The sequence below is a fragment of the Oncorhynchus nerka genome, linkage group LG13 (assembly GCF_034236695.1).
Source record: "Oncorhynchus nerka isolate Pitt River linkage group LG13, Oner_Uvic_2.0, whole genome shotgun sequence".
Classification (NCBI taxonomy): domain Eukaryota; kingdom Metazoa; phylum Chordata; class Actinopteri; order Salmoniformes; family Salmonidae; genus Oncorhynchus; species Oncorhynchus nerka.
The window spans coordinates 52,677,146-52,749,234 of record NC_088408.1 but is presented as its reverse complement, the minus strand read 5'-3'; the positions used below and the strand labels follow the sequence as shown (position 1 = coordinate 52,749,234).

The 72,089-nt window shown below is 42.0% G+C and overlaps 2 protein-coding genes and 1 long non-coding RNA gene across 7 annotated transcripts in view; 1 reads left to right on the top strand and 2 right to left on the bottom strand.

Moving 5' to 3' along the window:
- The window catches only part of snap29 (synaptosome associated protein 29), a 24,630-nt gene extending 5,472 nt beyond the window's left edge, over positions 1–19,158 (bottom strand). Inside the window, exons 1-5 of one of the 4 annotated variants that reach the window (XM_029663913.2) lie at positions 19,049–19,149; positions 12,620–12,703; positions 4,164–4,394; positions 3,194–3,390; positions 2,737–2,822 (exon numbers count right to left, since the gene is read on the bottom strand). In XM_029663913.2, the coding sequence (XP_029519773.1) occupies positions 2,737–2,822; positions 3,194–3,390; positions 4,164–4,394 (514 nt within the window). In that variant the 5' untranslated portion in view covers positions 12,620–12,703; positions 19,049–19,149. Of the gene's footprint in view, positions 1–2,736; positions 2,823–3,193; positions 3,391–4,163; positions 4,395–12,619; positions 12,704–18,742; positions 18,821–19,048 lie in introns of those variants that run through there. The other 3 variants (XM_029663912.2, XM_029663911.2, XM_029663915.2) reach the window with 3 other exon arrangements.
- Positions 19,159–33,752: 14,594 nt separating this feature from the next.
- Positions 33,753–53,632, bottom strand: LOC115131862 (bromodomain-containing protein 3-like). The gene is made up of 12 exons (XM_029663907.2): positions 53,414–53,632; positions 52,167–52,496; positions 51,384–51,521; positions 50,904–51,051; positions 50,622–50,812; positions 50,029–50,400; positions 49,636–49,764; positions 49,357–49,554; positions 48,882–48,950; positions 47,543–47,757; positions 45,662–45,951; positions 33,753–35,786 (listed from the first exon to the last, which is right to left on the bottom strand). The coding sequence occupies exons 2-12, from the start codon at positions 52,356–52,358 to the stop codon at positions 35,668–35,670; spliced, it is 2,061 nt and encodes a 686-aa protein (XP_029519767.1). The 5' UTR covers positions 52,359–52,496; positions 53,414–53,632; the 3' UTR covers positions 33,753–35,667.
- A 24-nt stretch (positions 53,633–53,656) lies between these two features.
- On the top strand, positions 53,657–65,937 carry LOC135574712 (uncharacterized). 2 transcript variants are annotated; one of them, XR_010465588.1, is made up of 5 exons: positions 53,657–54,107; positions 64,897–65,001; positions 65,323–65,359; positions 65,439–65,511; positions 65,723–65,937. It is a non-coding gene; the product is annotated as an uncharacterized LOC135574712 (long non-coding RNA). The 2 variants fall into 2 exon arrangements; XR_010465587.1 differs by having other exon boundaries at positions 65,323–65,511.
- The last annotated feature ends 6,152 nt before the right edge of the window (positions 65,938–72,089 follow it).

The window sequence follows — 72,089 nt, the reverse complement described above, 5'->3', positions numbered from 1 at the left end:
TGAACAGGCTGGTAATAGGGGTTGCGACAATGGCGGCGGACAGTTTCAGAAATAGAGGTCCAGATTGTCAAGCCCAGCAGATTTGGGGTGGGGGGTGGGGCTGTTGGCCGAGGTTGGAGTAGCCAGGAGGAAGGCATGGCCAGCCGTTGAGAAATGCTTGTTGAAGTTTTCGATTATCATGGATTTATCGGTGGTGACCATGTTGCCTAGCCTCAGTGCAGTGAGCAGCTGGGAGGAGGTGCTCTTGTTCTCCATGGACTTTACAGTGTCCCAGAACTTTTTGGAGTTAGAGCTATCTGTGAAGTAATTTGGATTTTTACAAATTATATTTTAAAGACAGGATCCTGAAAAAGGGACTTTTATATATATATTTGCTGCCTTTAATATTTTCCCTAACCCTATTACCCCTAATTAAATATTACATTTTTATTACTCCCCCCCATAAATTGAGTGAACTAATGGACAACAATACTTAGGCTTTTACTTTCAGCTTATACATACATTTCAGACATAACTAATGTAAACTACCTTGTTTATTTTTAGTCTCAGCCTTCAGCAACCCTCAACCCCTCCAATCTCCGAAGACCATCAGGTTTTGATTTCTAGCTGCCATATATTTTTCCACTGTGCTGTTTCACAAAATATTTCTATTCTCATAGTTGACAGATTGTAAATTAAAGATAAACACCTTTGCTAAGAGTATTATATTATTGATCAATTGACTGACTTATCAAATTACCCAGCCATTTGCAGAGTTAACTCTAAGTAAACGTTGTATTTTTTTGCCATTCCCAACCAATCTACATATGGGCAGTACCAAAACAGCAAAATCTGCTAACTAGCGCACACACAAACAAAAGTGGGTTCACTTTGAAATTCTTGTTTTTGAAAAAAAAAACATTTTTGGTCCATTAAAATAACATCAAATTGATCCCAAATACAGGGTAGACATTGTTATGGGTCTCTATACATAGGCGTATAGAGGCCCATTATCAGCAACCATAACTCCTGTGTTCCAATGGCATGTTGTGTTAGCCTTCTAAAACGCTAACCTTGGATTAGCTAATTGATCATTTGAAAATCCTTTTGCAATTATGTTAGCACAACTGAAAACTGTTGCCCTGATTAAAACTGTCCTTCTTTAGATTAGTTGAGTATCTAGCATCAGCATTTGTGGGTTCAATTACAGGCTAAACACAGCCAGAAACAAAGGACTTTCTTCTGAAACTCGTCAGTCTATTCTTGTTCTGAGAAATGAAGGCTATTGCATGCGAGAAATTGCCAAGAAACTGAAGATCTCGTACAACGCTGTGTACTCCTCCCTTCACAGAACAGCGCAAACTGTCTCAAACCAGAATAGAAAGAGTGGGAGGCCCGGTGCACAAATGAGCAAGAGTGTGTGTGTGTCTAGTTTGAGAAACAGACACCTCACAAGTCCTCAACTGGCATCTTCATTAAATAGTACCCACAAAACACCAGTCTCAATGTCAACAGTGCAGAAGCGATGTCCAGTGTCTGTTCTGTTCTTTTGCCCATCCTAATCTTTTTTATTGATCAGTCTGAGATGGATTTTTCTTTGCAACTTTGCCTAGAAGGCCAGCATCCCAGCTGAGCCGTTGTTACTCCTAGACGTTTCCACTTCACAATAACATCACTTACAGTTGACCAGGGCAGCTCTAGCAGGGCAGAAATCTTACAAACTGACTTGTTGGAAAGGTAGCATCCTATGACGGTGCCACACTGAAAGTCACTGGGCTCGTCAGAAAGCTATTCTACTGCCAAATGTTTGTCCTATGGAGGTTGCATGGCGGTGTGTTCGATTTTATACACCTGTCAGCAACAAGTGTGGCTGAAATAGCCGAATGCACTAATTTGAAGGGGTGTCTACATACTTTTGTATATATAGTGTATGTATTTTCAAAATGCATAATGCCTCCAGCTCATTGCAAAGTGATGTGTGACGTGTTTAAGCCTGCATTAAGTTACCAATGAGAAATAAAAATAGTAGCTCTTTTGAATCTTGGCCAAAAAACAATTATATTTAGAATGATTGCGAATTGATTGGGCTTATAACAGAGGTGTCGGGCAGATTTTTCACTCAATGCCTCTTATCTGTATGCTCTGCGCATGTGACAAAAAAGATACATAGTGAATATCCACGGGCTGGTTCGATCCAGGACAGCCTGAGCATGTACCCAGCCGAGACATCAAAGACATTGGGCAAGATCGTGAACTCAAACCCGGCTTAACAGCCTTAGGTCGACTCGTTTGTGCTTGTCATATTATTAACAACCAGTTAGCAAGGCTAAACAGGCCAAAGAATAACTAACAAATTGTAGGTAACTTCACAAATCTAGTTACCAAAATTTAACACAATGTCCAGAAGGATGAGCACGCCCTCCTTACATAAGACAGTTAAGTTGGCGTAAACCCTGATAAATAACATTGGAACACAAAATGTTTCTTAAAATTTGTAAATTGTTCTGCTAAGCTCGAGGTGAAGAGCGGGAGAATTTAAGGAACGAATCCGTGCCTCGGGTTTATCACCTGTGGAAGGCAGAGCTCCCGGTGAGGTATGGTGTTCACTGGCCTTGTCAAGCGTAATTATAATATTCTTCAGTAGAGGGCTCTAGCACACAAACTCCTCATAGCTGTGTTGTACCAAGTTGACCAACTAAAAGGGAACAAGGGATGACAAAGGAGATATTATTTTGTGGCTGAGGTTTGTGGCCTTACCTCCAATGTCCAACTTCCTCAGGTTGGGGTGACTGGCCTGGTACTTGCCTTCATGCTCCTTACTGTGAGACATGGCATTCTGCAATCTAACACACACACACATACAGTCAGAGACTCAAGGCAGGATGATCTTTGACCAAATACTAAAGACATTACACACTTCACAGTTTAATCAGACTTGAACACAGAAAAAGTAGACTGACAGTGTAAGAATAAGCCCTCTACCACCATCTTACACCTCTTCATTCCTCACACAAGACCTGTATGGGCAACATGGCAGAAACTATGATAGTATCACCGCGGATAGCCTAAATACTCAGTCAACAAGGGGCTACTGATGGTGGAATGTTTGGGATATCCCATGAAAAGTTGTTCACTAGCATTGTATATAGCAACAGCACATGCCAGAGTAAAGAGATAGAGGTATAGGAATAAGCAGGGAGGGACTGGGCATTACTTGCTGCTGGCTTGGTAGACAACAGGCTCTTCTGGCAGGGACTTGGTGGTCTCAGGCTTGGCCTTAAAGTAAGTGACAAGGCCTCCCCACACACTCTTAATGCTGTTGATGTGTTTCTGGCTGGTTTTCAGGTCTTGGCCCATGTTGTCCACCATCCTCTCGGTCCTCTTCAGAGCCTCCCCCTGACGCATCAGCTCCTACGGATGGACACAGAGAGGAAATCAGTGTTATCAAATTCACTCGGCTATATTACTCTTTACAGTGGGCCAAAAAACATGGAGAAATACATCCAACAATGCTGGACTTTGATAATACAGATGCTCCAGGGTGACTTTTCCGAGGTACAGATCAGCATCCTAGAGCTAGCCACCCGTCCAAACTGGGCAATAGGGGGAGAAGGGCCTAGTCAGGGACGTGACCAAGAACACAAATGGTCACTGACAGAGCTCCAGAGTTCCTCTGTGGAGGTGGGAGAACCTTCCAGGAGGACAACGATCTCTGCAGAACTCCACCAAAATCAGGCCTTTATGGTAGAGTGGCCAGATAGAAGCCACTCCTCAGTAAAAGGCACACAATAGCCCACTTGGAGTTGGCCAAAGAGCACCTAAAGGAGTCTGACCATGAGAAACAAGATTTTCTGGTCTGATGAAACCAATATTAAACTCTTTGGCCTGCAGCTGAGCTTCACGTCTGGAGGAAACCTGGCACCATCCCTACGGTGAATCATTGTGGTTGCAGCATCATGTGGAAATGGTTTTCAGCTGCATTGTGCTGAGTAAAGGGTCTGAATACTTATGTAAATGTGATATTTCAGTTATAAAAACATTTTGCAAACATTTCTAAAAACCTGTTTTTGCTTCTTCATTAAAAACAGGTATTGTGTGTAGCTTGAAATAGAATAAGGCTGTAACGTAACAAAATGTGGAAAAAGTCAGGGGGGTCTGAATACTTTCTGAATGAATAGGCTTACCTCTGCAGTCTCAGCGCCGATCTTCTCCGACTCATAGATGAGCCCCAAGGAGCGGTGGCTGCTGACCACCGCAGACTTGGCCGTACGCATCACTTCCTGTTGGAGGCATCTCTGCTTGCGCTCTGCCTCACTCACCCCCCTCTCTTGGGGGTCGTAAAATCCCCCACTTGACCAGCGCTGCTCCTCCTCATCATCATCTGCAAATGGGTTGTGGGTTCTGGGGTATGCCATCTTTTCAACAGAACAGCAGAGTTATGACAGTGGAGAGTGGACACAGCAGGCACAGGGGGGGGGGCTTATACATGAAAATTGTGTTCGTTCATCTTATGTTTACTGGGTCATTCTCATGGAACCATTAAAACACCATGGCAGTAATGATTTAAAAAATAAAAAACATTTAGTAATGTAACAAAAAATCATAATGAAGATAGTGTTCTCTACCTTGCACAAAGAGTAATTTCAACATAGGATTTAATTATTTTTGTCATTACCTCAACACGTCCAGCTGTCTGAATGCATGTTGAATGAAAATAAAATGAAAATATTATTGAATGTATAACTGAATATTATGGTAATATGAATACTGAAAAAATGAAGTGTCCATGACTGATGTTCTCATCCTCCGAAACATTTTTGTAGGACTGTTTTGGCAAGTCGGTTAGGAAATCTTTCCAACTTATTTACAGACAGATTATTTCACTGCATCAAAATTCTAGTGGGTCAGAAGTTGACTGCCTATAAACAGCTTGGACAATTCCAGAAAATGTCATCATGGCTTTAGAAGCTTCTGATAGGCTAATTGACATCATTTAAGTCAATTGGAAGTGTACCTGTGGATGTATTTCAAGGCCTATCTTCAAACTCTGTGCCTCTTTGCTTGACATCATGGGAAAATCAAATCAGTCAAGACCTCAGGAAAAAATTAATACAAATGGGGAGCAGTATCCAAACGCTTGAAGGTAACACCTTCACCTGTACAAACAATAGTACGCAAATATAAACACCATAAGCACCACGCAGTTGTCATACCGCTCAGGACGGAGACGAGTTCTGTCTTCTAGAGATAAACGTAATGTGGTGCGAAAAGTGCAAATAAATCCCAGAACAACAGCAAAGGACCTTGTGAAGATGCTGGAGGAAACAGGTACAAAAGTATCTATATACACAGTAAAATGAGTCCTATATCGACAGAACCCGAAAGGCCACCCAGCAAGGAAAAAGCCAATGCTCCAAAACTGCCATAAAAAGCCAGACTACGGTTTGGGGACAAATACATGGGCACATGGGGAGAAATATCGTCCTTTTTGGAGAAATGTCCTCTGGTCTGATAAAAATTGAAATAGAACTGTTTGGCCATAATGACCATTGTTATGTTTGGAGGAAAAAGGGGATGCTTGCAAGCCGAAGGACACCATCCCAACCGTGAAGCACGGGGGTGGCAGCATCATGTTGTGGGGGTGCTTTGCTGCAGGAGGGACTGGTGCACTTCACAAAATAGATGGCATCATGAGGAGGAAAATTATGTGGATATATTGAAGCAAAATCTCAAGACATCAGTCAGGAAGTTAACTTCTTTGTAGTAGGGGGCAGTATTGGGTAGCTTGGATGAAAAACGTGCCCAAATTAAGCTGCCTGCTACTCAGCCATAAAAGCTAGAATATGCATATAATTAGTACATTCTGATAGAAACTTCAGTGTTTTCTAAAACTGTTTGAATGATGTGAGTATAACAGAGTATAGCAAAAACCTGAGAAAAAAAACAACCAGGAAGTGGGAAATCTGAGGTTTGTAGTTTTTCAACTCAGCCCCCATTGAATATACAGTGGGATATTAGTTATGTTTCACTTCCCAAGGCTTCCACTAGATGTCAACAGTATTTACAAATTGTATTGAGGATATTCATAAGAGCTCTTTGAGTGAGTGGTCTGGCAGAGTGCCACAGCCTCGGTCTGGCGCGCTCAAGTGAAAAGGTAGCTACATTCCACTTCATTTGTACAGACAAAGGAGTTGTCCGGTTGGAACATTAATGAAGTTTTAGGTTAAAAACATCCTAAAGATTGATTACATACTTAGTTTGGCATGTTTGTACGGGCTGTAACAGAACTTTTTTAAAACTTTTCGTCCGACGTTCGGCGCGACCTGAACGCGCTTTTGGATTTGTTTACCAAATGCCCTAACAAAAAAAGATATTTGGACACAACTGATGGACATTATCGAACAAACCAAACATTTATGGTGGAACTGGGATTCCTGGGAGTGCATTCTGATGAAGATCAAAAGTTTTTTTGAAATCTGACACAGCGGTTGCATTAAGGAGAAGTTTATCTAAAGTTCCATGTATAATAGTCGTATCTTTATCAATGTTTATTATGAGTATTTCTGTAATTTAATGTGGCTCTCTGCACAATCACTGTATGTTTTAGAACTAGTGAAGGTAACGTGCCAATGTAAACTCAGATATTTATATAAATATGAACTTTATCAAATAAAACATACATGTATTGTGTAACATGAAGTCCTATGAGTGTCATCTGATGAAGATCAAAGGTTAGTGATTAATTTTCTCTCTATTTCTGCTTTTTGTGACTCCTCTCTTTGGCTGGAAAAATGGCTGTGTTTTTCTGTGGCTTGGTGGTGACTTAACATAATCGTTTGTGGTTGTTTCGCTGTAAATCCTTTTTGAATTCAGACACTGTGGCTGGATTAACGAGAATTTAATTATGAGATTTTTGTTGTTTTGAAATTGGCTCCCTGCACTTTCACAGTGTATTTGGCATTGATCAAATCTGCAGACAGACAGTCAAGTTCCCATTCAGTTGTCCAAACGTGGGTTGGGACAAGCATGCATTGACAGGCAAGCTGCAGAAGGACGAGCAGGCTACTATCTCTCATCGTTTATCAGTGCAATTTTGACTGCCAACTAGCTGAAAAAGTTTGAGGGTTTATCTAATGTTCCCTCGTTAGATCATCATGCACTGGCTAGCATTAGTTATTGATCGTGTTGATGTGAACAGGCAACTGAGGGAGAGAGCCTACCTTTTCATGGTTGTCTGATCAATAGGATTGTGAAGTTCCCAAAAGGAACTTCCAAATGGGGATCTAATAAAAGTTCCCAAATGGAAGACTCACGTAGTATTTACATTATTTTGTGGCAATGCAAATGGTTTGGGTAGCCATTTGATTAGATGTTCAGGAGTCTTATGGCTTGCGGGCAGAGAGAACAGTCTATGACTAGGGTGCCTGGAGTGACTATTTTTAGGGCCTTCCTCCGACACCGCCTGGTATAGAGGTCCTAGATGGCAGGAAGCTTAGCCCCGGTGATGTAATGGGCAGTGTGCACTACCCTCTGTAGTGCCTTGCGGTCGGAGGCCGAGCAATTGTCATACCTGGCAGTGATGCAACGAGTCTGGATGCTCTCGATGGTGCAGCTGTAGAACCTGTTGAGGATCTGAGGACCCATGTCAAATCTTTTCAGTCTCCTGACGGGGAATAGGTTTTGTCGTACCCTGTTCACGACTGTCTTGGTGTGCTTGGACCATTTTAGTTTGTTGGCGATGTAGACACCAAGGAGCTTGAAGCTCTCAAACTGCTCCACTACAGCCCCGTCAATTAGAATGGGGGCATGCTCGGTCCACTTCTTCCTGTAGTCCACAATCATGTCCTTTGTCTTGATCACATTGAGGGAGAGGTTGTTGTCCTTGCACCACACGGTCAGGTCTCTGATCTCCTCCCTATAGGCTGTCTCATAGTTGTCAATGATCAGGCCTACCACTGTTGTGTCATCGGCTTACTTAATGATGGTGTTGGAGTGGTGCCTGGCCGTGCAGTCATGAGTGAACAGGGAGTACAGGAGTGGGCTGAGCACGCACCCCTGAGGGGACCCCATGTTGAGGATCAGTGTGGCAGATTTGTTGTTACCTACCCTTAACACCTGGGGGTGGCCCGTCAGGAAGTCCAGGGTCCAGTTGCGGAGGGAAGTGTTTAGTCCCAGGTCCTTAGTTACCTCATAGGTGTTCCTTTTGTCCAGCTGTGAAAGGGCAGTGTGGAGTGCAATAGAGATTGCATCATCTGTGGATCTGTTGGGGCGGTATGCGAATTGGGGTGGGTCTAAGGTTTCTGGGATAATGGTGTTGATATGAGCCATGACCAGCCTTTCAAAGCCCTTCATGGCTACAGAAATGAGTGCTACGGGTCAGGTTACCTTGGTGATCTTGTGCCCAAGGACTAGTGTGGTCGCTTGAAACATGTTGGTATTACAGACTCGGACAGGGAGACGTGATCACACAGTCGTCCGGAACAGCTGATGCTCTCATGCATATTTCAGTGTTACTTGCTTCGAAGCGAGCATAGTTTAGCTCGTCTGGTAAGCTTGTGTCACTGGGCAGATCTCGGTTGTGCTTCCCTTTGTAATCTGTAATAGTTTGCAAGCCCTGCCATATCCGACGAGCGTCAGAGCCGGTGTAATACGCGCCAATGGATCTTAGTAATTAGGTAAAACTGATTTAAGTTTCCCTGCATTAAAGTCCCCAGCCACAAGGAGCCCTGCCTCTGGATGAGAATTTTCCTGTTTGCTTATGGAGGTATACAGCTCATTGAGTGCGTTCTTAGTGCCAGCATCGGTCTGTGGTGGTATGTAGACAGCTATGGAAAATCCAGAAAACTCTAGGTACAGTGTGGTCTACAGCTTGAGACACTCTACCTCTTCCTAGCAAAACCTTGAGACTTCCTTAGATGTCGTGCACCAGCGGTTTACAAATATACATAGACCTCCACCCCTTGTTTTACCAGAGGCTGCTGTTCTATCCTGCCGATAAAGTGTATAACCCGTCAACTGTATGTTGTCGTCGTTCAGCCACGACTTGGTGAAACATAAGATATTACAGCATTTAATATCCCGTCGGTAGGATATACGTGCTTTTAGTTCGTCCCATTTATTTTCCAGCGATTGTACGTTGGCTAACAGTACGGGTGGCAAAAGCAGATTAGCCACTCGTAGCTTGATCCTCACAAGGCACCCCGATCTCTTTCCGCGATACCTCTTCGACTCTTTTTTCCTGCAAATTGACAGGGATGAGGGCCTATTCGGGTGTCTGGAGTAAATCCCTCTCGTCCGACCCATTAATGAAATAATCTGTCAAATTCAAGGTAAGTAATCACTGTTTCTGATGTCCAGAATCTCTTTTCTGTCATAAGAGATGTTAGCAGCAACATTGTACAAAACAAGTTACAAACAATGCGAAAATAAAAAAATAGCACAGTTGGTTAACTTCTTTGGGGTAGGGGGCAGTATTTTCACGTCCGAATGAAAAGCGTGCCTAGAGTAAACTGCCTGCTACTCAGGCCCAGATGCTAGGATATGCATATTATTAGTATATTTGGATAGAAAACACTGTTTGAGTGATGTCTGAGAATAACAGAACTCATATGGCAGGCAAAAACCTGAGAAAAAAATCCAACCAGGAAGTGGTAAATCTGAGGTTTGTAGTTTTAAGTCATTGCCTATCGAATATACAGCGTCTATGGGATCATACTGCACTTCCTAAGGCTTCCACTAGATGTCAACAGTCTTTAGAACCTTGTTTGAGGCTTCTACTGTGAGGGGGGGATTGAGAGCGGATTGAGTCAGGGCTCTGCCAGAGTGGCATGAGCTGATCACGTGCGCACATGTGAGAGTGACCTGCGTTCCATTGCATTTCTTAACCTCTTGCTTCTACCTGAGACGCTTGCGTCCCAACTAGAGCTCTGGAAATGCAAATGCGCTACGCTAAATGCTAATAGTATTAGTTAAAACTCAAAAGTTCATTAAAATACACATGCAGGGTATCGAATTAAAGCTACACTCGTTGTGAATCCAGGCAACAAGTCAGATTTTTAAAATGCTTTTCGGCGAAAGCATGAGAAGCTATTATCTGATAGCATGCACCAATACACTACAACACAAAAGCCACGCAGGGGACGTAAACAAAATAATTAGCATTTCAGCGTTACACAAACCGCACAATAAAATAGAAAACAGTCATTACCTTTCACCATCTTCTTTGTTGGCACTCCTAGATGTCCCATAAACACTATTGGGTCTTTATTTCGATTAAATCGGTCCATATAAAGCCAAGATATCGTTATATGTAGACTGTGTGATAAACGAAAAAAACAGCGTTTTCAAAACGTAACGTCATTTTTTTAAATTCAAAAAGTCGACGATAAACTTTCACAAAACACGTTTGTAATGCAACTTTAGGTATTAGTAAACGTTAATAAGCGATAAAATTCATCAGGAGGCGATGTAAAGATCATTAGCTGTCCGTCTGGAAAAATGTCCGGCTAGAAACTCAACGAAAATATCCGGTCCTAGACCTGAAGAAATACGGTGCCTTGCATGTGTTTGACCAAGAAAAAACTCGAAGGGAAATGACAAGACTCTAGACACCGTGTGGAAGCTGTAGGTACTGCAACCTCAGTCAATTAATTGTGGTTCACCTTTATCAATGGGTTCAAGTAGCGCATGGATATATTTTCCCATTTTCAGTGATCAGTTTTTCCTGTGCTTTTCGATGTAAATGCCGTTCTGGTAAAGCCACAGTAGTGATTTAACCAGTTTTATAAACGTCTGAGTGTTTTCTATCCACACAGACTAAGCAAATGCATATACTATATTCCTGGCATGAGTAGCAGGGCGCTGAAATGTTGCGCGATTTTTAACAGAATGTTCAAAAAAGTAGAGGGTAGAAGCAACAGGTTAAGACAAAGGAATTCTCCGGTTGGAACATTTTTGAAGATTTATGTTAAAAACATCCTAAAAATGGTTTGACATCGTTTGACATGTTTCTACAGACTTTTCACCTGGACCTAGTGATCGTGCCTCATGAATTTGGATTACTGGGCTAAACGTGCAAACAAAAAGGAGGTATTTGGACATAAACTGACTTTATCGAACAAAACAAACATTTGTTGTGGAACTGGGATTCCTGGGAGTGCATTCTGATGAAGATCAAAGGTAAGTGAATATTTAGAATGCTATTTCTGACTTCTGTTGACTCCACAACATCGTGGATATCTGTATGGCTTGTTTTTGTGTCTGAACACTGTACTCAGATTATTGCATGGTGTGCTTTTTCTGTAAATAAAAAAATTAAAATCTGACAGCGGTTGCATTAAGGAGAAGTGAATCTAAAATTCAATGCATAACACGTGTTTCTTTTAGCAATGTTTATTATGAGTATTTCTGTAAATTGATGTGGCTCTCTGCAAAAATCGCCGGATGTTTTGGAAGCAAAACATTACTGAACATAACGCGCCAATGTAAACTGAGATTTTTGGATATAAATATGCACATTATCGAACAAAACATACATGTATTGTGTAACATGATGTCCTATGAGTGTCATCTGATGAAGATCAAAGGTTAGTGGCTGGAGAAATGGCTGTGTTTTTTTGACTTGGCTATGACCTAACATAATCATATGTTGTGCTTTCGCTGTAAATCATTTTTGATTTGTTTATCTTTCATTTGCTGTATTGGACTTGTTAATGTGTGAAAGTTACATATTTCAAAAAAATATTTTTGAATTCCGCGCACTGCCTTTTCAGCGGAATGTTGTCGAGGGGGTTCCGCTAGCGGAACGCCTGCCCTAGAAAGGTTCATGTCAAGTTTCCTGAGGTAAACCCATAAGATTTATGCAGGTAGATCTTATTGCCTACATTAAAGAAAGTAGCATTATTGCGCAAAACAATGAGCTGGGAATAGAACGATTGAAGACTAGTTTGTGCTATGGTGCAAGTATTTCACTGGCATTTGCCCCTAAAAATAGATATGTGCGAACCGGAAAAAATATTTACGAGCACTGTGTGCGATTAAAGATTACAACCTACCGTAATCTATTTTTCCCCCGCTGCTAATTGTTTAAAAACTACAAGTCCCACATTCCACAAGCGGCACACGCCAACCATAGTAGAGTTCTTTGTGATGACGCAGTCCAATCGGAGAGAGAAAGGTGAACACCGGAAAATAGTATCGGTATAGGCTATAAGTTAACGTGCAGACATTGCTAAAAATGAAGCCCATTCAATTTTATTTTAAGCGAAAAAGAGACGAGGAGAAAGAGGAATCAGGAGAGGAAGATTCGCAAGGTTCAACTAATGAAGCCTCTTCACAAGGTTTACCTGAGGCAGCTAACGTTAGGGATGCTGAGAACAACGTTAGCGAAGCTACCATGACCCTCGCTGTCACTTCAACGTCCACTGTAGCTGGTGGAGGGAGAACATATAGATTCAATGCGAATTGGCTCAAAATGTTCCCATGGCTAGAGTTCGAAAACAACGTCATGTTCTGCAAATATTGTAGAGGGCAGAAACAGGCAAGAAACTTGTCCTTCGTGTCAGGAAACCCGCATCTGAAAAGAGATAGCGTAGCGAAACATAACATCTCGCGACGGCATATCCAGTGCAGAGATCTGTACCTGTTGAGACAGGAGAAACCATCAGGCACGGTGTCAGCAGCCTTGAGGCGGCAAGTGCTGCTGTCTGAGGAGGAGAAGAGGCAGCTGAAAATAAAGATAAACATTGCATACTTCATTGCGAAAGAAGAACCTTTCGTCAAATTTGGTCCGCTTATCAGACTCCACCACAAAAACAGAGTTGACATTAATCCCACATACGACAATGATGTAAAATGTGCGGAGATGATCTGTCAAATTGCTGACATAATGAGAGAGAGCCTGTCAGCGAAGCTGAAAGCCGCGAAGTATCTTGCCATTCTAATAGACGGAGACACTGATATATCCAACACCAAATGCGAGATTGTCTACATACGCTTGTTGGAGGATGGGAAGCCAGTCAATCTCATGGTCGGACAACAGACCCTTGAGCACTCTCAATGCCATTGGTAAGTTGTTCCTCTTTATAGGCTTATTCTTGTGTAAAGTTTAATCATTATTCATAAGAGATCATTTTATTCAGTTTACTTTTGTATAATTGTTTTTTTTGTGTTGTCATTCGAGGTGTTTTGGATGTCACCAAGGGCACATTTCGTGCTGTTTGCCCAGAGGAGAATCATGGATGAAGAGGTGCATCTACTTCAGGGCAGATGGTGCCTCTGAACATGGGCCACTATGGGGGAGTGATTGCCCAGCTGCAGAGAGAGAGGCACATAGGTTTGTAACTAATAAATTGTCTATGATCTAGTTTTATTTGATAGCAGAGAATGTTAAACAATACTGTGCGTGTGTGTCTGTGTGCGTGCACTAAGTGCTGGAATGGTAAATACCACAGAATTATTGTTTTCTGTTGCACAAGAGACATGGGTTGAAGGAGACTGAATTGTTTGGAAGATTATGTTCTGACTTTCACAGACTAGATTTGGATCTCTTTCAGTCCCCATTTGGACTAATCTTCCAAGAGTCCTTAAACATTAAAATACAATTTATAATACCAACACATTTTCACATATATACTAACATAAATATTCAATCTAAAATATATTGATTCTTCATCTATTATAGTCCCACAACATTTCTATGTATTATATTTAAATTGTTTTAAAATAATGTTTACATTTATATATTGAAAGGTTTCTGGTTTGCTCAGTTAATTTATTCCACTTTTTTATTGCTCTAAATCGAAATGTTATTTTGCCTATTTCTCTTTTCTGTCTGGATAACGCATAGATAGTGGACAATCTATTCCTAGTATTTACGGAATGTCTGTCTCTTACCAACTGAATACCGTTGTGAATATAACTTGGCAGTTTTAAATGTATATGATGAAATAAAATAAGCATGTTTATTTTATATCTTGTCGATTGATGACCAACCAAGAACATTGCGCATGACTACAACAGAAGAACCATATCTCCACCTTAAAACAATCCTTGCTGCTTTGTTCTGTGCATTCTGCAGCCTCCTAACTTCACTTGATGCATTTCCCCAGAACACAGAAAAGTAGTTCACCCAACTCAATCAAATCAAATAAAATTGTATTTGTCACATACACATGGTTAGCAGATGTTAATGCGAGTGTAGCGAAATGCTTGTGCTTCTAGTTCCGACAATGCAGTGATAACCAACAAGTAATCTAACTAACAATTCCAAAACTACTGTCTTATACACAGTGTAAGGGGATAAGGAATATGTACATAAGGATATATGAATGAGTGATGGTACAGAGCAGCATACAGTAGATGGTATCGAGTACAGTATATACATATGAGATGAGTATGTAGACAAAGTAAACAAAGTGGCATAGTTAAAGTGGCTAGTGACATAAGAATGCAGTCGATGATCTAGAGTACAGTATATACATATGCATATGAGATGAATAATGTAGGGTAAGTAACATTATATAAGGTAGCATTGTTTAAAGTGGCTAGTGATATATTTACATCATTTCCCATCAATTCCCATTATTAAAGTGGCTGGAGCTGGGTCAGTGTCAATGACAGTGTGTTGGCAGCAGCCACTCAATGTTAGTGATTGCTGTTTAACAGTCTGATGGCCTTGAGATAGAAGCTGTTTTTCAGTCTCTCGGTCCCAGCTTTGATGCACCTGTACTGACCTCGCCTTCTGGATGATAGCGGGGTGAACAGGCAGTGGTTCGGGTGGTTGATGTCCTTGATGATCTTTATGGCCTTCCTGTAACATCGGGTGGTGTAGGTGTCCTGGAGGGCAGGTAGTTTGCCCCCGGTGATGCGTTGTGCAGACCTCACTACCCTCTGGAGAGCCTTACGGTTGAGGGCGGAGCAGTTGCCGTACCAGGCGGTGATACAGCCCGCCAGGATGCTCTCGATTGTGCATCTGTAGAAGTTTGCTTTTGGTGACAAGCCAAATTTCTTCAGCCTCCTGAGGTTGAAGAGGCGCTGCTGCGCCTTCTTCACGACGCTGTCAGTGTGAGTGGACCAATTCAGTTTGTCTGTGATGTGTATGCCGAGGAACTTAAAACTTGCTACCCTCTCCACTACTGATCCATCGATGTGGATAGGGGGGTGTTCCCTCTGCTGTTTCCTGAAGTCCACAATCATCTCCTTAGTTTTGTTGACGTTGAGTGTGAGGTTATTTTCCTGACACCACACTCCGAGGGCCCTCACCTCCTCCCTGTAGGCCGTCTCGTTGTTGTTGGTAATCAAGCCTACCACTGTTGTGTCGTCCGCAATTAATGCTTGTGTAATTTGCTGAAGAATTTTCCCCGGTAAATATTTAGCTATCCTTCTGATTATGAATGCTGTTTTAATATATATATATATATTTTTTTTACATAGATTAGTTATCTGAGACGACCATGATAAGCAGTTGTCTAGCTGCACTCCCAATAGTTTCTGCCACTATTTCTGTCATCCAAATAGGACACCTTAGAGCTAGGAGGTCTATACACACATCCCACCAATATGGGTGCCTGGTGAGGCATACATTAAGGTCATCCCTTCTCTTAAAAAGTATATGATTCTGAATGTACAATGCTACACCCCCACCATTCCTATTCCTGTCTTTTCTCAGTAGACTATATCCATGAATGTTCATTTGCCCATAATTTACAGATACATCTAAATGCGTTTCGGTCAGAGTCAAAATATGAATATTATTTATGTTGACCAAGTTAAAAAACCTCATGTATTTTGATAGGAAGGCTACATACATTAACCTGAGCTATATGCAACCCTTTCATTGTCAAGTAGAGATCAATAGAGCATGTATTCATTATAGTGAAGATCACTAGAGCATGTATTTGTTGTAGTTCATGTCATGATACACTACAACTCACAAACTCAGATTTGAACATTAGATTTAAAATAGCCAGGGAGTTACCCTAGAGTCCTGATACAGTTGCCCGTTGATATAAAGTTTATCCATCACCATGGAGACTCGTTGATTCAGGCAACGCTTTTCCTTCATGATGGGATGCATTGATCTCGGTGGGGAAGTGATCATTCATTCCAAAATCAGTGTTTCTGAGTTCTCTGCCCATGTTCTTCGCCATTTCCGTTTGCTTGCTTAAATTTGTCAAAACATGCAATAAAAGCCTGTGGCCTATTTCCAGAGGCCTTACCTATTCTATGGACTCTGGAGAAAGTGACATTACGCACAACATCAGTGGGCAGTTTTGAGTTTGGCATAAAGTCTCGGACTGTGTCCTCACAGCCTCTGCTGTTGTCATTCTCCAGTATCCCTGAAAATATTAGATTGTTCCGCATTGAGCGACATGTACATCAAGCAAAATGTCTTTAATTTGTTTGTTCTCCCTTTGCACCACCTCCACCTTCCTATGAATAGAGTCTACTATAGAGCTGTCTTTCAACATGCTAAACCCTTACACATGGCCAGAAGACCAGGCCAGCCTTCTCACCTTTGGCGATGATGGTGTGGCATACCTGATGAGGCATTTCAAGGAGCCTCTAGAGAGATGTAAGAATTTATTTGACACTGCATTGCCATATGAGACAATGTTACATTTGCATATTTGCAAACTCACTTGCTCTGTTCAATCCTGCAGATGGGGTGCAACATAGCTGCAATCCAGGATAAGTGGCAGGGGCTGAAAATCCTGGTCAGCCACAATTTCAAGGACAAGTCCTACAGTGGCCTGTGGGAGACCATGTTGACAAAGGACCCCTACAGGCACAATTACAAGGTAGACTAACAGTCTTGAGTCCATGTATGGTATCCTATGGTTGGTTTTGATGAGTTAATGAAATTGAAAGATATCATCTTTTCCCTAGAACATACTGGATTTGGTGCAGCTTATGCTGGTGCTGCCCATTTCAGCCACCCAGTGTGAGCGAAGCTTCTCTGCGCAGAACCGGATTAAGAATTCGTCAAGAAGCTGCCTTGGGTCTCCACCACCGAAGACCTGATGAGGATCAGCCTGGAGGGGTCTTCTCTGTCAAGGAGTTCGATCCCACTCCTGCCGTGGACTGCTGGCTGACCTCCAAGCGTGCCGGACGGCCAACATACAAAAGCAGCTGGACAACTGATATCCTGCGTCTAGTAGGCATGTGCTGTTCCACAGATGTGTGTCCCTTAGTACACTCACGCAGTATAAATATGTATGTAATAAATTGTTAATAAACTTTGTGTTACATTTTTCACTGTGCTCCTACATTTCTTTGTGTGCTCCTACATTTTTTCATTTAGGAGCACATGTACTCCTTGGGAAAAAAAGTTAGCATAGAGCCCCGTCGGAGCTGGCTGGGTGAAAAATGCCATAAAATAATGCCCGTTTTTTTTCATGATTACTTCATAACTATGGAAAACAGCTGGGACACACGGTAATGTTATGAAACTGGGCTCCATAGCCAATGCAATGAACACATTTTTATCAACAACAAAAAAAGCGGTAAAAATGTAGTGTTCATCATGTCCTGACATTTAACAATGCTTTTTTTCTGATAACAAGTCCATTGCATCCGCTGTGGAGCCCCGTTTCATAATATGACCATATTTCCAAGCTGCTTGCAGTCGTTTTGAAGTAAACATGAAAAAAAAGGCCTTATTTTAGGGCATGTTCACCCTGCCAGCTCATATTAGTTCTATTGAACACAGTGGCACCAACTGGTCTTCCGAACGTTCTATTCCAAGTTTATTGCTCTAAGTCACACCGCCTGCTTTGCCATTGTTGGCACTGAGACCTGCCCACGTTGTTGGTAGTTAAATGCAAACAAAAAAATGACTCATGGAACTCTGAGTTCATCCCATTGTTTACTACAGGGAAATACAGACATGTCTGTCTATTTTGCCAAATATCTCGCAATGTGTATATTTGGATTTTATTCAGGTCGGACTCCATTTTTATTCTGAGAATCTCCTCTTTCTAATTATGTAAATCTGGGCAGCGAGCTCGGTTGTCATCAAATGCTAGCCCCAAAATACTTTTTTGCCCTTGGAACGCTGAGCTCCCCCCCATTGTTTTCCTATGGATATGTATGCTGGTCCATTTCGCCAAATAACTCACAATGTGTATATTTAGATTTTATTAAATCAGGAGAATCTCATCTTTGTAATTATGTAAATTCGGTTGTCATCGAACACTAGACCAGAAAGTCAGAAGTCCCCTTCCCTTACTTTCTCATTATGCAGAAGTAAGCATAGTTGACACCATTGACGTACGGATGTTTACTTTCTACACGAGTTGTCCGACGAATAGATTGTAGTGGTAAAATAAAAAGGGATACATTTGTTCCATTTGGGCGAAATTGAATTTTAAGCGTCACACTAGTCAAAACAGGCCCTGCGAACGTTCAATGAAATTGCCATGGGCTCGCGCTAGCGATCCAGATTAGCCAACATTCTTAAGCAGTTTTCCAGCCTATGGTGCATTTGGACTCATTCTATTGTCCAGCCTACTACTAGTGCTGTTGACCCGAAGACCATACCAAACAAAATGTTAGTAGTACGATGAAGACGTTATTTAATGTAAAATAGTAAAATTGTAGTTTCGATGGTTTATCTTCCATGGGTAAAAGTGGTTGTTTGGAGTTAGTTACCAACTATCAACAAGTTGGTGTGACTGAATATTTTGCTTTCGTTCTGAGTTGGTGATTAAATCAAAACGGTATATTACATTTCAGCATGACAACGTTTAAAACAGATACTTACCGTTAGTTAGCTGGCTAACGTGTTAGCTAGTGTAGCTTATAACTAACGTTATACAAGGGTGTAATGATTAGATAGACAGAGTTGAAACGCAACGTTTGTAACTAAAACGACGTTCTATTGGACAAATTCAGGTAGGTCCCTCCCCATTTCGTTCAGTTTGCTTCTGTTTAAGAAACGTTTAACAGAAATGGCGTATTTCATACACCCAAGATGACTTACCTAACAATTCAAACCTAAAAAAGCACAGCACTATTCTCATTATAACAATAAACGATAGCCAAATAAAAATAAGTTTAAACCACTTACGTTTACGATCTACGCAACCTTTTGACCGTGGTCTGGTGAAATGTTGTTGTATCAGCTGATTAACAGCAAAAAAATCGGTTTCCGTTGTCTTCTTCTTTGGAGTTTAACGGCAGTTGGCATCCAATATGTTTCATTACTGCCCCCAGCTGGACTAATATAAATACATTCTACTTTGTTATACCATTTTTATATATATATATCTTTATTTAACCTTTACTTAACTAGGCAATTCATTTAAGAACAAATTCATATTCACACTGACAGGCTACCGGCTAAACCCAGACGATGCTGGGCCAATTGTGCTGCCCTATCGGACTTCAAATCACGGCCGGATGTGATACAGTCTGAATTCGAAACAGGGACTGTAGTGACACCTCTTACACTGAGATGCAGTGCCTTAGACCGCTGATATATATATATATATATATATATATATATCATATATATATATATGTGTGTGTTTTTCATAGTTTTGATGTCTTCACTATTATTCTACAATGTAGAAAATAGAAAAAATAAAGAAAATCCCTTGAATGAGTATGTGTCCAAACTGTTGACTGGTGAGGTATATACACTGCTCAAAAAAATAAAGGGAACACTTTAACAACACAATGTAACTCCAAGTCAATCACACTTCTGTGAAATCAAACTGTCCACTTAGGAAGAAACACTGATTGACAATACATTTCACATGCTGTTGTGCAAATGGAATAGACAACAGGTGGAAATTATAGGCAATTAGCAAGACACCCCCAATAAAGGAGTGGTTCTGCAGGTGGTGACCACAGACCACTTCTCAGTTCCGATGCTTCCTGGCTGATGTTTTGGTCACTTTTGTATGCTGGTGGTGCTTTCACTCTAGTGGTAGCATGAGACGGAGTCTACAACCCACACAAGTGGCACAGGTAGTGCAGCTCATCCAGGATGGCACATCAATGCGAGCTGTGGCAAGAAGGTTTGCTGTGTCTGTCAGCGTAGTGTTCAGAGCATGGAGGCGCTACCAGGAGACAGGCCAGTACATCAGGAGACGTGGAGGAGGCCGTAGGAGGGCAACAACCCAGCAGCAGGACCGCTACCTCCACCTTTGTGCAAGGAGGAGCAGGAGCAGCACTGCCAGAGCCCTGCAAAATGACCTCCAGCAGGCCAAAATGTTTTTATTTATTTATTTATAAATTATAGGTGTGCTATGTACAGGTGCAGTAATCTGTGAGCTGCTCTGACAGTTGGTGCTTAAAGCTAGTGAGGGAGATGTGTTTCCAGTTTCAGAGATTTTTGTAGATTGTTCCAGTCATTGGCAGCAGAGAACTGGAAGGAGAGGCGGCCAAAGAAATAATTGGTTTTGGGGGTGACTAGAGAGATATACCTGCTGGAGCGTGTGCTACAGGTGGGGGATGCTATGGTGACCAGCGAGCTGAGATAAGGGGGGACTTTACCTAGCAGGGTCTTGTAGATGACATGGAGCCATTGGGTTTGGCGACGAGTATGAAGCGAGGGCCAGCCAACGAGAGCGTACAGATCGCAATGGTGAGTAACATATGGGGCTTTGGTGACAAAACGGATTGCACTGTGATAGACTGCATCCAATTTGTTGAGTAGGGTATTGGAGGCTATTTTGTAAATGAAATCGCCGAAGTCAAGGATTGGTAGGATGGTCAGTTTTACAAGGGTATGTTTGGCAGCATGAGTGAAGGATGCTTTGTTGCGAAAAAGGAAGCCAATTCTAGATTTAACTTTGGATTGGAGATGTTTGATATGGGTCTGGAAGGAGAGTTTACAGTCTAACCAGACACCTAAGTACATTACATTTACATTTAAGTCATTTAGCAGACGCTCTTATCCAGAGCGACATACAAATTGGTGCATTCACCTTATGACATCCAGTGGAACAGTAGTGCATCTAAATCTTTTAAGGGGGGGTGAGAGGGATTACTTTATCCTATCCTAGGTATTCCTTAAAGAGGTGGGGTTTCAGGTGTCTCCGGAAGGTGGTGATTGACTCCGCTGTCCTCGCGTCGTGAGGGAGTTTGTTCCACCATTGGGGGGCCAGAGCAGCGAACAGTTTTGACTGGGCTGAGCGGGAACTGTACTTCCTCAGTGGTAGGGAGGCGAGCAGGCCAGAGGTGGATGAACGCAGTGCCCTTGTTTGGGTTCACCAACTACTTCTCTGATAGAGGCATCCTCTACTGATGGGATGAGATCAATATCCTTCCAGGATACCCCGGCCAGGTCGATTAGAAAGGCCTGCTCGCTGAAGTGTTTCAGGGAGCGTTTGACAGTGATGAGTGGAGGTCGTTTGACCTCTGACCCATTACAGATGCAGTATTTGTAGTTGTCCACATATTCTAAGTCAGAGCCGTCCAGAGTAGTGATGTTGGACAGGCGGGCAGGTGCAGGTAGCACCTCGCATCAAGAGCAAAACTCTTGAACGTGCCGTCCTTGGCCAGCTCTCCCGCTATCTCTCTCAGAATGACCTTCTTGATCCAAATCAGTCAGGTTTCAAGACTAGTCATTCAACTGAGACTGCTCTTCTCTGTATCACGGAGGCCCTCCGCACTGCTAAAGCTAACTCTCTCTCCTCTGCTCTCATCCTTCTAGACCTATCGGCTGCCTTCGATACTGTGAACCATCAGATCCTCCTCTCCACCCTCTCCGAGTTGGGCATCTCCGGCGCGGCCCACGCTTGGATTGCGTCCTACCTGACAGGTCGCTCCTACCAGGTGGCGTGGCGAGAATCTGTCTCCTCACCACGCGCTCTCACCACTGGCATCCCCCAGGGCTCTGTTCTAGGGCCTCTCCTATTCTCGCTATACACCAAGTCACTTGGCTCTGTCATAACCTCACATGGTCTCTCCTATCATTGCTATGCAGATGACACACAATTAATCTTCTCCTTTCCCCCTTCTGATGACCAGGTGGCGAATCGCATCTCTGCATGTCTGGCAGACATATCAGTGTGGATGACGGATCACCACCTCAAGCTGAACCTCGGCAAGACGGAGCTGCTCTTCCTCCCGGGAAGGACTGCCCATTCCATGATCTCGCCATCACGGTTGACAACTCCATTGTGTCCTCCTCCCAGAGCGCTAAGAACCTTGGCGTGATCCTGGACAACACCCTGTCATTCTCAACTAACATCAAGGCGGTGGCCCGTTCTTGTAGGTTCATGCTCTACAACATCCGCAGAGTACGACCCTGCCTCACACAGGAAGCAGCGCAGGTCCTAATCCAGGCACTTGTCATCTCCCGTCTGGATTACTGCAACTCGCTGTTGGCTGGGCTCCCTGCCTGTGCCATTAAACCCTACAACTCATCCAGAACGCTGCAGCCCGTCTGGTGTTCAACCTTTCCAAGTTCTCTCACGTCACCCCGCTCCTCCGCTCTCTCCACTGGCTTCCAGTTGAAGCTCGCATCCGCTACAAGACCATGGTGCTTGCCTACGGAGCTGTGAGGGGAACGGCACCTCAGTACCTCCAGGCTCTGATCAGGCCCTACACCCAAACAAGGGCACTGCGTTCATCCACCTCTGGCCTGCTCGCCTCCCTACCACTGAGGAAGTACAGTTCCTGCGCAGCCCAGTCAAAACTGTTCGCTGCTCTGGCCCCCCAATGGTGGAACAAACTCCCTCACGACGCCAGGACAGCGGAGTCAATCACCACCTTCCGGAGACACCTGAAACCCCACCTCTTTCAGGAATACCTAGGATAGGATAAAGTAATCCTTCTCACCCCCCTTAAAATATTTAGATGCACTATTGTAAAGTGGCTGTTCCACTGGATGTCTTAAGGTGAACGCACCAATTTGTAAGTCGCTCTGGATAAGAGCGTCTGCTAAATGACTTAAATGTAAATGTAGGTAGCGATCGGTTGAACAGCATGCATTTAGTTTTACTTGTATTTAAGAGCAATTGGAGGCCACGGAAGGAGAGTTGTATGGCATTGAAGCTTGCCTGGAGGGTTGTTAACACAGTGTCCAAAGAAGGGCCAGAAGTATACAGAATGGTGTCGTCTGCATAGAGGTGGATCAGAGACTCACCAGCAGCAAGAGCGACCTCATTGATGTATACAGAGAAGAGAGTCGGTCCAAGAATTGAACCCTGTGGCACCCCCATAGAGACTGCCAGAGGTCCGGACAGCAGACCCTCCGATTTGACACACTGAACTCTATCAGAGAAGTAGTTGGTGAACCAGGCGAGGCAATCATTTGAGAAACCAAGGCTGTCGAGTCTGCCGATGAGGATGTGGTGATTGACAGAGTCGAAAGCCTTGGCCAGATCAATGAATACGGCTGCACAGTAATGTTTCTTATCGATGGCGGTTAAGATATCGTTTAGGACCTTGAGCGTGGCTGAGGTGCACCCATGACCAGCTCTGAAACCAGATTGCATAGCACAGAAGGTATGGTGAGATTCGAAATGGTCGGTAATCTGTTTGTTGACTTGGCTTTCGAAGACCTTAGAAAGGCATGGTAGGATAGATATAGGTCTGTAGCAGTTTGGGTCAAGAGTGTCCCCCCCTTTGAAGAGGGGGATGACCGCAGCTGCTTTCCAATCTTTGGGAATCTCAGACGACACGAAAGAGAGGTTGAACAGGCTAATAATAGGGGTGGCAACAATTTCGGCAGATAATTTTAGAAAGAAAGGGTCCAGATTGTCTAGCCCGGCTGATTTGTAGGGGTCCAGATTTTGCAGCTCTTTCAGAACATCAGCTGAACGGATTTGGCAGGAGAAATGGGGAAGGCTTGGGCGAGTTGCTGTGGAGGGTGCAGTGCTGTTGACCGGGGTAGGAGTAGCCAGGTGGAAAGCATGGCCAGCCGTAGAAAAATGCTTATTGAAATTCTCAATTATGATGGATTTATCAGTGGTGACAGTGTTTCCTATCTTCAGTGCAGTGGGCAGCTGGGAGGAGGTGTTCTTATTCTCCATGGACTTTACAGTGTCCCAGAACTTTTTTGAGTTAGTGTTGCAGGAAGCAAATTTCTGCTTGAAAAAGTAGCCTTGGCTCTTCTAACTGCCTGTGTATAATGGTTTCTAGCTTCCCTGAAAAGCTGCATATCACGGGGGCTGTTCGATGCTAATGCAGAACGCCATAGGATGTTTTTGTGTTGGTTAAGGGCTGTGGAGAACCAAGTGCTATATCTGTTCCTGGTTCTACATTTCTTGAATGGGGCATGCTTATTTAAGATGGTTAGGAAGGCATTTAAAAAAAAATATCCAGGCATCCTCTACTGATGGGATGAGATCAATATCCTTCCAGGATACCCCGGCCAGGTCGATTAGAAAGGCCTGCTCGCTGAAGTGTTTCAGGGAGCGTTTGACAGTGATGAGTGGAGGTCGTTTGACCGCTGACCCATTACAGATGCAGGCAATGAGGCAGTGATCGCTGAGATCTTGGTCCCTCAGGGAGATCCCTCAGGAGACCATCCGCCACCTCATCAGGAGCATGCCCAGGCGTTGTAGGGAAGTCATACAGGCACATGGAGGCCACACACACTACTGGAGCCTCATTTTGACTTGTTTTAAGGACATTACATCAAAGTTGGATCAGCCTGTAGTGTGGTTTTCCACTTTAATTTTGAGTGTGACTCCAAATCGACCTCCATGGGTTGATCAATTTGATTTCCATTGATAATTTTTGTGTGATTTTGTTGTCAGCACATTCAACTATGTAAAGCAAAAAGTATTTAATAAGAATATTTCATTCATTCAGATCTAGGATGTGTTATTTTAGTGTTCCCTTTATTTTTTTGAGCAGTGTGTGTGTGTATATATATATATATATATATACATACACACACACACACACCAGGCAACAGGGTGTGGGCTACCCATTGGACTTAACCAATGTCAGGATTGTAGTTTAAATGGGTGGTTCTCAAATCTATCAAATATACAGTTGTTTATGAATAATAAAATACTGTTAATTAACCACAGGGACATCTTGATTCAGTCAAGTTTTGTGATCAGCTGGTTGATAGTTGGAAGTAGCCACCCCATCTGGACATTGGTTTCAGCCTGCAGGATGTTGATGGCCTTGGCGACTGGGCTCATGGTGTCAGCATACTGTTACTATGAGAAAAAACTATGTTAATTGATCTAGCTAGTAGGTTGCGTCAATAAATTACGTCTGCAGTAATTAGCGAGTTAACAACAACTTTATCAACTAACACAATTAATAAAATGGCTAGCTAACTGGATGTTGGCAAAAATTTAAAAGCTAACAGTTAGCTAGCTAGCTTGACCAGTTAGTCAAGGTATTTGGCTAGACTAATGTTAGCTGACTAAAATGTGCCCCGATTCGGAAACTACCAGTTCCCTTAAGCTAGCTAGTTTGCTCGTTTAGTTAGATTGCGTTAGCTAACAAAGCTTCCGAATCTGGGCACATTTTAGCCAACTAACATAGGTAGCTACTAGGTAGTGAACTATTTGGGTAGATTAGCTAGCATCAACTAACACTGCCTGTTGCATTAGCAAATGTGGGCTACCTAGATTGTCATGTTAGATAGCATGCTAACGTTATTCTAGCAAACTACCAGCATATCGATGGTGAGTTCTTGAACGCTAGTAACGTTATTTCCTGAACTAAGCATTAGACATTTCATCCGGTAGGACGAATCCTTCATTCCGAGAAAAGCAAACATTTATTTTCGATACCGCCAAGGGTGTTTGTCCTCATCAGGAGGTGTGGGAGAGCGATTTCTGACACGCTTGAGCAAGGTGCTGCTGAGTGGATGACTGTTTTGTGAGTGACAGGCTCCCGGTGGGTGGGCTTTACACTTTAGGACTCTTGGATTTAACCAAATTGAAGAGGATTGGATTAATTATGCGTGTTGTCGCTTGCAGCCGAGAAAAACAAGTTCCCCCAATGAGTGTGCCGACTCGCCGATGTTGCTTGCATCTTTTTCCAACATGATTCGTTTTTTTTCTTCCAGCTTCAGATTGATTAGATTTTTGAGTAAAAGTATACTTGTTTTATTTTTTATGTAGTGAAGTAAAAGTCGACATAAATAGTAAAAAGTAAAGTACGGATAGTATTTCTACTTCATTACTTTACGCAACTGACTGCAATAAGTTAACGTAATCAACAACCTTTAAACGTTTAAGTTTGGTGCAAAATTGTTAACGTTACTAGTGGGTGCATTATAATTAGCCTTGACCCAGTCATAACGGCTCATATTTTTTTTTTTTATTTTTATTTCACCTTTATTTAACCAGGTAGGCTAGTTGAGAACAAGTTCTCATTTGCAACTGCGACCTGGCCAAGATAAAGCATAGCAGTGTGAACAGACAACACAGAGTTACACATGGAGTAAACAATTAACAAGTCAATAACACAGTAGAAAAAAAATGGGCAGTCTATATACAATGTGTGCAAAAGGCATGAGGAGGTAGGCGAATACAATTTTGCAGATTAACACTGGAGTGATAAATGATCAGATGGTCATGTACAGGTAGAGATATTGGTGTGCAAAAGAGCAGAAAAGTAAATAAATAAAAAACAGTATAAAAACAGTATGGGAATGAGGTAGGTGAAAATGGGTGGGCTATTTACCAATAGACTATGTACAGCTGCAGCGATCGGTTAGCTGCTCGGATAGCTGATGTTTGAAGTTGGTGAGGGAGATAAAAGTCTCCAACTTCAGCGATTTTTGCAGTTCGTTCCAGTCACAGGCAGCAGAGTACTGGAACGAAAGGCGGCCAAATGAGGTGTTGGCTTTAGGGATGATCAGTGAGATACACCTGCTGGAGCGCGTGCTACGGATGGGTGTTGCCATCGTGACCAGTGAACTGAGATAAGGCGGAGCTTTACCTAGCATGGACTTGTAGATGACCTGGAGCCAGTGGGTCTGGCGACGAATATGTAGCGAGGGCCAGCCGACTAGAGCATACAAGTCGCAGTGGTGGGTGGTATAAGGTGCTTTGGTGACAAAACGGATGGCACTGTGATAGACTGCATCCAGTTTGCTGAGTAGAGTGTTGGAAGCCATTTTGTAGATGACATCGCCGAAGTCGAGGATCGGTAGGATAGTCAGTTTTACTAGGGTAAGCTTGGCGGCGTGAGTGAAGGAGGCTTTGTTGCGGAATAGAAAGCCGACTCTTGATTTGATTTTCGATTGGAGATGTTTGATGTGAGTCTGGAAGGAGAGTTTGCAGTCTAGCCAGACACCTAGGTACTTATAGATGTCCACATATTCAAGGTCGGAACCATCCAGGGTGGTGATGCTAGTCGGGCATGCGGGTGCAGGCAGCGATCGGTTGAAAAGCATGCATTTGGTTTTACTCGCGTTTAAGAGCAGTTGGAGGCCACGGAAGGAGTGCTGTATGGCATTGAAGCTCGTTTGGAGGTTAGATAGCACAGTGTCCAATGACGGGCCGAAAGTATATATATGGCAGAAGACTTCTGTTCTTCTTCTTCTGTTTCATGAGGCAACTTTATGTAAATAGAGCGTGGGGTAACAGCTGGAGAGAAGGATTTCCAGAGCTTTGGTGGAACAAGGTGGCCAGCTGTGGTAGAATGGAGTGAGCATGTGGGTTGGCAGGGGAAAAGGTTGGGGCGAATGTCAGAGGTAAAGGTGGTGAAGAGCTTTGTCGTTCAGAAAGAGGATATTGTATTCAATTCGGTGGCAGACAGGGTACAAAGGGAATTCATGGTGGATGGGGTGATGATCTCCTATTCTCGCTATACACCAAGTCACTTGGCTCTGTCATAACCTCACATGGTCTCTCCTATCATTGCTATGCAGACGACACACAATTAATCTTCTCATTTCCCCCTTCTGATGACCAGGTGGCGAATCGCATCTCTGCATGTCTGGCAGACATATCAGTGTGGATGACGGATCACCACCTCAAGCTGAACCTCGGCAAGACGGAGCTGCTCTTCCTCCCGGGGAAGGACTGCCCGTTCCATGATCTCGCCATCACGGTTGACAACTCCATTGTGTCCTCCTCCCAGAGCGCTAAGAACCTTGGCATGATCCTGGACAACACCCTGTCGTTCTCAACTAACATCAAGGCGGTGGCCCGTTCTTGTAGGTTCATGCTCTACAACATCCGCAGAGTACGACCCTGCCTCACACAGGAAGCAGCGCAGGTCCTAATCCAGGCACTTGTCATCTCCCGTCTGGATTACTGCAACTCGCTGTTGGCTGGGCTCCCTGCCTGTGCCATTAAACCCTACAACTCATCCAGAACGCCGCAGCCCGTCTGGTGTTCAACCTTCCCAAGTTCTCTCTCGTCACCCCGCTCCTCCGCTCTCTCCACTGGCTTCCAGTTGAAGCTCGCATCCGCTACAAGACCATGGTGCTTGCCTACGGAGCTGTGAGGGGAACGGCACCTCAGTACCTCCAGGCTCTGATCAGGCCCTACACCCAAACAAGGGCACTGCGTTCATCCACCTCTGGCCTGCTCGCCTCCCTACCACTGAGGAAGTACAGTTCCCGCGCAGCCCAGTCAAAACTGTTCGCTGCTCTGGCCCCCCAATGGTGGAACAAACTCCCTCACGACGCCAGGACAGCGGAGTCAATCACCACCTTCCGGAGACACCTGAAACCCCACCTCTTTCAGGAATACCTAGGATAGGATAAAGTAATCCTTCTCACCCCCCCTTAAAAGATTTAGATGCACTATTGTAAAGTGGCTGTTCCACTGGATGTCTTAAGGTGAACGCACCAATTTGTAAGTCGCTCTGGATAAGAGCGTCTGCTAAATGACTTAAATGTAATGTAAATGTATGAAGACGGTAGGTAGCTTAGTGGTTAACACATTGGGCCGAAAAGGTACAAAAATATGTCCATGTGCCTTTGAACAAGGCACTTAACCGTAATTGCTTCAAGGTTGCCTTTGATAATTGCAGTCCCTGGCCGCGACCCCACTCTCAGAGGGTGTATTAATACACACTTGTAGATTGTGAAATAGGACAAATATAAGCACCCACCAAATTATTATTATGTGCTGTCAGGAACATTTGGAGTTTATTGAGCGAGCTTGAGTTGACGCTGGAGAGTAATTAGTTTCAGTAGTGGAGTCGGGCGGAGATGAATGCAGGGACAGTTTGATTAAAGATTTTTCATTAAACTGTACTCTTTTCTTTTTATGTCAGATGGTCCAGCACCATTCTCGGAAATGCTTTCATTTTTGGTGTTATTCTCAATTCTAGAAAAGGCTTAAAATACAGGATAAAGTCTTGCTATGACACATGCTTGCGCAAAACACAAGGCCCTAATTATAAACAACATCCATGGCAGATTGCCAGTGTGCTGCTGTAAAACTGGGGTTTTAGGTTTGTGATTCCTTCAGCCACATCTTGTCCTACTTGTGTGACACGACTGGGTGCCCTCAATGCGCGCTATCCACAGCACTTTCCACAGCTGCTTGGCCAGGTCATCCAACAGGGCCTCTGCACCTTTCCAAAGTAGTTTAGAATGAGGTTAATGTTGTGCGTGTTCTTGCTGTCTGTTCGGTACTACTAATACATGAGGTCATTCCATGAGCACTCCAGGTTCATCAGTTCATGGTAGCCCTCCAGCAGCTCGGCTTGCTCTGTCATTACGGAGTGTCTGCCACCATCTGAGGCACTTATCAGGAAGGGAGGAGGAATATTAATACACAAATACATTGTTACTGCACAGCAGTGCTCTACGGAGTGTCTGCCACCATCTGAGGCACTTATCAGGAAGGGAGGAGGAATATTAATACACAAATACATTGTTACTGCACAGCAGTGCTCTCCAACCCTGTTCGAGGGTTGGAGGTTTTCACTCCAGTCACAGTGATAACTTACCTGATTTAGCTTACCTGGTGAGATAGATTATGGTTGGAGTGAAAACCTACAGGACGGTAGCTCTCCAGGAACAGGGTTGAAGAGCCCTTCCATACAGTGTCGGATCAAAGCAAAAATATAAACACAACATGCAACAATTTCAAAGATTTCACTGAGCTACAGTTCATATAAGGAAATCAGTCAATTGAAATAAATTAATTAGGCCCTAATCAATGGATTTCACATGACTGGGAATACAGATATGCATCTGTTGGTCACAGGTATCTTTAAAAACAAATGTAGGGGTGTGGATCAGAAAACCAGTCAGTATCTGGTGTGATCACTATTTGTCTAATGCAGTGCAACACAATTCCTTTGCATACGTTGATCCAGAGCAATGTGTGACATGTCTGGTGAGTATGCAGGCCATGGAAGAACTGGGACATTTTCAGCTTTCAGGATTTGTGTACAGATCCTTGCAACATGGGGCCGTGCATTATCATGCTGAAACATGAGCCGATGGCGGCAGATGAATGTTTACGATAAATAACAAAATAGCAGTTAATTATAAAATAGCCACCGCCAGTCTTGCATTACAATTAGTCTATCAGTTTTGCTTTAGAATAATGAGGATAAACTTACTCTACCAAAACGCTCTGTCCTCTGGTCAGGCATTGTAATAAATGCTTGTCGTGACATGCCTGGCGCAGCCATCTTCATCTCTTCATATGAAAGAGAACACGTCTGTTGAAGATGGTGCAAAAGTTGATGGTGGCAGGCCAATAGCCACTCTTTCATGCCTGCTTTACCAGTCTCGAAATGGAGCTCAGGCAATGCCAGATTTTAACGACCTAAAGAGAGGAATGAGTCAATAAAGTTGATCGGTTTAAAAGTCGAACAAGACAAATTAAATAAAGATATACTGCATCCTTAGTATTCATGGTTAAAAGTGCAACAGATCTGCCAGGGCAAACCCTAATTGCCGGTTGTGGACACAGAAAAAAACGTTGCAGGATCTCTACAAGCAGAAGATGATCTCAATAAAAACATCAGATAATAGAATACAATTAATGACATAGGATATTCAACATGGCAAGGAAGGTAAATAGAATGTGTTATCTTTTTAAACACAAAAAAGTTACCAAGTTGGTTTGAAGCAGGGCTGCCGTCAGTGGGAGGCAGTGGCTGTAGAAAGCCTTTCACCATGGCATATCGATTGTGGACCACAAAAATTGATTGTTTCACAATCAGCACAGAAGAAGGGACACGGAAGGCAGTCTCTACAGCGCACGACAGCTGGGTTGATACCGCACTGTTGACATTTGAGTGATGAGGTGACATCCTCCACGGCCAGCCAGTTGTCAATGAGATATGGTCTTGACAGATTGAGTTATTATGCTATTGAATCATCACGCAACTAATTAAAAGCAAACACAAAATTAACATCCATCACAAAGCTGATATTCAAACAAATTCAAGAAAATGTGTTATGCACTACAAATTGTAACTAAAATCTTATTTCTCTTGATTTTTTTCAAGAAGCAGCATCAGCCAACGGTTGATATTGGAGAAACACTACAAAAATACTTTATTTAAAAGTGCAAGGTAGCATTATTACATTATTTAAAAAAAAACTAAAAACATTGCTACGGGGTCCTTGAATGAGCTATCGGACAGAAACGTTAGGGTCCGTCTCTATGGGCCAAGGCGGTTTCAATGCACCTAGTCTTGCGACTCTGGGACTTTTCTAAATGTCTAGAGCCACATAACTCACCGTGCACTATCGACTTGAGCTCTAGAACAGGTTTCTAAAGTTTCAGAGCTCTAGGTCTGACGGTTCTTTGATAGTTTGAACAAAGCTAACTATTGCAGGCTCTGTGTGTCTGTTAGCCCCACATTGTGTCACTGTCCTTGCTGTGTTTGTGTGTGAGTTTTTCTTGGAAATAAGATGTGAGAAAATACTGATTTACAGTTCATGAGGGTTGCCTAATCACACATATGAAGTTTTGGAAAGATGTGTATTTTTTAAACTTTCGAAACAGCCCCTATGCCCCCAATATAAGGCACTGCGAGGACAGCTGATCGTCCTTGCAGTGGCAGACCACGTGTAACAACACCTGCACAGGACCGAACATCACACCTGCGGGACAGGTACAGGATGTCAACAACAACTGCCTGAGTTACACAAGGAACGCACAATCCCTCCATCAGTGCTCAGACTGTCCGCAATAGGCTGAGAGAGGCTGGACTGAGGGTTTGTAGGCCTGTTGTAAGGCATGTCCTCATCAGACATCACCGGCAACAACGTCGCCAATGGGCACAAACCCACCGTCGCTGGACCAGACAGCACTGGCAAAAAGTGCTCTTCACTGACGAGTCACGGTTTTCTCACCAGGGGTGATGGTCGGATTCGCATTTATCGTTGAAGGAATGAGCGTTACACCGAGGCCTGTACTCTGGAGCAGGATCGACTTGGAGGTGGAGGGTCCATCGTGGTCTGGGGGGATGTGTCACAGCATCATCAGACTGAGCCTGTTATCAATGCAGGCAATCTCAACGCTGTACATTACAGGGAAGACATCCTTGTCCCTCATGTGGTACCCTTCCTGCAGGCTCATCCTAACATGCAGTATTACAATACTACCACCAGCCATACTGCTCGTTCGGTGCGTGATTTCCTGCAAGACAGGAATATCAGTGTTCTGCCATGGCCAACGAAGAGCCCTGATCTCAATCCCATTGAGCACGTCTGGGACCTATTGGATCTGAGGGTGAGGGGTAGGGCCGTTCCCCCAAGAAATGTCCGGGAACTTGCAAGTGCCTTGGTGGAAGAGTGGGGTAATATCTCACAGAAAGAACTGGCAAATCTGGTACAGTCCATGAGGAGGAGATGCACTGCAGTACTTAATGCAGCTGGTGGCCACACCAGATACTGACTTACTTTTGATTTTGACCCCCACTTTGTTCAGGGACACATTATTCAATTTCTGTTAGTCACATGTCTGTGGAACTTGTTCAGTTTATGTCTCAGTTGAATCTTATGTTCATACAAATATTTACACGTTAAGTTTGTTGAAAAGCAATGCAGTTAACAGTGAGAGGATGTTTATTTTTTTGCTGAGTTTAGCAGGCATAAAAGAAACACAGACCGGACAAGTGGGTGCAATGGATTATGTTCATTGTAGGTAATTACCATGTTTTCTGCACTATAACTCCCTACTATCATTACACAGTTCAGGCTGGATCTGATTTATCGCTAGAGAAACTGTGCAATGTGCACATAGAGCACAGAGAAAAAAACTAAAACAAAACTATTAGTTGCTTTAAATCTGGAAAAACAACAGAAATGTTGGTTAATCGCTCATCACTTACCTTAACCCTTACCCTTATTCTAAACCTAACCCTAACTGTAACATTAGCAAGTAGTTGCTTATCAACAGTATGACACTTTCTGTAGCATCCAAATAAAGTGTGATTTTGTATTAGATTACCGCCGACATAAGGACAAAAATTAGCAGACAACAGGTGAAGTAAGTTGAAATTAAGTTTGTTCAACATTCTGACTTGTAATGAGACTGTTCAGGAATGCTGAGCCTACGTTATGTTAGAGATGAATGATTCTCTGATTCTAAAAGAGGCTACCTGTGTATGTATTGGGGCATGGCAGTATAAGCTCAGTATAATTTCTAGATTTTTTTGCATTTCAATGCAGTATTATCGTAAGTAAACTGACAAACTGAAACAATTACAAAAATAAACAAACTGTTCCAACAGCAAGTAGAGGTTGATTATGTGTACTGTCATGTGGAATAGAAGTGTGCTCTTTCAATTAAATGTCTGTCTACTACTATAAGTTCTGACTTACCACAAACCTTTTACATAGCTATGCCAGTTATTGGCCTAAACAGCTGTGATGTGGATGGGATACAAAGGAGCTCACAATCGTGTACGTTTATGTGGTTTATTTATGAAAACAAAGGAACTCAGAAAATATGGTATCCCATGTAAATAATTACATCAAATATTAACTTTTTGTTTGCCCAGCATCCCTATGTAATTTCACCCTTAAACCCTAAAACTACAACACAAATCTTTAGTTCTCAAAGATTGATGTCTACAGAAGTTACAATACAGTGCTAAAAAATATTTCAGAAAGTTACAGCAGGAGTGCATGCAAATACATAAAATTATTTTTATTAAAATATAAAAATTATCTATTATATGTTGACCAAGAACTAAAATGAACAAATAAGTGAATATGGTGAAAACAATTCGTATGACATCCCTCAGGCAAAAACAGCTTTTTTTATGTAAGAGGTTGTCAATCTGTATAATGAGGTTAATGGGGATTTAGCAGTTCAAGTTTAAAACATCACCACTACTAACAACTAACCAAATGATCTCAGCTTCGTGAACTGCAGTTGTAAATTATCTAAAATTGATAGAAAATACACTTACCATCTCAGAAATTACAGATACATAATTGTAAAAATCCAGTCACAACAGGTGTATTGTAAAAGGTAAACAAGGAGTTTGAATTCATGATTCTGAATTTGGAAGGAAGACTAGGTTGTGCATTATGACACATCTACCTAGTTCTGTTTACAGAGGTCTTTGTAATGCTCAAATATGAACAAAATAACAATACGATTATTTACTTTTAGATTCTAATTTTCTGTTTTGTGTACGTTTTTGTACACGTGGCGATTAGTTGTTTACACAGAGGAGACAGAGAGCCCATTGCTCTCCACTCTTAAAAGAAACAGGCTATACTGTGAGTGTTAATTCACCTACATATGGAATACAACCATAATGTTCAATGAAAGACTAGCTCAAACACAGACAAAGGAAAAAGTTAAAAAATTCAATAATGAAAGTTGTCAGATATGGCACATGCCAAATATACAAACAGGCTGGGAAACAAACCACAAGAGTGTGTGATGTGTGTTACATCTTAGTAGGGGAGCATTTAACACTGGCTACAAAAAGAGAATGTGTATATGCCACCACATACTGTGGACAGAATATCAAAGCATGAGACTCAAAAATAATCTTTAAGACAATCAGAAAATGTATCAAACAGCAACTTTACTTTGCCATAAATGTGTAGATAAAACACTCAGTAAATACAAGTAGGGCCATGATTAAGTCAATGTATCACTCAATCGCAGTCTAGTGTTAACCGTCAACTACATTGAACAGACCCTTGAGACAACAGATTTACAAACACTGAATGGAGAATGGAAGATTGAGAACAAAAATAAACAGTTAACAATTCTCTTCTATAGATGATCGTTAAAACCATTTGTTTTACATTGTCAATAAAAATTGTATGTATGACCATAAAAATAATTATCTTAATTTCTTAAATATAGCTGTATCCATAAAACCGAAATAAAAAAAATGGAATAATGTGTGGTGGCAAAGGTCAAACTAGAGGCAACAGCCATCCCAGGAAGAGAAAGACCATATTTGTTCCTTGAGACAATTTTGTCCAAACCAAAATCAATCTCAGTGTTTCTTAACGGTTTACTACTTATGTAACATAGTCTTTAAAAAATTATAATATTAACTAAACGCATGTTGTTCTGGTGATACCAGGCATTTCCCTTTAAGGGCCAGCAAAAACAAATCCTGACTATGTTCAGTCAGCTATATCTTCTTACACGTTTCCTATGTTTTTCTTTAAAGGCATTTCTAAATACAAAACATTATCAATATCCTCGTCATCGAAAGTCTTTTCATTATCTTATAAAAGTCATCCAGGGGAAGAAAAAAAAAGAGAGTAGACTACTAGCTAGAAAGGGGGGTAAATTAACTACGGTAAGAGAGGGACTGGACTGTATGTGGGTCTTTCTCTGATCAATCGGAGTCACTGCTTTCTGAGCTGGAGCCACTGGAGCTGCTGCTGCCAGAGTCAGAAGAGCTGCTGCTGCCACTCATTCGAGAGGCGCCCCCTGCTGGCGCCGAGCCTGCCTTCTCTGCATAGGAGAAGGAAGGAGGTAAGGGGAAAGTTAATACTGACGCATACAGTCAAATCCAGACATATCAACTACAGAAAACAGATAAACATCCTTTTCACAGAGAGCATCAATGGGAGAAGGGAGTAGTACACAGCGGTGTACGCAATCTTCAGTTTCTTGGCAATTTCTCACATGGAATAGCCTTCATTTCGCAGAACAAGAAAAGACTGACGAGTTTCAGAAGAAAGGTCTTTGTTTCTGGCCATTTTGAACCTGTAATCGAACCCACAAATGCTGATGCTCCAGATATTCAACAACTCTAAAGAAGGACAGTTTTATTGCTTCTTTAATCAGTACAACAGTTTTCAGCTGTGCTAACGTAATTGTAATTATCTATTAGCCTTTTAAAATTATGAACTTGGATTAGCTAACACAACGTGACATTGGAACACAGGAGTGATTGTTGCTGACAATGGGCCTCTGTAGGCCTATGCAGATATTCCATTTAAAAAAATCTGCCATTTCCAGCTGCAATAGTAATTTACAACATTAACAATGTCTACACTGTATTTCTGATCAATTTTATGTTATTTTAATGGACAAGAAATGTGCTTTTCGTTCAAAAACAAGGACATTTGTAAGTGACCCCAAACTTTTGAACGGTTTAATAAATATACACGCATATCCTCACACACATATACATACATATACATTCTAGAGGTCTACCGATTAATCGGAATGGCCAAATAATTAGGGCCGATTTCAAGTGTTCATAACAATCAGAAATCTGTATTTTTGGGCGCGGATTTTGCAGATTTTTTTTATACCTTTATTTAACTAGGCAAGTCAGTTAAGAACACATTCGTATTTTCAATGACGGCCTAGGAACGGTGGGTTAACTTTTTATGGCTGCAGGGGCAGTATTGAGTAGCTTGGATGAAAGGTGCCCATATCAAATGGCCTGCTCCTCAGTCATTGTTGCTAATATTTACATATTATTATTAGTATTGGATAGAAAACACTCTGAAGTTTCTAAAACTGTTTGAATTATGTCTGTGCGTATAACAGGACTCATATAGCAGGCAGAAACCTGAGAAATTCCACTTCCTGTTTGTTTTTTTCTGGAGGTGGCAGATTTTCAACCATGGTCTCATTGAAATTACAGCGAGATATGGATGAGTTTTCACTTCCTATGCCTTCCACTAGATGTCAGCAGTCAATAGAACTTTGTCTGATGACTAATGTGAAGGGGGGTCGACTGACACAGGAAATAGTCACCACAGCCATGAGTGGACCATGCTTTCACCAGGCACGTTCACAGGGGAAGGACTTGCGTTCCACCGCTCATCTGAAGTAATTCTAATTCTCCAGTTGGAACTTTATTCAAGATATATGTAAACAACATTCTAAAGATTGATTCAGTACATCGTTTCTACTGACTGTTACGGAACTTTTGGACATTTCATCACGTTATAGTGGACGCGCTTTGTGACTTTGGAATTGTTTACCAAACGCGCTAACCAAAGTAGCTAATTGGACATAAATAATGGACATTTTCGAACAAATCAAGCATTTATTGTGGACCTGGGATTTCTAGGACTGCATTCTGATGAAGTTCATCAAAGGTAAGGAAACATTTATCGTGTATTTTCTGGTTTCTGTTGACTCCAACACGGAGTATTGCAGATTATTGCATGGGTTGCTTTTTCCGTAAACTTATTTTGAAATCTGACAAAGCGGTTGCATTAAGGAGAGGTATAGTATCTATAATTCCATGTGTATAACTTGTATTATCATCTACATTTATGATGAGTATTTCTGTTGAAACGATGTGACTATGCAAATTCACTTGATGTTTTTGGAACTAGTGAATCTAAATAGCCAATGTAAACTCAGATTTTTTTTATATAAATATGAACTTTATCAAACAAAACATGCATGTATTGTATAACATGAAGTCCTATGAGTGTCATCTGATGAAGATAATTCAAGGTTAGTGATTAATTTTAGCTTTATTTATGCTTTTTGTGAATGCTTTATTTTGCTGGAAAATGGCTGTGTGGTTTGGTCGAGACCTAACATAATCGTTTGTAGTGCTTTCGCTGAAAAGCTGATTTGAAATCAGACACTTGGTGGGATTAACAACGAGAATAGCTTTAAAATGATATAAGACACATGTACATTTTAGGAATTGTAATTATGAGATTTCTGTGTGTTTGAATTTGACACCCTCTATTTTCACTGGTAGTTGTCATATCGATCCCGATATCGGGATTGCAGCCATAACAGGTTAACCTCTTCAACCTATGGGGGCGCTATGTCATTATTGGATAAAAAAACGTGCCCGTTTTAAGCCCAATATTTTGTCATGAAAAGATGCTCGACTATGTATATAATTGGCAGCTTTGGAAGGAAAACACTCTGACGTTTTCAAAACTGCAAAGATATTATCTGTGAGTGCCACGGAACTCATGCTACAGGCGAAACCAAGAGGAAACTCAAACAGGAAATGAGCAAAATTTTTGAAGCTCTGTTTTTCTATCGTCTCCTTATATGGCTGTGAATGTGCCGTGAACGAGCTTATGCTCTCTGCCGTTCGTCCAAGATGTCTGCAGCATTGTGACGTATTTGTAGGCATATCATTGGAAGATTGACCATAAGAGACTACATTTACCAGGGGTCCGCCCGGTGTCCTGTGTCGAAATTATTGCGTAATCTCTAGGTCCATGTGCGTTCCATTTCTTCAGAAGAGAAAGTCAACTGTCACTATGGATTTATCGTCGATAGATATGTGAAAAACACCTTGAGGATTGATTCTAAACATCGGTTTGCCATGTTTCTGTCGATATTATGGAGTTAATTTGGAAAAAAGTTTGCGTTTTAATGACTTAATTTTCGTTTTCTTTCTTACCCAAACGTGATGGAGAAAACGGAGCGATTTGTCAACACAAATAATATTTTTGTAAAAACGGAACATTTGCAATCTAACTGAGAGTCTCCTCATTGAAAACATCTGAAGTTCTTCAAAGTTCTTCAAAGGTAAATGATTTTATTTGAATGTTTTTCTGGTTTTTGTGAAAATGTTGCTTGCTGAATGTCAGGCATAATACTATGCTAGGCTATCAATAGTGTTACACAAATGCTTGTTTTGCAATGGTTGAGAAGCATATTTTTTTTTAATCTGAGATGACAGTTAACAAAAGGCTAAGCTTGAGAGCAAATAGATTTATTTCATTTCATTTGCGATTTTCATGAATAGTTAACGTTGCGTTATGCTAATGAGCTTGCGGATAGATTTACACAATCCTGGATACAGGTTTCTTTCGTAGCTAAACGTGACGCAGAAAACGGAGCGATTTGTCGTAAACAAATAATATTTTTGTAAAAACTGAACATTTGCTATCTAACTGAGAGTCTCCTCATTGAAAACATCTGTTCTTCAAAGGTAAATTATTTTATTTGAATGTTTTTCTGGTTTTTGTGAAAATGTTGCCTGCTGAATGCTAACGCTAAATGCTACGCTAAATGCTACGCTAAATGCTACGCTAGCTATCAATAGTGTTACACAAATGCTTGTTTTGCAATGGTTGAGAAGCATATTTTGAAAATCTGAGATGACAGTGTTGTTAACAAAAATCTAAGCTTGAGAGCTAGCATATTGATTTCATTTCATTTGCGATTTTCATGAATAGTTAACGTTGCGTTATGGTAATGAGCTTGAGGCTGTATTCACGATCCCGGATCCGGGATGGCTCGTCGCAACAGGTTAAACAGCTTTAGAAGCTTCTGATAGGCTAATTGACATAATTTGAGTCAATTGGAGGTGTACCTGTGAATGTATTTCAAGCCCTACCTTCAAACTCAATGCCTCTTTGCTTGACATCATGGGAAAATCAAAAGAAATCAGCAAAAATAGTAGATCACAAGTTTGGTTCATCCTTGGGAGCAATTTCCAAATGCCAGAAGGTACCACATTCATTTGTACAAACAATAGTACGCAAGTATAAACACTAGAGGTCGACCTATTAATCGGAATGGCCGATTAATTAGGGCCGATTTCAAGTTTTCATAACAATCGGTAATCAGCATTTTTGGACACCGATCATGGCCGATTACATTGCACTCCACGAGGAGACTGCGTGGCAGGCTGACTACCTGTTATGCAGCAAGGAGCCAAGGTAAGGTGCTAGCTAGCATTAAACTTATCTTATAAAAAACAATCAATCTTAACATAATCACTAGTTAACCACACATGGTTGATGATATTACTAGTTTACCTAGCTTGTCCTGCGTTGCATATAATCGATGCGGTGCCAGTTAATTTCTCATTGAATCATTGTCTACTTCGCCAAACGGTTATTTAACAAGCGCATTCGCGTAAAAAGCACTGTCGTTGCACCAATGTGTACCTAACCATAAACATCAACGCCTTTCTTAAAATCAATACTCAGGTATATATTTTTAAACCTGCATATTTAGTTGATATTGCCTGCTAACATGACTTTCTTTTAATTAACTAGGGAAATTGTGTAACTTTTCTTGCTTTCCGTGTATATGCACCAGTTTGGGCCGCCTGGCTCGTTGCAAACTGTGTCAAGACCATTTATTCCTAACAAAGACCGTAATTAATTTGCCTGAATTGTACATAAATTATGACATAACATTGAAGGTTGTACAATATAACAGCAATATTTAGACTTTGGGATGCCACCCGTTAGATAAAATATGGAAAGGTTCTGTATTTCACAGAAAGAAGAAACATTTTCTTTTTGAAATTATAGTTTCCAGATTCGACCATATTAATGACATAAGAATTGTATTTCTGTGTGTTATTATGTTAAGTCTATGATTTGATATTTGATAGAGCAGTCTGACTGAGCGGTGGTAGGCAGCAGCAGGCTCGTAAGCATTCATTCAAACAGCACTTTAGTGTGTTTGCCAGCAGCTCTTCGTTGTGCTTCAAGCATTGAGCTGTTTATGACTTCAAGCCTATCAACTCCCGAGATTAGGAGTGTGTAACCGATGTGAAATGGCTAGCTAGTTAGCGGGGTGCGCGCTAATAGCGTTTCAATCGGTGACGTAACTCGCTCTGAGACCTTGAAGTAGCTGTTCCCCTTGCTCTGCAAGGGCCGCAGATTTTGTGGAGCGATGGGTAATGATGCTTCGAGGGTGGCTGTTGTCGATGTGTTCCTGGTTCGAGCCCAGGTAGGGGCGAGGAGAGGGACAGAAGCTATACTGTTACACTGGCAATACTAAAGTGCCTATAAGAACATCCAATAGTCAAAGATATATGAAATACAAATGGTATAGAGAAAAATAGTCCATTAGTCCTATCATTTCGATAATCCTATAACTCCTATAATAACTACAACCTAAGCTTCTTACCTGGGAATATTATATAAAGTCCTTTTAACAGGAACCACCAGCTTTCATATGTTCTCATGTTCTGAGCAAGGAACTTAAATGTTAGCTTTTTTACATGGCACATATTGAACATTTACTTTCTTCTCCCAACACTTTGTTTTAGCATTATTTAAACCAAATTGAACATGTTTCCTTTGGGGCAAAATGTATTTTATTGATATATTATATTGAGTAAAAATAAAAGTGTTCATTCAGTATTGTTGAAATTGTAATTATTACAAATAAATAAATACATGTAAAAAAGATTGTCCGATTAATCGGTATCGGCTTTTTTTTGGGTCCTCCAATAATCGGTATCGGCGTTGAAAAATCATAATCGGTTGACCTCAAATAAACACCATGGGACCACGCAGACGTCATACCGCTCAGGAAGGAGACAAGTTCCGTCTCCTAAGTTGAACGTACTTTGGTGTGGAAAAGTGGAAATCAATCCCAGAACAACAGCAAAGGACCTTGTGAAGATGCTTGAGGAAACAGGTACTAAAGTATATATATCCACAGTAAAACGAGTCCTATATCGACATAACCTGAAATGCCGCTCAGCAAGGAAGAAGCCACTGCTCCAAAACCACCATACAAAAGCCAGACTACGGTTTGCAACTGCACACGGGGACAAAGATCGTACTTTTTGGAGAAATGTCCTCTGGTCTGATGAAACAAAAATAGAACTGTTTGGCCATAATGACCATCGTTATGTTTGGAGGAAAAAGAGGGAGGTTTGCAAGCCGAAGAACACCATCCCAACCGTGGAGCACGGGGGTGGCAGCATCATGTTGTGGGGGTGCTTTGCTGCAGGAGGGACTGGTGCACTTCACAAAATAGATGGCATCATAAGGGAGGAAAATTATGTGGATTATATTGAACATCTAAAGACATCAGTTAAAGCTTGGTGCAAATGGGTCTACCAAATGGACAATGACCCCAAGCATACTTCCAAAGTTGTGGCAAAATGGCTTAAGGACAACAAAGTCAGGGTATTGGAGTGGCCATCACAAAGCCCTGACCTCAATCCTATAGAAAATTTGTGGGCAGAACTGAAAGAGTGTGTGAGCAAGGAGGCCTACAAACCTGACTCAGTTACACCAGCTCTGTCAGGAGGAATGGGCCAAAATTCACCCAACTTTTGCAGGTCTTTTGCAAGTTAAACAATTTCAAGGCAATGCTACCAAATACTATTTGAGTGTATGTAAACTTCTGACCTACTGGGAATGTGATGAAAGAAATAAAAGCTTTAATAAATCATTCTCTCCACAATTATTCTGACATTTCACATTTTTAAAATAATTTTACTAGGATTAAATGTCAGGAATTGTGAAAAACTACGTTTTTATGTATTTGGCTAAGGTGTATGTAAGCTTCTGACTTCAACTGTGTATACACATACACACACACACACACACACACACACACTAGAGGTCGACCGATTATGATTTTTCAACGCCGAAACCGATTGTTGGAGGACCAAAAAAGCCGATACCGATTAATCGGACGATTTTTATATATTTGTAATAATGACAATTACAACAATACTGAATGAACACTTATTTTAACTTAATATAATACATAAATAAAAATATATTTAGTCTCAAATAAATAATGAAATAAGTTCAATTTGGTTTAAATAATGCAAAAACAGTGTTGGAGAAGAAAATAAAAGTGCGATATGTGCCATGTAAAAAAGCTAATGTTTAAGTTCCTTGCTCAGAACATGAGAACATATAGAAGCTGATGGTTCCTTTTAACATGAGTCTTCAATATTCCCAGTTAAGAAGTTTTAGGTTGTAGTTATTATAGGACTATTTCTCTTTATACCATTTGTATTTCATATACCTTTGACTATTGGATGTTTTTATAGGCACTACAGTATTGCCAGCCTAATCTCGGGAGTTGATAGGCTTGAAGTCATAAACAGCGCTGTGCTTCAAGCATCGCCTCTACACTGTTGACGTTGAGACTGGTGTTTTGCGGGTACTATATAATAAAGCTGCCAGTTGAGGACTTGTCTGTTTCTCAAACTTGACACTCTAATGTACTTGTTCTCTTGCTCAGTTGTGCACTGGGGCCTCCCACTCTTTCTATTCTGGTTAGTGCCAGTTTGCGCTGTTCTGTGAAGGAGTAGTAAACAGCGTGTACCAGATCTTCAGCTTCTTGGCAATTTCACGCCTTCATTTTTCAGAACAAGATTAGACTGACGAGTTTCAGAAGAAAGGTCTTTGTTTCTAGCCTTTTTGAGCCTGAAATCTAACTCACAAATGCTGGTGCTCCAGATACACAACAAGTTTAAAGTTTTATTGCTTCCTAAATCAGAACAACAGTTTTCAGCTGTGCAAATGTAATTGCAAAAGGGTTTTCTAATGATCAATTAGCCTTTTAAAATGATAAACTTGGATTAGCTAACACAACGTGCCACAGGAGTGACAGTTGCTGATAATGGGCCTCTATACACCTATGTAGATAGTCCATAAAGAAAATAAGCCGTTTCCAGCTACAATAGTGATTTACAACATTAACAATGCCTACACTGTATTTCTGATCAATTTGATGTTATTTTAATGTACTTTTTTTTGTTGCTTTTCTTTCAAAGACAAGGAAATTACTAAGTGACCCCAAACTTTTGAACGGTAGTGTGTATATATAAAAAATAAATTACAGGGGGCAGTTTGGAAAAAACATATCCTGTCCGTATCGTCCTCTGGATTAACAGACATTCTGTGATAATAAATACATAACCAACTAGTCCCAAAGCGAATAGGGCATTAGCCTTAATAATAACTCCTGCAGAACTAAGCATTCCTTGCAGTAAAATTATACACCAAATGTACGCAAAATTTGGACTTGGGAACAGGAGTAGAGAAATATGATTTCTTTCTGCATCTTGAGAGAATGCAATGCTCAGTTAGATACAATCTTTAGAGGTGCTGTCTTCATCATGAAAGCATCATAAAAGGTGATAGTATATCAACAAGTGATGTAAAGTACTAAAGTAAAAATACTTTAAAGTATCAGAACTTCACCATTTATAATTTTGACAACCTTTACTTCAATATATTCCTAAAGAAAATAATGTACTTTTTACTCCATACATTTTCCCTGACACCCATTTTACATTTTGAATGCTTAGCATGACAGGGAAATGGTCCAATTCGCACACTTATTAAGAGAACATCCCTGGTCAACCCTATTGCCCCTGATCTGGCTGACTCATAGCACACATGCTTTGTTTGTAAATTATGTCTGAGTGTTGGAGTGTTTCCCTGGCTATCTGTAAATAAATATTATTTTTTTTAAACAAGAAAACGGTGCTGTCTGGTTTGCTTAATAAGGATTTTTAAAATTATTTATACGTTTACTTTTGATACTTAAGTATATTTTAAATCAAATACTTTTAAACAAGAATTTCACTTGGTGACTCAACTTTTACTTGAGTCATTTTCTATTAGTTATCTTTAATTTAATCAAGTACGACGATTGGGTAATTTCAACCACATAAAATATGCATCGAAGCCGAACTGAAAAACGTTGGGTCGTTTTCACAGTATTATTTTTCCTTACAACTGATCAAACTGATGTCATTTGGACATTTTTCACAGAAAGTCTTACGTTAGTTTTTTTTACTGTATTGCATTTTATTTTCTCCCCAGTCCCGAAAGGTCTTAGCATTGCGAAAGACGACAGAGAAAAGTTTATCGATGTCACCTAGACTGAAGCATTCATTCTATCAAGCTATTACATTATTCTGTTGAGCAAGGGTATATTTAGTATTTTAGGGAAACACATGACAAAAGAGAAGCTACATACATCTAATTATAGACAAGTTGACTAACAAATAGCCTAACAAAATGTTGGATATTATAAGCAGAAACATATCTAAATCAGGCAAAACATAATCCTGCATACACACTCCAAAAATCGTTCTGCAGTCTGACCGTAGCCTACAGCGCATTTTCTATATTTATGGGTTAGATTGGGTGCAGGCCTCAGAGTTTCACTTTATCACATATAGTTGAGCAGTTGCGGATGGGTTATTTGCAATTGCGTGCGGGTGAACAAGCACTTGACCTGTTTCACCACTACCTTACGGCACAACGCCTCTTCCTATTTCACCTAGATATTTTTTGTATATGTATTGAAATGTCGGCTGTGTGTGCCGTTTCAAAATTCATGTAGTTCTGTTCTGTGCTTTACCTGTCTATTTATGTTCTGTAATATGTCATGTTTCATGTGGACCCCAGGAAGAATAGCTGATGGTTTCACAACAGCTAATGGGGATCCTAATAAAATACCAAAAAGCCAATGTGCAAAGGGTGGGAGGGTGAGTAACATCCGTGCTAAAAAGGGGGGGAACAAACGCAAGGGAGCATTTAGTAAACAGGCAGAGAAAAGAGGTTTACCCCTGAAGAACCAGGTAACCATTAGCGACTGGAGAAAGGCATCTGTAAAAACAACAAGAGTAATAGCTCACAACTTACGTAAAAGTTTCCGCTGCTTTTTTTGCAAACAGGACTTGACGTATCGTTCGAGCTCACGAAGGGTAGAGGGCTTGAGTGTCTCAAAGTCTATCTCTATCTCGTCCGGATTGGAGTCACGCAGGGAAGGCTCCCGGGCCTGGATGATGTGGACCACCCTACCCAACTTCTCACCCGGAAGACGGTTGATGTCCAGGCTAAGCTGGCGCTTCTCGTCGTATGACATGGGAAGGGACGGCTCCTCTTCAGACTCGTTGTTCGCCACCGCCACCTTGGTCCCTTTCTTTGTTTGCCTGAAAATGTTTTGGTCAGATCTTTGATAGGCCTACGGGTTTTGCCTCTGTCAGGATGCTCAAATTACCACTGAGAGAAGTTTAAAGTACAGATGATTTACATCTGGATCAGACTACAAGGGGAAAGTGTAACACAGCAGAGCTTAACACTGTTACAACAAGTGGCATGGATAATGATGATTCATCCAAAAGTTCAAGTTCCCTGCAGTAAATGAGCAAATTAATTGTGACAAATTCTGAAACGGATACAGTGCCTTCAGATAGTATTCATATCCCTTAACTTATTCCACATTTTGTTGTGTTACAGCCTGAATTCAAAATGTATTAGATATTTTTTTTACACACAACGGAGCATAAAGATGGCGTGAAACTATGTTTTTAGAATTTGTAGCAAATGTATTGAAAATGAAATACAAAAGTCTAATTTACATAAGTATTCACACCCGATTCGATACATGTTAGAATAATTTAAGTCAAAACTAACTAGGCCACTCAGGAACATTCATTGTCGTCTTGGTAAGCAACTCCAGTGTATATTTGGTCTTGTGTTTTAGGTTATTGTCCAGTTGAAAGGTGAATGTCTCCCAGTGGCTGTTGGAAAGCAGACTGAACCAAGTTATCCTCTAGGATTTTGCCTGTGCTTAGCTCTATTCCGTTTATTTTTATCCCCTCAAAAAATTCCTTAGTCCTTGCCGATGACGATCATACCCATAACATGGTGCAGCCACATGCTTGAAAACATGAACAGTGGTACTCAGTGATGTATTGGATTGGCCCCCAACGTAACAGTTTGTATTCAAGACCAAGTAAATTTCTTTGCCAATTTTTTTGCAGTTTTACTTTAGTGCCTTTTTGCAAATCTGATGCATGTTTTGGAATATTTTTTAGTCTGTACAGGCTTCCTTCTTTTCACTTTGTCATTTTAGGTTATTATTGTGGTTACTCCACAATAGCTAACCCTTGATGCCTGCAAACAATGTTGTTGATCCATCCTCAGTTTTCTCGTATCGCAGTCATTAAACTCCATAACTGACTTCAAGTCACCATTGGCCTCATGGTGAAATCCCTGAGCGGCTTCCTTCCTCTCTGGTAACTGAGTTAGGAAGGACGCATGTATCTTTGTAGTGACTGGGTGTATTGATTCACCATCAAAAGTGTAATTAACTTCACCATGCTCAAAGGGATATTTAATTTCTGCTTTTTACACATCTACCATTTGCGAAGCATTGGCCTTTGTGATTAAATCTGTGTATGAAATTCACTCCTCGACTGAGGAAGCTTACAGATAATTGTAGGTGTGGGGTACAGAGATGAGGTAGTCATTCAAAAATCATGTTAAACACTATTGCACACAGAGTACATTTTTACTCCTGAACTTATTTAGGCTTGCCATAACAAAGGGTTTAAATAATTATTGACTCAAGACATTTCAGCTTTTCATTTTTAATTTCTAAAAACATAATTCCAGTAGTGTGTGTACGCCAGTGACACAAAAGTTTAAATTCAAGCTGAAACACAACAACATTTGGAAAAAGTCAAGGGGTGTGAATACTTTCTCAAGGCACTGTATGATAAGACTGGGCAGTAGTACCTGGTAGCCGCCCCCGTGCGGTTTGGTTTCCGGGCTGGAGCCTTCTTCTGATTAGCTGGCTTGGTTTGCTGTGTTGACTTGGGCTTCTTCTCGTCATCAGCCTTCCCCTTGTTGGCTTTGTCTTTCTTCTTATCTTTTTGCTTTTTCTCCATTTTCTTTGGTTTACTTACTGGGGCCTGCGACAGAACAGCCAGCTGTTCATGAACAGCCTTCAGCTGAGGAGAGAAGCAGAATAAAGAGTCACGATGAGCCCAGATGTTGGTTTATATAGGGTAAAGCGGATGCAGAGACTGGGACAAGGTACTGGAAGTGATGGAAAAATACAGGCATCAAGGGTTAGCTATTGTGGGATGTAGGTATGTGTAACCTGTTGCAGAAAATGTCTTGGACCATTATGTCACAATTATGACAGTTATATTGGACCTAGGAGGAACGTTTTATTTTCCATTGACTTTGAAGGGGTCTCATTTTCTAGCCAATTCATGGGTTTGCTTGATTGACTTAACTTTTAAAGGGTTGCTGCATCTTAAATCATCCTCAAGTTACCTTATTCATGTATTGTATGTGCATTAATTAACTATACACTACTCATATTTCTACATATATTCTCAAATGAAAGCTCAGGAAACAATCAAGAGTGTGTGTGTAAATAGTGTACAGTCATTGATCTCATAAAAACAGTACTATACTGGCAAGGAAAAAAAGGAGTCTCGTTAAATAATTTCCCATTGGCCCCTGGAAAAAAGCTGTCAGAGAAGCACACCGGGCCACCAGCCTGTAGTGGCTGTCTACCGAAAACTTTAAAACAATAAGCAAACGCTGACTCCCAAAGTGACGCATTGACTGATTGCTTTTTGAAGAAACAAGTAATATAAAACAGAAAAAGAATAACATGTAATTGTGAACGCTCTCAGTGACACTTCCTTGTCTTCAGCACAAAGACATTGTTCTTTAAGGAGTTATTCAACTTGGAAGAAATAAGAACCTACAACACAACAAAAGCATTTGAAATCATTGCCAGTATCATAAAAAAAAAACACTAACATCACCAGCAAACACTGTGACCACCATGAAAACTAACATTTCCCATTTTTAAACCACTAAAAAAAATGACAATGGGAGAAAAAGTAACTACCTGCATCTCACAAAAAGCCTTAAAAAGGAATATCTAGGGCTACATGTCAAAGAGCAAGCTGACTACTGAGGGAAATACCTTTAGCACACTTACAACCTGTTTAATAGTTCTCATCCCCACATGTAACCCTCTACCGCTCTTTCAACAAGGTGCAATACAAAAATAAAAAGTTTTGTGGGGACGGGGAAGTAAGAGATAAATCACCTGAAAACGTTTGGCACACCCGTTTTTTCCCCCCGCCCTGTTACCATTGGGGTGCTCCACAGTGATTTGCTGGTAAGAAAGCCAAAGGGGAAATCAGGGGACAAAGATAGAAAACTCCAAAGATCATGTTAACATTCTAGTAGCACAACAAACTATTTCATTAGAGCTAAAAACTATCACCATTGGTATGAATTAAATGTAAAACATTGCTCTAAAAATGTGAGCTCTACAGTTTCAGCATGCAAGCCATAATACCAAGTTATTCTAACAGTTTATTTCAGCATTTGTAGCGGCAGAGGGTTAACTATGTCACTTTTACTCTGGAGGGCTTGCTGAAAATCATTTCTGAACATCGTGGAGTGGCTTAGATTTTTAAGGGTTAGCGGTCTAAATCTGAAGTGGGGCATGAGGGGGGCATCTCCCTGTTCATCCATCCATGGGTTTTGGATCTTGGTCCTTGGTTGTGAGAACCCACCTGTTCCGAACCCACCTGTTCCTGCAGTTCGGCGAGCCGCGTGGCCCGCTCCTCCTCTGAGTCGGAGCTCTCCGAACTGGAGGTGTTGCCGCTGCTCTCACTGCTCTCTGTACTCTTGCTTACCACCGGCATGGTGGAGAGCTGGGTGGCTTCGATGGGCTCGTCCGGCATCTTGGCAAATCGCATCTCAAACACATCCTGAGAAACACAAGACAAGGGGTAGTTCAACCGACAGCTCTCCAATGAGGTGGTGTAAATATCTGATTAATCTTACCCTACCTGGAGCTTCCTGGCCATCGCAACAACCTCGTGGTCGGGGGGGTTGTACTTGTAGCAATTTGAAAACATTAACCGGACGTCTGTCGCAAAGCTTTGGGCATCTTGGTAATCTCGACTGTCCATTTTTTTCTGTTAATACAGAGCAAACAGTCAGAGCCTTATTATTGAGATAGAGATCTCTATAAAACTCTAAACAAATATATTAGCAAAACAGATGTAATTGTCCTCCCCTTAGCAGTGACTGTTGTTGAGGGATAGTTCCATGTGAACTATTCTTAACCACCAAATAAAAACATTGGTCAAATTATTTTCCTCCACCAAGTAGACAGCCAGGCTTTGGAGGGTAATTTAGAAGAGTTAGTAGTGAGTCGAGGGAGTGAATAGGGAACCTACTTTGACAGTGCTCAGGTCCATGGGGTGTTTGATTATCTCATGGTAGTCATGCAGTTCTAGCGCTTCTGCATCTACAGGCTTGTAGAAAGGCCAAGCGTGGGCCGTGTACTTCTTGGACAGCATCTCCTTCAGGATGACTTCGCAGTGCTTCAGCTGCTCGCCGAGCTTGCCTTTCTTGCCACTGAGCAGGGGCGCCTCTCCATCCTCTGTGTCCTTCTTGGGGGGCTTGACGGACCGCACTGTGCTCTCCCGCCTGGACAAGACATTCTCCTGTTTGGATTCTAGGAGCTGGGTAGGGGAGTCACTTCTACTGGCCGAGATTGCTGAGGTGGTGGGAGTTGTTGTGTCTGCTTTCCGCTTGACCCCCTTTTTCTGTGGAAATGACAATGTCCAAATGCAAATATATCAGTAGCCTGCTTCTCTTCATCAATATATGGCATGTTAGAATTTCTCTCAGATTTCTAATGGATTATATCCTAAGACAACATTTTGACGAGTAGAACTGTAAAATACGCTCCCCACAAGAATCCTCCGTTAGACTGTAGAGCTAAATGAAAAGACCCCCTAGAGCAGCCTGTCTCTCTGGGACTTACTTTGATGACTGGCTGTGCCGTTGGAACCACAGCCATCATGGAGGCAGCGGTAGGCACAGCTCGGACAGGGGTAACAGATGTAATGGTTGGCATTGGCGTGGCTGCTATGACAGGATTCTGAGATAGAAGTGGAGGGGAGCTGGGGTAAGAAGATGGGGGTGAATCCGTCGACTCACCCTGTGCTTGGCTCTCTGCAAGAAAGATGATGGAAGCAAAAAGGTGTAAATGACAGACATTTCCTCAGCGCATGAGTCCCTATCAACTGTGAAAGGCTGGACTTGCCTGCACTAACGGGCCCTCCTGGTTTGCGGGCTGCTTTGACTTTGGGCACCGGTGGTAGCAGCTCCACCTCCTCCTGAGGCATTTGGGCCACTTTCTGTAAGAATATCTTCTCTAGAGCTTGGGCCATCAGCACAATGTCATCTGTAGGCTGTGGGAACACAAGAAAGGATGAGTTATGGGCCAAGAGTAAGGTGAACAAGGTCAGATGGTTCACTTGATCATAATCATCACAGCTATTAAAAATGCCTACGGTGCACCTCTAGACTGACTAGAGGAAGTATAAATACATCCTCCTCGTAATGAGTCAAAATACAGTCCAAAAGTCTTCATCAATGTCACTGAAAAAACATTGTGTGTGTAAACATCTGTATGTGATCCAGTGAAAAAACTGCTAAAGGAAATAAGCTCTGTGAACTACTTGTTGAGTGCAGACCTTGTTTTTCGCATCTATATTTTTATGAATGGCAAAGGAGAATTTACCTTGTTGTAGATATAACAGTTAGTAAACATTGTATTGAAGTCCTGCATACACTCGCTGGCACTCCAGTAGTAGTTATTCTCTAGCCTCTTCTTTATTGTTCCCATGTCCATTGGGCTCTTGATAACTTTATGATAGTCCTGTATGACAGCATCAAGAGGGAAGTAGAATTCACTATGAATGAGCAATAACAAAACAGCCAGGAAATAAAGAAAACGTTTTAAGATTATGATTGTTCAACAATGAGGGGTTAGGGTTAGTTAGGAACAACACCAAAATGTACACACATCCACACAATGTATATATTAAAATGCAACAGCCTACTTTTACCCAGAGGCAAATATTGTTAGCTAGAATCATTTGTTACTACATACATTTTAGACTTAGACATTAATGACATATACCCACTGATTCTTGGAGAATATAACTTAGAAATGTCTCATGAGCATAGTTCAACTGTCATACCCCATCAAAACCCAATATATAAGCCTGTTTCACTCCAATGTTTGTTAAACGTAAACAAACATTGTAGCCTCAAAACATGGTTAAAACTATGCATTTGATATTATGGATGGTCAGTCCTTGAATCCATAGCTCAGTCTATGAATTTGAGAGTGGTTACATTTCTCCAGGTCCATTCCTCAGCTTTTTACCAAAACAGAGGGGGGGGGTCCACACTTTGTTATTGTCTCAATTAAGGATTCTAGCATTAAGGCTCTGATTTTAGTACCCCATACTGACTACCAATAACAGAGAGAAAACTACTGAGTGTGGAATTGACTTACGGCGAGACATAATTTGATGGCATCCACAGGTGTGTAAAAGGGCCACGCAAACTGATGCTTCCATAGAGTCTTCACCACAACGTTCTGCATGTACTGTAGTTGGTTTGTTTTCCGGCCAGGCTTGTTGGGGTTGGTGAACTCTGGTGGCGGGGGATTGACAAGTGCTGGGGCGGATGCAGGAACAGCCGACATACTGGCAACAGGAGAGCACTTCTTCCCTGTTCTACAAAACGTCTGAGTCTAGTGTTTTCAATAGATACTTTGCTCCTCTTTCAGCTCATTATTCCTCCAGCAGTACACACATCCCATCACCACCTGGGTGTATGTGCCCTGCCAAACAAAATGGTCAAATATTGGAATTAGAATTTTCTGAAAGTGCTGTTCAGAAAATATGAGACCTTCAGATGCCATCCTCACAGACAGTAGTCAAATCTCGAGTCAATTGGGCTAATATTTTATGAGAATGACTGAGCTATGGTGGCTAAATTCTAATAAACTAAAAGTCAAATGAATCTAAAATGTGAGTACACATACATGTAGCCAAAGTAATGTAGCCTACACAGACCACTTAGGAATTCTAACAGGGGCAAAGAAGTGAGCATTTCGCTGGGCAACAGCAATGATGCAGAGATCAACATTCACAAAAGTACACATTGTAGGATAATAAACTACGCCAAAATCTGGCACGTTTAGCAATTACAAATCCATATGGCTAAATGTAGACAGATTAGCTAGTTACTCGACTGGGCGTACACCCTTTATTTCACAAAATAGTAGCCATTTACAATTTAGCTACCGGGTGCATATGGTTGTGCATCACATCTATTCATTTAAAAAGATGGCGGGCAGGGGGATGCTATAGCTGTTTGCTACAGTAACTAGCCTCTCAATAGGCAAAATGCTAAATGTGCACGCAATGCAAATAGCTAACTTACACACTAGTTCATGTGAAGTACAACTAAAATGCTGACCAGTGCGTTGTAGAAGCGCTGAAAATAATATGAAACGATAACTAGGTTTCCATTTCAACTTTGCATACGACAAATGTAGCGTTAGCTAAGGTTAACTACTAGCCTAACAAATCCTCGCTAACTAAGCTTTGTATGCATTGTTTCAATCAAAGCGCCGAGCAGGCAGGCTGACTCAGAAAGCAACCTATGGATTGAGTGTATTGAGAAACACTTCGATATGCATCCCATCCTTTAAATTACACAAATCAGGAAAAAGTACATATTTTACTTTATTACTTTCTCAAGTGGCTCCAATGGTTGTTCGCTCGCAGTTTTCTGGTACCTTTTTATTTCAGCGAAGTAGCATAATAGACGGGTTATCGGCTGTCTGATATCCCATGCGCAATTTCGAGCAGCATCATGGTCCTTGTTGTGTTTTGATGGGTAAAAGCATTTGGAATTGGAGGTATGTCGCTAAATGACTGACTACATATCCCGGGATGCAGCTCCTTAAGCACAAGCCATGTTTTGGCACAGGGAGCGTTTGAGGGGTAAAGGCCAGAGATATCGCAGAAAAGAGGAGATAGAAATCCCATTGGACATTGGACATTGACCAAAGACTGTCGACCAATCGTGTTTACGTTGTCATGTTGCGTCACGCTGTATCGTCACGCAACACTCCGAGTCTATATTTGTATTTTTGTGTTTAGGCTATCCTGAGTCGATAATCACAAAATAAAAGTAATTCCCTCGACCACGCCCACAGATTGTGGAAAACAAACAATCTTTCCAATGGACCACCTTTGGATGCTACAGATGATTTTGTGAGAAGACCGATTTTCAGGATGTCTCATGGTCTGACAAACAAGTACTCTAGCTCTGTCACATTTTCACTGCAGATGTGCGACATCACCGGACGCGGTCAAACATATTCAGGCTATTTGGCATGGGAGTGAGAAGTTTGGGGACACGGTGGCCAAGTAGGCTACAAGTAGGTATTTGTGTGGAAAACATTTTATCACAAATAATCAATTTAACTTGTTAGTATACTCCACTCACTACTTGTATCTGTGTAGTCTATTTGTTTGTGTTGTTGGTCTTGGCTAGCTTAATGTTCTGTCAGTAGCTAGGTAGCTAGCACTCACCCAAGTTGCTGCTTGCACTGTCATGAAAAGGGGCATGAGGGAAGCCCTACAATATTACGTGTTTCTAAGTAGTGAGAACACTTTGTAGCAATAATCTTTAGACATGCTTTTCTTAAATGTAGTTTTGTAATTGATTAAAATAAGCAGACAACAAGAAAACTGTTTGAATGGGGTCATGTTTTTGCTCTGAGCCAGTGGGGTAACTTAGGGAACCACAGGTTGTTTTCCCCACAAGTGGGCGTTATATCTAATACCAACAAGGACTATAAAATGAGTCCCAAGACGCTTGTGGGGGTCGTAGAGCAAAATGGTGAACACCATTGTGTTCATGGGAGCCTCGTCTTTCAACAGATGGGTCGTAGTTTGGATGCTACAGATGATTTTGTGAGAAGACCGATTTTCAGGATGTCTCATGGTCTGACAAACAAGTACTCTAGCTCTGTCACATTTTCACTGCAGATGTGCGACATCACCGGACGCGGTGGATTGAGACGCATCCAATGCAACAAATAAAAAACATAGACTAGGGGTATTATTAAAAAGGCCCGGCCTTTGTTAGCAGTTTCAGCAGCCCTGAACTATTAGTTGTATTTTGCCCAAGGGGTTTATTTTCTTATTAGCAGTACCTGCACGTCAACCCACTTGATTTGTACATAATGTTGCTGCTGCCGTCTCTTATGACCGAAAAGAGTTTCTGGATATCAGAACAGTGAATACTCACCTCAAACTGGACAAAGATTTTTTCTTTAATGAGTCCGAAGCAAAGGATATACTGTTTCTCAGAGACCAGGGCCAAATCTCCATTATTCGCATGAAGAAAAGACGGCAGTACAGGGGGTGGAGATCGGGGTGCCTTGTGAGAATTCATCGGTGAGTGGGTAACCCGCCTCTACCATCCGTTCTATTGGCCAATGTGCAATCATAGGAGAATAAACTGAATGAGCTCCGTTCGAGACTATCCTACCAATGGGACATTACAACTGTAATAGCTTAAGTTTCACTGAGCCATTGCTGAACGACGACACGGATCATATACAGTTGACTGGGTTTTCCATGCATCGGCAGGAAAGAACAACTAAGTCCGGTAAGACGAGGAGTGGTGGTGTGTGTCTATTTGTCAATAACGGCTGGTACGCAATGTCTAATATTAAGGAAGTCTCAAGGTATTGCTCTTTTGAGGTAGAGTACCGAATGATAAGCTGTGGACCACACTATCTACCATCACCACAAACCGATGCTGGCAGTAAGACCACACTCAAAGAGCTGTATAAGGCAATAAGTTAACAAGAAAATGCTCATCCAGAAGCGGCGCTCCTAGATGGCCGGAGACTTTAAATGCAGGAAAACTTCAATCTGTTTTACCTAATTTCTACCAGCAAATGTGTAACCAGAGGAAAAAATGCTCTAGACCACCTTTACTCCACACACAGTGGCACATACAAAGCTCTCCCTCGCCCTCCATTTTGCAAATCTGACCATAATTTTATCCTCTTGATTCCTGCTTACAAGTAAAAACTAAAGTGACCAGTGACTCGCTCAATATGGAAGTGGTCAGATGACGCGGATGCTACACTACAGGACTGTTTTGCAGTCCTGTAGTGACTGGAATATGTTCAGGGGTTCATCCAATGACATTGAGGAGTATACCACCTTTTATGCTCACCTTGAAGCAAGCAACACTGAAGCATGCATGAGAGAACAGGCTGCTCCAGATGACTGTGTGACCACACTCTCCGTAGCCGGTGTGAACAACACCTTTAAACAGGTCAACATTCACAAGGCTGTGGGGCCAGACAGATTAACAGGACATGGACTCAGAGGATGCGTGGACAAACTGGCAAATGTCTTCACTGACATTTTCACCCTCTCCCTGACCATGTCTGTAATACCTACATGTTTCAAGCAGATCACCATAGTCCCTGTGCCAAAGGAAGTGAAGGTAATCTGCCTAAATGTCGGTAGCCATGAAGTGCTTTGAAAGGCTGGTCATGGCTCACATCAACACCATCATCCTGGAAATCCTAGACCCACTCCAATTCGCATACCGCCCCAACAGATCCACAGATGATGCAATCACACTCCACACTGCCCTTTCCCACCTGGACAAAAGGAACACCTATGTGAGAATGCTATTCATTGAATACAGCTCAACGTTCAACACCATAGTGCCCACAAAGCTCATCACTAAGCTAAGGATCCTGGGACTAAACACCTCCCTCTGCAACTGGATCCTGGACTACCTAACGGGCTGCCCCCAGGTGGTAAGGGTAGGCAACAACACATCAGGGGAGGCAGGTAGCCTAGTGGTTAGAGCGTTGGACATGTCATCGAAAGGTTGCAAGATCGAATCCCCAAGTTGACAAGATAAAAATCTGTCGTTCTGCCCCTGAACAAGGCAGTTAACCTGTTAGTCCTATAGGGGCAGTATTTCATTTTTGGATAAAAAGACGTGCCCGTTTTAAGCGCAATATTTTGTCACGAAAAGATGCTCGAATATGCTTGGAATTGATAGCTTTGGAAAGAAGACAGTCTTACGTTTCCAGAAATGCAAAGATTTTCACTGTGAGTACCTTAGAACAAATGTTTCGGGCAAAACCAAGATGTATGACCGACCAGGAAATGCACAGGATTTCTGAGGCTACGTTTTCCATGATCGCCTTATATGGCTGTGAATGCGACAGGAATGAACGGACTCTTTCTCTTGTTTCCCCAAGGTCTCTGCAGCATTGTGACGTATTTGTAGGCATATCATTGGAAGATTGACCATAAGAGACTACATTTACCAGGTGTCCCGCTAGGTGTCTGCGTGGCAATTGGTGCGCAAAAGTCAGGTCCAGGTATTTTTCCATTCAAATCTCAGAACAAACCAGGCTACAAGGACGGTGCTTTCAATGGAGAGAAATATGACAAACCACCTTCAGGATTGATTCAAACAACGTTTTCCATGTTTCAGTCGATATTATGGAGTTAATTCGGAAAAAAGTTCGACATGTAGGTGACTGAATTTTCGGTTAGTTTCGGTAGCCATATGCATAGTAACAAAAGGGAACGATGTGTCCTACACAAGAATCTTTCAGGAAAAACTGGACATCTGCTATGTAACTGAGAGTCTCCTCATTGAAACATCTGAAGTTCTTCAAAGGTAAATTATTTTATTTGATTCCTTGGCTGGTTTTTGTGAATATGTTGCGTACTAAATGCTAATGCTAACGCTAAGCTAGCTATCACCACTCTTACACAAATTAGTGATTTTCTCTGGTTCTAAAGCATATTTTGAAAATCTGAGACGACAGGATTGTTAAGAAAAGGATAAGCTTGAGAACAGGCATATTTATTTCGTTTCATTTGCGATTTTTTAAAATCGCTAACGTTGCGTTATGCTAATGAGCTTGAGGCTGTAGTAACGATACCGCATGCGGGATGGGGCGGACTAAGAGGTTAACCCACTGTTCCTAGGCCGTCATTGAAAATAAGAATTTGTTCTTAACTGACTTGCCTAGTTAAATAAAGGTGCAATAAAAAATCTGCCACGCTGATCCTCAACACTGGGGCCCCTCAGGGGTGTGTGCCTAGTCCCCTCCTGTACTCCCTGTTCACCCATGACTGCGTGGCCAAGCACGACTAGAACACCACCATTAAGTTTGCTGACGACACAACATGCTGATCACCAACAACGATGAGACAGCCTATAGGGAGGAGGTCAGAGACCTGGCTGTGTGGTGCCAGGACAACAACCTCTTCTTCAACATGAGCGAGACAAAGGAGCTGATCGTGGACTACAGAAAAAGGAGGCCCGAGCATGCCCCCCATTCTCATCACAGTGGAGCATGTTGAAAACTTCAAGTTCCTTGGTGTCCACATCACCAACAAACTATCATGGTCCAAACACACTAAGACAGCTGTGAAGAGGGCACGACAAAGCTCAGGAGACTGATTTTTTTTGGCATGGGTCCTCAAATCCTCAAAAGGTGCTACAGCTGCACCATCAAGAGCATTCTGACTGGTTGCATCACTGCCTGGTATGGCAACTCCTCGGCCTCCGACCACAAGACACTACAGAGGGTAGTGTGAATGGCCCAGTACATTGCTGGGGCCAAGCTGCATGCCATCCAGGACCTCTACACCAGGCGGTGTCAGAGGAAGGCCTTAAAAATAGTCAGACACCTTCCACCATAGTCATAGACTGTTCTATCTACTATCGCACAGCAAGCGGTACCGGAGCACCAAGTCTAGGTCCAAAAGGCTCCTGAACAGCTTCTACCCCCAAGACTTCTGAAAAGCTTATCAAATGGCTACCCAGACCCCTCTTTTACGCTGCTGCAACTTTCTGTTTATTATCTACTCTCTGTTTATTATCTTTGCATGGTCACTTTAACTCTACCTACATGTACATATTACCTCAATTACCTCGACTAACCGATGCCCCTGCACATTGACTCTGTTCCGGTACCCCCTGTGTATAGCCTCGCTATTGTTATTTTACTGTTGCTGTTTAATAGTTTGTTACTTTTATTTAAATGTTTTTACTTATTTATTTTTTACTGAACATGTTTTTCTTTTTAACTTCTTAAAACCAGTTAAAGTGAGGCGTCCCTCTCAGGGTCCGCCCCCCCCCCATTCAGCTGAAACGGTGGCGCAGGCAATGCAAAAATATTCTTAGAAATATTTAACCTCCACACATTACATTTACATTTAAGTCATTTAGCAGACGCTCTTATCCAGAGCGACTTACAAACATTAACAAGTCCAATACTTCAAATGAAAGATAAACACCTTGTTCATCTACCCAGCATGTCAGATTTTTAAAATGTTTTACGGCGAAAACACAGCACATATTTATATTAGACCACCACCGAAACAAAGACAAGAGGCAGCCATTTTGTCCCAGAAAATATACAATTATAAAAGCAGGATTAAAAAATAAATCCTTCACTAACCTTTTGAAAATCTTCATCAGATGACAGTCATATGACATGTTACACAGTACATTTATGTTTTATTCAATAATATGCATTTTATATCCATAAATCACGGTTTACATTGACGCCATGTTCATAAAATTATCAAAAATGTCCGGAGAAATTATGGAAAGCTACACCAGATAACAGAAATACTCATCATAAACTTTGACTAAAGATACATGTTTTACATATAGTTAGAAAGATACACTGGTTCTGAATGCAACCGCTGTGTCAGATTTGTTTTTAACGTTACAGAATTAGTTGACTATGCAATAACCTGAGACGGCGCTCAGACGTAAGCAATATTTCTCCGCTATGTTGGAGTCAACAGAAATACAAAATTACAACATAAATTTGTGTGTCCTTATAGTAGCATCTGCTACCACTTTCAGCTGAAATGCATCCAAAATGACTTCTGGTCCCGAACAGTTGCGCATCAAAACTTCAACATTACATATTATATGTCGACTAAACTGGTCAAACTAAGTGCAGAATCAAGCTTTAGAATGTTATAAACGTACAAAACAATTTTCAATTCAACCGGACAATCATACTTCTTCTCAGGCAAGCTGGAACAGAGGAAGGTCTGTGTCCAATTCGCGCCCTAACGCACATGTATTTTCTCGCGACACCCACTGTTTTGCCTCCCAAAGGGTCAAAGCTCGCGGGATTCTCTACTACAAAGCTCTACTGAATGCGGACATCTAGTGGAAGACATAGAAAGTGTCTCCAGATCCATAGCTGGTTGGGAAGGGTGGGGGCGATGACGTCAAAGTTGCCCCAAGTTTCAGGCTTCCAAAACTAGTTTGGGAGATTGCCTGCCCTGTGAGTTCTGCTATACTTACAGACATAATTCAAATGGTTTTAGAAGCTTTAGAGTGTTTTCTATCCAATTATTATTATTATATGCATATATTAGCAATTTTGGACAGATTTTATTTCAGTTTACTATGGGCACGCAATTCATCCAAAGGGGACAGTATTATGCCTAGCCTTAACACGTTTAAAGCGTTGTTGGTTAAGGGCTTGTAAAAGTAAGCATTTCACTGTAATGTCTACACATGTTGTATTCGTTGCGTGTGACAAATAAAATTAGATTTGATTACTGACCACAACTACTAATGAAAACTACTCACCACAACTACGGACCACAACCACACAATTACTGGCCATGACCACACAACTACTGACCACAACAACACAACTACTGATGAAAACTACTGACCACATAACTACTGATCGCAACTAATGAACACAACTACTGAACCATAACAACACAACTACTCACCACAAGTACAGAACCACAACTACTGACCACAACTACTAACCACAACTACTGAACCAAACAACTAATGACAACAACCACACAACTACTGAGAACAACTACTGACCACAACCTCAAAACTACTGACCACAACAACAGACCACTACCAACCACAACTACTGATCACAGCTACTGATCACAACCACACAACTACTTATCACAACTTCTTACCACAACAACTGACCACTACTGACCCCAACTACTGACCACAACCAAACAACATCTAACCACAACTACTGACCACATATTTACTGAACCACACAAACAATGAGCATAAGGACACAACACAATACTTCTAACCACACAACTAATGACCACAACTCCTGAACACAACCACTCAGGCCACAACGACTCAGCACAACCACACAACTATTCACCACAACCACACAACTACTGACCACTTTTACTGATGAAAATGATTCACCACAACTGACCACAACCACATACCTACTGAACCTGACTACAGGACCATACACCTACTTACAGACACTACTGACTACTACTGACAACAACTACTCACCAAAATCACTGACACATCATTGCAGACACTACTGACCACAAAACCACACAACTAATGACCACAACTGCTGAACAACATAATTACTGAACCACACAACTGCTGACCATATGTACAGTGGTTCCTCCTTTAAAAGTTGCTTCATACTGCGACACACCCTGTGCGCTGCTGCAGAATTCTGTGGCACGTCATTTAATTCTAATTTCTTCTGTTACTGCAAGTTATTGCTAGTTTGACCATCTTTGAGAAGCATTTGATAGTATTCCTAGTATTCCTTATTGGCATTACCAGAGAATTTAAAACATTTTTCGTAATAACATAGTATATGGCAGGGGTGTCAAAGTCAAATGGACGGAGGGCCAAATAAAAAAATCAGCTACAAGACGAGGGCCGGACTGTTCGAATGTTCATTGAAAAATTTTTAAATGACGCATATAGTCTAGTGAACCTAATTGAACCTACTGAAAACCTAACAAATATATTACAATATGATCAGATAAATAAAGCAATATTTTCTTATGGCTCTGTCAGTAATCTTTAATTTTCAACAGACACAAAAGACAAATTTCCTTTATATAAATATCCCCATAACATGAACATTAAATGAAAGAAACCGGTATTCAAGGCACCATCAGTAGACTATATTTTCTATTTTAGCAAAAGTGGGCTAAATTTACTTCAAAGAAAAAACAATAATAGCAATTTTCTATCATCCACTCAACTGAAATATTTTTAAAATATAATTGGATTGAAATACAAAAAAATAAAGTGCAAAAATCTATTAATCAAAAACAACACTTTGTTTAAGGAGAAGTAACATGCAGTGAAAACAAATATTAAATTTTAACTTTTAAACTTGAACTGAGTAAAAACTCTAAATATGTGATTGCACAGTAATGTTCACTTGTTTGAGGTTGAGGGTGATACTTGGTGGTGTCCCATCTTTTCCACAAGTTCATCAATGTTCGGGGTAAGGCTCTGAGCTGAAGAAATCCTCAGAATTGAGTGGAGGTGTTCAGCAGTAAGTCGACTTCTGTGTGATGTTTTGTTCAGGTTCATCAAAGAAAACAGTTGTTCACACAGGTATGTGCTGCCAAACATAGACAACGTTTGAGCAGCCTGGATGCGCAGCTGGGGCATTGTGCCGGGAGAGAAACGGGCGAACTCCGCAGCACCCACTGCCGCATATTTTGCCCTCAGTGCATCATTGCATTGGAGGTCAATCAACTCCATTTGGAGGTTTGGTGGTGAGCTTTCCACGTCAACAGCAAATGGGTTACCGAGCAGTTCCAACCTGCTTTTTTGTGCTTCAAAGTCAGCAAATCGGCGTCGAAAGTCAGCGGCAAGCATACCTATTTTATCAGCCAACTGTGTGCTCGGGAACGCACTGGTAGAGAGCTTCTCTTTCATGGTCTGGCAGCTGGGAAAGTGGCTCAAATTTTCTTTCCGCATCTGCGTCTCCCACAGAGTCAGTTTGGTTTTAAATGCCTTCACTGTACTGTACATATCAGAGATGACACGATCCCGACCCTGCAGCTGCAAGTTTATTGCATTCAGATGACTCGTAATGTCACACAGAAAAGCCATTTCACACAGAAACATTTCGTCTCGGAGTTGTGTTGTGTCTTTCCCTTTGCTGTCCAAGAACAGACAAATCTCCTCACGAAGCTCGAAACATCTTTGAAGCACCTTTCCCTGGCTTAGCCATCGCACCTCTGTGTGATAAGGCAAATCACCATGCTCCGTTTCTAACTCCGTCAGAAATGCCTTGAACTGGCGGTGATTCAAACCTTTGGCTCTGATAAAGTTAACTGTGCGCGTGATGATGCTCATTACATGCTCCATTTTCAAGGCTTTACCGCACAACGCTTCCTGGTGTATGATACAATGATAAGCTGTCAGCTCACCTGTCGCGTTTTCCTCTTGCATCTTTTCCCGTATCTTCGCCACCAGTCCGCTCCTGTGTCCACACATCGCAGGTGCTCCGTCGGTTGTCAAACCCACGAGTTTTTCCCAAGGCAGCTCCATCTCATTTACACATCTTGACACCTCTTCATACAAATCATGCCCCGTAGTTGTGCCATGCATAGGACGTAAAGCCAAAAACTCCTCTGTCACGCTTAGGTTGGAGTCCACTCCGCGGATGAAAATTGACAACTGGGCAATGTCAGAAATGTCGGTGCTCTCATCCACAGCCAAGGAATATGCAATAAAATCTTTTCCCTTTTTCACAAGCTGCTCTTTTAGATTGATGGACAACTGGTCTACTCTCTCGGCAATGGTGTTTCTGCTCAGACTCACATTTAAAAAGAGTTGCCTTTTTCTGGGCAAACTTCGTCACAAACTTTAATCATGCAGTTTTTGATGAAATCCCCTCCGTAAATGGCCGGGCTGATTTAGCGATCTCTTCTGCCAAAATAAAACTGGCCTTGACAGCAGCCTGGCCTTGTGATTTGGCTTTTTTGAACAGAGCCTGTCGAGATTTGAGGCCTCGTTTTTAATTCCTCTGCCTTTTGTAGCCTTTGTTCCATGTCCATATTCTTGTTTTTGTCCGCGTGTTTCGTTTCATAATGTCGTCTCAGATTATACTCTTTCAGTACCGCCACACTTTCTCCACACAGAAGACACACAGGTTTTCCAGCTACCTTCGTGAACATATACTCCGACTCCCACCTTGTTTGAAACCCCCGGTTCTCAGTATCCACCTTCCGTTTTGCCATTTTTGATGGGTATCTGAAAGTTAATTTTACTGTGATGCTGACGACTGCTGTGCCAATAAATATTGAAATGAAGCAGCCTACTGCTCGGTGCGTCACCTTTGCATTGTGGGAAATGTAGTATTGGTGCGTGTAAAAGATCTGCGGGCTGCCGGCTTGCTGCGGGCCGGTTCTAATAATAAATCAAGATCATCCCAGGGGCCGTAAAACCTTCTTGCGGGCCGGATGTGGCCCGCGGGCCTTGACTCTGACATATGTGGTATATGGGATTGATTTTAAGAAATGTGGCTTAATTAATTTGATAAAAATTATGGTGTTTCCATTCAGAGAAAAATTGGGGTAGTTAGCCTATAGTTAATATACTGGCAAGTTTGATGTATAACTACTAACGTTAGGTAGCTAGCTAACATACCGGTACATACTGCTGTAATGATATGCATTGTGGTCCTTAAGGACAGTGTAGCTAACAAATTGTCAGCCAACATAACGTGTACGGTAACTTATTTGAAAAGTCATTACTTTATTACATTGAGTAGCAAGCTACCCCTTGGTTGTTAGGGCAAATCTGGTGTGTGATAGGAGGGGGGTTTTCACACCTAGCTTGGCTGTTAGACCATTCTTTAGTAAAGGTTGAATAGTCTATTGTTCAAATATTAGCCCTCCCCAACTTGCAACAAATTGCTGTTCCCATCTCATTCCTTTCCCTCTTCCACGCGTCATGATTCTGCTCCTGAGGGGCTCACTTGTAGGCATGCTGGCAGGATATGGCAGCATCTTCGGTTGTGTGTCAAGAATTCTGCATACAGTAGCACGTTTGTATGAAGGTGTGGTTATTCACAGGCAAATTGTTATAAGCTATGGAGGTACATTTGTGTCTTTTTGTCAAGAGCAAAACCTTTTTTCTTTTTAATCAAAAATAATTGTTCTGAAAGCAACTTTTTCCGAAACAAAGGAAGTCAAAGCGGACACTTACCTGAGATAAAGATCTCAGGTAAGCAGCACTGGGCTGTATTGATGTATCCTAAAAATGACATCTGCTGCTTTAGATTGAACGGTCATATCTCAATTATTGTTTTCATATCTATAAAAAATAAGCTGTTTTCTTTACTTTTAAAGATTGAGCTGATGAAGAGGTCGAAAATGTAGATATTGCCAGATGTTCACTGTCTGAGGAACAGGCCGTGGATGCTTTATTGCTGGCAAAAGTGTCCATAACCACAGGTACTTAAACAATTCTGTGTTCTTTTTCTCCACCTCTGCCTGTCTTGTTGTACATGGAACCTGTCTCACATGCATTAATTTAAAAAAACTTAAGATGTCAGCTGCTAATTTTCAGATTTACACCACATTAACACAGCCATTTTCACTGGACTATCTGTTGCTGCCAAGTCATGATTTCCCTGGGGGTTAGCCTTGCAATAACCAAGTGGTGAGACACATATTTAAATGTTTGAGGTACACTCCGATAGGTGTCAGCGTCACATACAGTATCTTCTATTGACATTATCTTCTATTGTTTGTCCTCATGTGTCTGTTTTTCAGCATCAAGTACTCTGTAGCCAATTAGTGCGGACACCAGGTGAGACCACACACACACACACAATAACAGTATCTCTTCTTCACTTCATCCTTCTCCCCCTTCTCCCTAAATCCTCTAGGTTATATAAGCTGTTTTGGTGAACCTCTCCCGCATCTGAACTGGCTGACACAGAGGGCACAGCATGATCATAGGTGAGATGTCACTTGGTCGGATCAACAGGAAGTATTATTAAAGAGATGCTTTACATTGAAATACAGAAAGAGATGTAGTAGTCCCAGAGTTAATGATCCATGGTCAGTTTTGCATTTCACCTCCTGATTTCAGATGACTGACCGTGTTGGAATAAAAAACACAAGGCTTAATCATGTTCTCTTTCTCTATCCATCTGTCACTCGTATGCAGGTATGTTTTGATGTGAGAGAGGAAGCCAGTCCCATCATCGCAACCTCACCTGCTCTTTAGATAACCTTCGGGCCAACTGGGGGCCCAAGGCTGGTTAGGAGACACCGCAATTGTGATGAACTGAGAGAATATTAGGGTAGCACTGTAATTCATTAATCATATGTTGTCTGCCGCTGTTCTTAACTCTTTCAATTAAATTCAATCAATCAAATTTATTTTAAAAAGCCCTTCTTACATCAGCTGATGTCACAAAGTGCTGTACAGAAACCCAGCCTAAAACCGCAAACAGCAAGCAATGCAGGTGTAGAAGCACGGTGGCTAGGAAAAACTCCCTAGAAAAGCCAGAACCCAGGAAGAACCAACCCGGACAGGACGATCACGTCAGTGACTCAACCCACTGAAGTGACGCACCACTCCTAGGGACGGCATGGAAGAGAACCAGTAAGCCAGTAATAGGGTTAGAGGCAGAGAATCACAGTGGAGAGAGGGGAACCGGCCAGGCAGAGACAGCAAGGGCAGTTCATTGCTCCAGTGCCTTTCCATTCACCTTCACACTCCTGGGCCAGACTACACTCATTCATAGGACCTACTGAAGAGATGAGTCTTCAATAAAGACTTAAAGGTTGAGACCAAGTCTGCGTATCTCACATGGGCAGGCAGACCATTCCATAAAAAGGGAGCTCTATAGGAGAAAGCCCTGCCTCCAGCTTTTTGCTCAGAAATTCTAGGGACAGTAAGGAGGCCTGCATCTTGTGACAGTAGCGTACGTGTAGGTACAGTGGGGCAAAAAAGTATTTAGTCAGCCACCAATTGTGCAAGTTCTCCCACTTAAAAAGATGAGAGGCCTTTAATTTTCATCATAGGTACACTAACATTTAACATTTAAGTCATTTAGCAGACGCTCTTATCCAGAGCGACTTACAAATTGGTGCGTTCACCTTAAGACATCCAGTGGAACAGCCACTTTACAATAGTGCATCTAAATCTTTTAGGGGGGTGAGAAGGATTACTTTATCCTATCCTAGGTATTCCTGAAAGAGGTGGGGTTTCAGGTGTCTCCGGAAGGTGGTGATTGACTCCGCTGTCCTGGCGTCGTGAGGGAGTTTGTTCCACCATTGGGGGGCCAGAGCAGCGAACAGTTTTGACTGGGCTGCGCGGGAACTGTACTTCCTCAGTGGTAGGGAGGCGAGCAGGCCAGAGGTGGATGAACGCAGTGCCCTTGTTTGGGTGTAGGGCCTGATCAGAGCCTGGAGGTACTGAGGTGCCGTTCCCCTCACAGCTCCGTAGGCAAGCACCATGGTCTTGTAGCGGATGCGAGCTTCAACTGGAAGCCAGTGGAGAGAGCGGAGGAGCGGGGTGACGTGAGAGAACTTGGGAAGGTTGAACACCAGACGGGCTGCGGCGTTCTGGATGAGTTGTAGGGGTTTAATGGCACAGGCAGGGAGCCCAGCCAACAGCGAGTTGCAGTAATCCAGACGGGAGATGACAAGTGCCTGGATTAGGACCTGCGCTGCTGGGTCGTACTCTGCGGATGTTGTAGAGCATGAACCTACAAGAACGGGCCACCGCCTTGATGTTAGTTGAGAACGACAGGGTGTTGTCCAGGATCACGCCAAGGTTCTTAGCGCTCTGGGAGGAGGACACAATGGAGTTGTCAACCGTGATGGCGAGATCATGGAACGGGCAGTCCTTCCCCGGGAGGAAGAGCAGCTCCGTCTTGCCGAGGTTCAGCTTGAGGTGGTGATCCGTCATCCACACTGATATGTCTGCCAGACATGCAGAGATGCGATTCGCCACCTGGTCATCAGAAGGGGGAAAGGAGAAGATTAATTTTGTGTCGTCTGCATAGCAATGATAGGAGAGACCATGTGAGGTTATGACAGAGCCAAGTGACTTGGTGTATAGCGAGAATAGGAGAGGGCCTAGAACAGAGCCCTGGGGGACGCCAGTGGTGAGAGCGCGTGGTGAGGAGACAGATTCTCGCCACGCCACCTGGTAGGAGCGACCTGTCAGGTAGGACGCAATCCAAGCGTGGGCCGCGCTACAACTATGAGAGAAAAAAAATCCAGAAAATCACATTGTAGGATTTTTAAATGAATTTATTTGCAAATTATGGTGGAAAATAAGTATTTGGTCACCTACAAACAAGCAAGATTTTTGGCTCTCACAGACTTGTAACTTCTTCTTTAAGAGGCTCCTCTGTCCTCCACTCGTTACCTGTATTAATGGCACCTGTTTGAACATGTTATCAGTATAAAAGACACCTGTCCACAATCTCAAACAGTCACACTCCAAACTCCACTATGGCCAAGACCAAAGAGATGTCAAAGATCACCAGAAACAAAATTGTAGACCTGCACCAGGCTGGGAAGACTGAATCTGCAATAGGTAAGCAGATACTTCCGGCGCCGACAGAGATGGCCGCCTCGCTTCGCGTTCCTAGGAAACTATGCAGTTTTTAGTTTTTTTACGTGTTATTTCTTACATTAGTACCCCAGGTCATCTTAGGTTTCATTACATACAGTCGAGAAGAACTACTGAATATAAGATCAGCGTCAACTCACCATCAGTACGACCAAGAATATGATTTTCGCGACGCGGATCCTGTGTTCTGCCTTTCAACCAGGACAACGGAATGGATCCCAGTCGGCGACCCCCCAAAAAAACGACTCCGTAAAAGAGGGAAACGAGGCGGTCTTCTGGTCAGACTCCGGAGACGGGCACATCGTGCACCACTCCCTAGCATTCTTCTCGCCAATGTCCAGTCTCTTGACAACAAGGTTGATGAAATCCGAGCAAGGGTAGCATTCCAGAGGGACATCAGAGACTGTAAGGTTCTTTGCTTCACGGAAACATGGCTCACTGGAGAGACGCTATCGGAGGCGGTGCAGCCAGCGGGTTTCTCCACGCATCGCGCCGACAGAAACAAACATCTTTCTGGTAAGAAGAGGGGCGGGGGCGTATGCCTTATGGCTAACGAGACGTGGTGTGATCAAAGAAACATACAGGAACTCAAATCCTTCTGTTCACCTGATTTAGAATTCCTCACAATCAAATGTCGACCGCATTATCTACCAAGAGAATTCTCTTCGATTATAATCACAGCCGTATATATTCCCCCCCAAGCAGACACATCGATGGCTCTGAACAAACTTTATTTGACTCTTTGCAAACTGGAAACCATACATCCTGAGGCTGCATTCATTGTAGCTGGGGATTTTAACAAGGCTAATCTGAAAACAAGACTCCCTAAATTGTATCAGCATATCGATTGCGCAACCAGGGCTGGAAAAACCTTGGATCATTGTTACTCTAACTTCCGCAACGCATATAAGGCCCTGCCCCGCCCTCCTTTCAGAAAAGCTGACCACGACTCCATTTTGTTGATCCCTGCCTACAGACAGAAACTAAAACAAGTAGCTCCCACGCTGAGGTCTGTCCAACGCTGGTCCGACCAAGCTGATTCTACACTCCAAGACTGCTTACATCACGTGGACTGGGATGTGTTTCGTATTGCGTCAGATAACAACATTGACGAATACGCTGATTCGGTGTGCGAGTTCATTAGAACGTGCGTTGAAGATGTCGTTTCCATAGCAACGATTAAAACATTCCCTAACCAGAAACCGTGGATTGTTGGCAGCATTCGCGTGAAACTGAAAGCGCGAACCACTGCTTTTAATCAGGGCAAGGTGACTGGTAACATGACCGAATACAAACAGTGCAGCTATTCCCTCCGCAAGGCTATCAAACAAGCTAAGCGTCAGTATAGAGACAAAGTAGAATCTCAATTCAACGGCTCAGACACCAGAGGTATGTGGCAGGGTCTACAGTCAATCACGGACTACAAGAAGAAAACCAGCCCAGTGAATGACCTGCAGAGAGCTGGGACCAAAGTAACAAAGCCTACCATCAGTAACACACTACGCCTCCAGGGACTCAAATCCTGCGGTGCCAGACGTGTCCCCCTGCTTAAGCCAGTACATGTCCAGGCCCGTCTGAAGTTTGCTAGAGAGCATTTGGATGATCCAGAAGAAGATTGGGAGAATGTCATATGGTCAGATGAAACCAAAATATAACTTTTTGGTAAAAACTCAACTCGTTGTGTTTGAAGGACAAAGAATGCCGAGTTGCATCCAAAGAACACCATACCTACTGTGAAGCATGGGGGTGGAAACATCGTGCTTTGGGTCTGTTTTTCTGCAAAGGGACCAGGATGACGATCTTTGGAGGGAGTTGAAAGTCCGTGTTGCCCAGCAACAGCCCCAAAACATCACTGCTCTAGAGGAGATCTGCATGTAGGAATGGGCCAAAATACCAGCAACAGTGTGAAGAAAACGGTTGACCTCTGTCATTGCCAACAAAAGGATATATAACAAAGTATTGAGATAAACTTTTGTTATTGACCAAATACTTATTTTCCACCATAATTTGCAAATAAATTCATTAAAAATCCTACAATGTGATTTCTGGATTTTTTTACTCATTTTGCCTGTCATAGTTGAAGTGCAAAAAATTACAGGCCTCTCTCATCTTTTTAAGTGGGAGAACTTGCACAATTGGTGGCTGACTAAATACTTTTTTTGCCCCACTGTATGTACGGAAGGACCAAATCGGAACGATAGGTAGGAGCAAAGCCCATGTAATGCTTTATTGGTTAGCAGTAAAACCTTGAAATCAGCCCTTGCCTTAACAGGAAGCCAGTGTAGAGAGACTAGCACTGGAGTAATATGATCACATTTCTTGGTTCTAGTCAAGATTCTAGCAGCTGTGTTTGTGCTGCAGTAGTTTGTGTTGGGGGGCTAGGGCCAATCTGTTATATCTGGAGTATTTCTCCTGTCTTATCTGGTGTCCTGTGTGAATGTAGCTATGCTCTCTTCAACTCTTTCTTTCTCTCTCTCTCGTGGAGGACCTGAGCCCTCTGACTCCAACTCGCTGCTTAATGAGGAGAACTGGTTGAAAGTTTCTGTTGGCTGAATGAGCGACACTGGTTGAGCATTCCTACAGCATATCCCTCCAGAAGGTATGAGAAAGTTGTCCGGCTGCAGGGACCGTGCAGGGGGATTTACACTACTATCTGTACTTACTGGTGGTACAGACGCTGTTTCATCCTTTCCTACACTGAAATTACCCTTGCCTAATGATTGCGTCTGAAGCTGATCTATCCTCGCCGTAAGGTGATCGTTCTCCTGTATATTATGAGTACAGCCACTGCAGTAAGAAGGCATCATGTTAATGTTACTACTTAGCCTCGGCTGTTGGAGGTCCTGACGAACCATGTCCAGATAAAGTGTCTCGATTGAAAAAGTTGAATGAAAAAAAGCTGAGTGAGGGAAAAACTAAAAATATAAATGGTAATTATAAAGTAAAAACCATAAAGTTGTCAGGTAGCAAAGTAAGGTTGGCAACAAAACGCACAGAAGCATGTAAACAAGTCTGCAAGTTGTGACCGGAAATACTGTTTTTGTGTGTGGTTTCTGAAAGTACAGAATAAAGAGGAATTATTAGTAATTAGAATACAATATCAGTATGTAGCAATAAAACAATATTACAATTAAGTAACATAACAACACTGCTATAAAAATAATAAGTTGCATTTACAATGTCACAATTATGAGGGATATAGAGACAATAAGAAACAGTAAGAAATAGTGACGATTTGAATGTGAAGATTTTCACAAGGTGGCAGAGCAGAGCTATGCTAAACAGTCCAAATGCAGGCCATGGTCATGTAAGGCCAGAGCAGCTTCAAAGGATACAACTGAAGCTAATACCTCTGATGCCATTAGCATTGTTTTACAGAGCTAATTGAATAATGTAACTAGCTTCATAGGCACAATTGAGTACAACAATTGCATGTTACAAAATAGTACCACTTCACGTCAAAGTAAATGAACCTACTGTGTCAATAAAAAAAGAACCAGCCATTTATCTTTCGTAATTTAAGAGAAATCGTACAATGTCAAATTGGTGATGTTCAAAAAAAGTTACAGATCCAGTTGCAGAGTGTTCAGACAAATCTTTTTGAATAGTGTTTCCGAGCTATGCGAGATTTCTGTGATTTTCTGAAATAACACACACTCATTCAACCCTCTGTAAAAAAGTCAGTTCTTAAACATTGTTTACCAATCCTGGGACATCAATGGGCACACATTGTAACTATGCAGTAGACTATAAACATGAAAATGAAAGGAGGACCAAGGCACTCTTCATATAATTAATTAAAATGCATTTATTAGTATGGCATGTTCAATAGAAACAACGCTTTTTTTTAAACGATGCGTTTCGGCTGCATGGCCTTCGTCAGGGAGTACAACAACAAAAAAAGAATACTTGAACAGCTTTTCCAATTAGCCCTAATTGGAAG

What these genes read in the sequence shown, in the direction of transcription:
- LOC115131862 (XM_029663907.2), bottom strand. Translation starts at nt 52,358, where the DNA reads ATGTCGGCTGTTCCTGCATCCGCCCCAGCACTTGTCAATCCCCCGCCA. An exon ending in CCATCAAATTATGTCTCGCC is followed by an intron (nt 51,522 to 52,166) that starts GTAAGTCAATTC and finishes GCTGTCATACAG; the next exon opens with GACTATCATAAAGTTATCAA. An exon ending in CGCACGGGGGCGGCTACCAG is followed by an intron (nt 45,952 to 47,542) that starts GTACTACTGCCC and finishes AAACATTTTCAG; the next exon opens with GCAAACAAAGAAAGGGACCA.